General features: G+C 41.1%; 1 protein-coding gene and 1 long non-coding RNA gene across 4 annotated transcripts; one reads left to right on the forward strand and one right to left on the reverse strand.

The window, feature by feature from the left end:
• Nucleotides 1–7887: 7887 nt before the first annotated feature.
• Nucleotides 7888–58402, reverse strand: LOC134017618 (uncharacterized). 2 transcript variants are annotated; one of them, XR_009929774.1, is made up of 4 exons: nt 57857–58402; nt 57523–57695; nt 57369–57424; nt 7888–8181 (listed from the first exon to the last, which is right to left on the reverse strand). It is a non-coding gene; the product is annotated as an uncharacterized LOC134017618 (long non-coding RNA). The 2 variants fall into 2 exon arrangements; XR_009929773.1 differs by having other exon boundaries at nt 57523–58389.
• Nucleotides 56900–59093, forward strand: LOC134017612 (uncharacterized). 2 transcript variants are annotated; one of them, XM_062457448.1, is made up of 7 exons: nt 56900–57020; nt 57105–57434; nt 57904–58005; nt 58220–58395; nt 58452–58554; nt 58652–58762; nt 58888–59093. In XM_062457448.1, the coding sequence occupies exons 2-7, from the start codon at nt 57300–57302 to the stop codon at nt 59032–59034; spliced, it is 774 nt and encodes a 257-aa protein (XP_062313432.1). In that variant the 5' UTR covers nt 56900–57020; nt 57105–57299; the 3' UTR covers nt 59035–59093. The 2 variants fall into 2 exon arrangements, with proteins under 2 accessions (XP_062313432.1, XP_062313433.1); XM_062457449.1 differs by lacking the exon at nt 56900–57020 and having other exon boundaries at nt 57305–57434; nt 57531–58005.
• Nucleotides 59094–60948: the final 1855 nt, after the last annotated feature.

Raw genomic sequence — 60948 nt, forward strand, 5'->3', positions numbered from 1 at the left:
GTGGCCGCCATTTTGGATTTCATGGAAAAGTATAAAAACCTTTTGCACGCCCCAATTTTTGTCCAATGTTTACCAAATTTGGCAAAGATGATCTTTAGACCCAGTTTCACAAAAGCAATCAGAAGAATTTTCAATTTTCAAAAACGTTTGTTCGGTAGAGACGATCAAAAGCGGTGGCGAAGCCGCCAAACGATGCGCAAGAGCATATCTCAGCAACCATTTGCGCGATTGTCACCAAACTTGGGTTCCATCGTTCCCATGAGGAGCAGAGGAGGCCTGCAGTGTTATACCAGAAAAATAACTTTGAACTATCAGTACTCTTGAACGCAAACATATATTTCAACCAAACTTGGTGTGTTGCATGAGTGCAACAGGTTGTTGTGACTTAATTGTTGCACAGGTGCTATGGAGGCCATGTCCTGCTCTGGACTGCTTGGCCCCTCCATTGCTGCTTGCAGCTATATTTATTAGGGGCCAAGCAGCGAAGCTGCGAGGCACCTATTGTTATTGTTAGTATTATTATTATTATTATTATTATTATTATTATACTTCTTAAGACTGGGTGTCTATGGCAGGCCCTAGAAGCGCTTGGTCGAAAGTTGTGAAATTTGGCACACTCATTAGGGACAGTCCCCTGGTCCAATTCACAAAGTTTCATGTCCCATACTTGGGCACTCTAGCGCCACCAATGGGTCAAAGTTGGACTTGTGTTTACACACGCAACTTTTGAACCGTATGACCCATTTTCAAAAATGAGGTACCATTGGATTCCCTGGACCAAGACGAGTTCAACGAGTTCTATGGGGTCAATTTCCGGTTATATAGATTTTCCGCTATTTCCGGTTTTATCAAAAACCTTTGAAAGCCTACTCCTCCTACAATCTTTGTCAAATCTTCTTCAAAATTACCAGATATGCTCTTCAGACCAAGCCGCACAAAAGTTATGGTAGAGCATTTTGATACCCACAAACGTTTGTCCGTGACAGCCAATCAAAATCAGCAGAAAAGCCACCAAACAGGAAGTGAAGTCATATCTCAGCAGTTGTTTGAGGCAGTGAAACTAAATTTGGTACGCCGCCTCGGAACCTCATTCTGAGGATGTCCTCCAAAGATTGTGTCATGTGACTAAAAGGGGGCGTGGCCGGAAGCATAAACGTGTTTACGCTAATAACTGTTGAAGTGTTTACCTTAATAAAGTAATTTCTTTGTCTGTTGATGTCTTGTGAGATATCAAGCCTGACTATTAATAACTTTTCATAAAATTCGAACGGACGTGGCCGCCATTTTGGATTTCATGGAAAAGTGTAAAAACCTTTTGCACGCCACAATTTTTGTCCAATGTTTACCAAATTTGGCAAAGATGATCTTTAGACCCAGTTTCACAAAAGAAATCAGATGAATTTTCAATTTTCAAAAACGTTTGTTCGGTAGAGACGATCAAAAGCGGTGGCGAAGCCGCCAAACGAGGCGCAAGAGCATATCTCAGCAACCATTTGCGCGATTGTCACCAAACTTGGGTTTCATCGTTCCCATGAGGAGCAGAGGAGGCCTGCAATGTTATACCAGAAAAATAACTTTGAACTCTCAGTACTCTTGAACACAAACATATATTTCAACCAAACTTTGTGTGTTGCATGAGTGCAACAGGTTGTTGTGACTTAATTGTTGCACAAGTGCTATGGAGGCCATGTCCTGCTCTGGACTGCTTGGCCCCTCCATTGCTGCTTGCAGCTATATTTATTATTATACTTCTTAAGACTGGGTGTCTATGGCAGGCCTAGAAGCGCTTGGTCGAAAGTTGTGAAATTTGGCACACTCATTGGGGACAGTCCCCTGGTCCAATTCACAAAGTTTCATGTCCCATACTTGGGCACTCTAGCGCCACCAATGGGTCAAAGTTGGACTTGTGTTTACACACGCAACTTTTGAACCGTATGACCCAGCTATATTTGGTGGCCAAGCCGCGAAGCGGCGAAGCCACTTAAGTGTTTCTACCTTTTCTTATTGGTGGCCAAGCCGCGAAGCGGCGAAGCCACTTAAGTGTTTCTACCTTTTCTTATTATTATTACACTTCTTCTGCCATTGGAGTCTATGGCAGCCCCTAGAACCGTATGGTAAAAAGTTGTGAAATTTGGCACACTCATTAAGCACAGTCCCCTCTTTATATTCACCAAGTTTCATGTCTCCCATTGGAGCACTATAGCGCCACCAACGGGTCAAAGTTTGACTTGTGTTTACACACGTAACTTTTGAACCGTATGACCGATTTAAAAAAAATGAGGTACCATTGGATTCCCTGGGTCAAGACGAGTTCAACACACCCTATGACGTCAATTTCAGGTTATATAGATTTTCCGCCATTTCCGGTTTTATCGAAAACCTTTGAAAGCCTACTCCTCCTACAATTTTTCTTTAATCTTCCCCAGAATTGGCACACATCATCGTCAGAGCAACCCTCACAGAAGTTATCCAAAGATTTTTGATTTTCAAAACCGTTTGTCCGGTACAGCCAATCAAAATCGGCAGCAAAGACACCAAACAGGAAGTTGGGTCATATCTCAGCCAATCCTTGAGAAATCAACACCAAACTTAGTATGATGACTCGGAACCCTCATCTGAGGATGTCCAAACAATTTGGTGTCATGTGATCACTGGGCGTGGCCGCAGGATGCAAAAATGTGTTTTGGCCAATAACTGTTGATTCGTTTGCCTTTATCAAGTGATTCCTTTGTCTCATGATATCTTGGGACATCCCGTGTGTGACACATGATAACTTGTAATAACAGCCGAATTGATGCGGCCGCCATTTTGAATTACTGAAAAAACGTTTTTTCTGTACTCCTCCTACAAATGTTTTCCAATCTTCACCAAATTTGGCAGAGATCATCTTCAGACCAAGCCTCACAAAAGCCATCATATGTTTTTTGTATTTTCAAAACCGTTTGCCCGGTACGGCCAATCAAAATGTGCCGTTAAGCCAGCAAACAGGAAGTTGGGTCGTATCTCAGCAAATCTTTGATGGATTCACACCAAACTTGTTGCGTGTACTCGTAACCCTCTTCTGAGGATGTACAACATGTTTTATGGGTCATTCGACTGCTTGGCCACCTCATTGCTGCTTGCAGCTATATTTTTGTATTGCTATTCAATTAATTTCTCCAATTTAATAGGAAGCGGATGGTATGAAGGAGATGGTATGGTGGGTGTCAGACTTGTAATTATCAAGCTTTTCACGTTTTTCATGCCTTTCTGTCTTAAAGATTCTTCCTTAGTGTTGAAATACCAGTTTCTACGAGGCTAGGCAAACAGAAGAGTCGACCAAGAGTTCTCCTCTTGCTGTGTGGAGATGTAGAAAAGTTAGCCTGACGTTGTCATAGTCATAATTCTAGTCAGAATATGAGTCTGATACAGCTCCGTTGGGCTGTGAGTATGGGGCGTGTTTCAACAGAACCCGGAAAAAAATGCCTCTTCGCTCAATTGGATAGACCTACAACCAATCAGAGCAAGGTAGTATGTTGTTTGTTGAAAACGAATTCAACCCAAGCGCTCTTTGGTGATGTGGTTGATTACGTTACTGTTGATCATCTGTCCATCATTGTATGAAGCCCGCCCTGACAATTTGATTGGTCCAAACAGCTCTTGTTCGGACATAGTTTTTCCACAACCGAGCGACCCCAGACCCAACTTCCCGACCAAATATTTTTGTGGGCGGGCTAAGTTCAGCTGGCACCCAGGCTATAGAAAAGTATTACAGGTTAGTAATCTCTAACACGGAATGCAGATGGTGCCAAGTTAAGAAATTAACAAAAAAGTTAACAGGGAATGCAGATGTTGCCAAATGAGAATTTCAGCCTGTTATAGAATAAAATGATTTGAGACTGACACATAGCTACTTTTACGAAGCGTGCCACTCTCTCAGTCTTAACAGTTAATTGTATTTTTTATGGAGCTGTTGCATTAAAGGTCCCATGGCATGCTGTTTTTGGATGCTTTTATATAGGCCTTAGTGGTCCCCTAATACTGTATCTGAAGTCTCTTTCCCGAAATTCAGCCTTGGTGCAGAATTACAGCCACTACGAGCGGTCCCACAATTAGCTTTCCTTAGGACGTGCCATTTCTGTGTCTGTAGCTTTAAATGCTATGAGGAGGAGAGGGGCTAACTGCCATGCTTCAGTCGTTTGCAAGTCATGTATCGAGGAAAAAACAATATCGCGTAGCTCATTTTATCATTGGCAGGCCAAATTCTCTGGGCGGGCAAAGCAGAGAAAGGGGAGGTAACCTTTCCCCTTATCCCCTGACAGGGTCAGATGGCTGAGCGGTTAGGGAGTCAGGCTATTAATCAGAAGGTTGTTGGTTCGAATCCCGGCTGTGAAAAATGACGTTGTGTCCTTGGGTAAGGCACTTCACCCTACTTGCCTCGGGGAGAATGTCCCTGTACTTACTGTAAGTCGCTCTGGATAAGAGCGTTTGCTAAATGACTAAATGTAAATGTATTAGGGGAAAGGTTCCAGATCGGACTGTTTGAGGTTTCATTTTCTCAAAGGCGGAGAAGAATACCCAGGGCTTGGTTTATACTTATCAAAATGTCTAGCCACTGGGGGACCAAAGGCAGGCTAGGGGAACTCATATTAATGTTAAATAACCTCAAAGTGAAATGTTCATGCCATGGGACCTTTAAAAAACAATCACCATGGCAATGACTACACAAAGGAACTTGCATTTAGCTTAGCTTAGTTCTAACAATAATGGCCAATATATGGTTATGCGTTTATGGTGTTGCATGACAAGTTATTGGCTATCCAATCAGAAAATGCAAAATGTGTGTCATTAAACAGTTTGTGATGGTGCCCTTACCTGTGTTGCAGCTGGCTAGGGCACACTCTCTCACACTTGTGTCCTGTCCTATCTGAGGCAAAGGCTACTATTTGACTGTAGTTCCAAATTTGTGTCCTATTTTTCATTACTGCAGCTACATGGATGACCTCAGCGAAGCAGGACGACTGACATTATCCACCTCTGCTGCTCACCAGGCTGCTGCGCTGCTATTTGAAAATGGCGTGGGCACAGATTTGGACATAGAAAATGGGCAGTGCTCTGTGCCGTCACAGTCAACCAACACAGCGTACAAAGTAAACTTGTTACACTTCACGTGTGAATGCACCAATTTTCGGATGGGAAACATATGCAAACATCTTATCTTGGTAAAAATGGAGGTAGGCAGGAGAGGTATTGACATTGAAAAAATGCGGAATAACAAAGCACTAGAAATGATCAGCCTCCATCTCTATCAGCAAACTGAAGTTGAAATAACCATCTTTAATAGTGATGGGACTATGAGTATTGTGAATAGGAAAACTCAGACTTTGTGCACATGCATTGCTAATAGTTTTGGAGAAAGATGTATCTGCATACATGTCGCACATGTCCTCGAGCCTCAAAACATTCTCACAGACCCCAAAGAAAATGCACAAGTGTCTGAAGCCTCCCATGGGAATCCTCCCCTACAGTCCATGTTATCAGACCTACTAGAGTGGAGCAAGTCCGAAGCGTTTGAACATACCCCCGAACTGTACAATACCATCCAAAAAGCACACAAGCTGGCTTTTTGAAAATTCACGGCTGTGTCCAGAAAAAGGAAAATTACCCCTTTGCATGGGTACCGTAAAAAAAATAAAAAAGCTAGACTGCAGAAAGCAGTAGTTGAGAACTTTAACAAAAGAAGCAAAAGAAGAGCAAGAAGAACTTATTTCTGACTGTCATTCTGGAGGTGTCATTGTTTGCATGTGAAAGCGCCTGTCTTGATTGGTTGATGAATTTGCTCGGTAGTTGATAAGGTAAATGAAATATGAAAAAATGTGTATGTACTCAAAATTACAAATAAAGAAAATTCCTTTGTAATAACTTTGATACACTCACAGTCCAAAACCAAGCCTTTCCATACATTCTTTTTAAGGTTTAACTTATCAAAATCTATTTGGCAAATGAGGCTGTTTTAAATCACATCTGTATTGTGACAATTCCTTTGTCAAAGCTACCCATAAATGCTGATACCACTCTAAAATCCTGTGAAATAACACAATGCATCAGAGGTGACTTCAGGTTTATTTACATGCCAGACACTTTTACACCTGAAGGGAGTGAAGCTTCTCTGCCTCAGTCAGCACGCATGAATGATGGCAAAAGCACCCTTCAACATTTCTGTCCCAAGGCCATCATGCGTAGCAATATTATAATCTGACCAGTTGGCCTCCATCGCCATCTTGATTTTGATTAGTGTCTGCCTGCAAATGTTTTGAAAACAGATACTATTGACATATAGAAGGTATAGGGGTATTGTAATACAGTACTGCATATGTAGATCTAAGCCTTTTTAATCTTGCATACTGGCATTGGTAACAACAGATCAATGAACCTGCAGTGTTGGCCCTTGACGATGGCCTCAACGTGTGGGTCCTCCTCCATGCAAGCCTGGCCAATTGCTTTCACTGGTAGGTATTTAAAACCCATGTAGTTTACATCTTCCGCAAAGGCCAGACATTCTTCGATAAATACACAGTGCAAAAGCATACACATTTTTTTATTTTTGTCAAGTTACGAATGCAGTATGGACTGTTAAGGACAGAAGCGAGATTCAGTCATTCGAAAAAAGTTCTGATTTGCATATGAAAGTGCCTTGATGATGCCATTTGATGAGTCTGCCTAGTTGAAAATCAAAATGTCTGCCTAGCCAAACTATTTACAAAAGGTTCTTTTATCAGCTGTGTGAAGTGATGGGTGGTTCACTGCCCATTCAACTCTCGCACATCATGTTCTTGACCTCTAAACCTCACAGTTACCTTCACACAACTTGCTGACACTTGTTGACAGCCTGATTCGTGGTCCTGGCTTCACCTGTGAGTCATGCAACTTGGCCATGAGCACCTCTTTTTGGCTCTTGCCTGTCCTTAAGTAGGCCACCAGAGCATTGGGCGAATAGCCCTCTGGTGGCCCACACCTTCTAACCAGTTCCTCCCTAGTCACTTTATATCTGCAATATCAGTGTAGATTTTAAGCAGGCATATAGAGTTAAAACAATCTTCTACCTTGTAGAAATGTTGGTAGGTAACACTTTAGGTACAGGAGAACACATACATGAGACCTTAAAAGTGTTCTACATAACTCATTTCTAACAGCTTCTGAAGACGACTCAGTATTCCAGGCTTTGGCCCAGTATATCTAGGTGGAAGCTAGGGACTTATTCCAGTTTATTAAGTCGCTGCAAGTAGGAATTTTGTGCCATGTTACGAACTGCCTATATATAATAGTAGCCTAGCTAATGCCAGACCTCATCTCAATCTCAAACTCAGCCATCTGGAGTCAGGTGGCTGAGCGGTTAGGGAATCGGGCTAGTAATCTGACGTTGCCAGTTCGATTCCCGGCCGTGCCAAATTACGTTGTGTCCTTGGGCAAGGCACTTCACCCTACTTGCCTAGGGGGGAATGTCCCTGTACTTACTGTAAGTCGCTCTGGATAAGAGCGTCTGCTAAATGTAAATGGAGATTGAGGTTCAGTCTTGGGAACTGCGATTCATTTCCTCGTATTTGAGGCGGAATTAACGAATCAGAATGGGTTTTATTCGCCATAAAAGTTTGCACAGACAAGGAATTTGCTTTGGCAGGAAGGTGCAAACATTAAACATATAGGAATCTAAAATGTAAATATGAGGACTAACTATACTAAGGGTACATAACTAGCAATACTATGTGGAATTAGATAAAAATAAACTATACAATAAAATATAAAATAAAATACAAGTTGCAGTAATTTACAATATAAAAATACTAAAAATACAAATATTACTAAAAATACAAATGGTACAAGATTGTATTGTGCAGTGCAAAAAGCAGTGTGTTTTAAGGGCATTGAGTCATGAAGTCAGCGTGAACCCTTGGCCTTGTTGAAGAGGCCAACAGCGGAAGGGAAGAAACTGTTCTTGTGGCGTGTGGTATTGGTCCTGATGGACCGCAGCCTTCTGCCGGAGGGGAGTGACTGAAACAGGGAGTGACCAGGGTGGGAGGAGTCGGCCACAATCTTCCTCGCTCGCCTCAGGGTCCTCGAGGTGTGCAGGTCCTCGAGGGCAGGCAGATTGCAGCCAATCACCTTCTCAGCAGTGCGGATGATACGCTGCAGCCTGCTCTTGTCCTTGGCAGTGGCAGCAGCGTACCAGATGGTGATGGAGGAGGTGAGGATGGACCCAATGATGGCTGTGTAGATGTGCACCATCATTGTCTTTGGCAGGTTGAATTTCTTCAGCTGCTGTAGGAAGTACATCCTCTGTTGTGCTTTCTTGGTGAGGGAGCTGATGTTCAGTTCCCACTTGAGGTCCTGGGAGAGGATAGTGCCCAGGAAGCGGAAGGACTCCACAGTGTTGACTGGGGAGTCACACAGGGTGATGGGGGTGAGTGGGGCTGTATTCTTCCTGAAGTCCACAACCATCTCCACTGTCTTAAGAGCATTGAGCTCTAGGTTGTTCTGGCTGCACCAGGTCACCAGGTTGGCCGCTTCCCACCTATAATCAGACTCGTCTCCACCAGAGATGAGCCCAATGAGGGTGGTGTCGTCCGCAAACTTCAGGAGTTTGACGGACGGATGACTAGAGGTGCAGCTGTTGGTGTACAGGGAGAAGAGCAGAGGAGAAAAGACGCAGCCCTGGGGTGAACCAGTGCTGATGGACCGGGAGTCAGAGACTTGTGTTCCCGGCTTAACGCACTGCTTCCTGTCAGACAGGAAGTCTGTGATCCACCTGCAGGTGGAATCAGGCACGTTCAGCTGGGAGAGCTTGTCCTGAAGCAGGGCGGGGATGATGGTATTGATGGCAGAGCTGAAGTCCAGGTGCTGTAGGGTGAAGTGGAGGGCCATGTTAACTGCATCGTCCACAGACCTGTTGGCTCTGTAGGCAAACTGCAGAGGGTCCAGTAGAGGGTCTGTGATGGATTTAAGGTGTGCCAGCACCAGGCGCTCAAAAGACTTCATTACCACAGAGGTCAGGGCGACGGGTCTGTAGTCATTATGTCCTGTTGGCCTTGGATTTTTGGGCACAGGGATGATGGTGGAGGACTTGAGACAGGCTGGCACATGGCATGTCTCAAGGGAGGTGTTAAAGATGTAGGTAAACACCGGAGACAGCTGGTCAGCGGAGTGCTTGAGGGTGGCTGGAGAGACAGAGTCCGGCCCAACTGCTTTGCGGGGATTCTGCCTCTTGAAAAGTCTGTTAACTTCACCCTCCTGAATAGAGAGAGTCGTCATTGTAGAGGGGGGGAGGTGGGAGCCCTCCTGGGTGGGAAGGGGTAGTTCAGGACTGTCCAATTGTCTTTCAAATCTGCAGTAGAACTCATTCAGGTCGTTGGCCAGACGGGAGTCGTTAGTGGAGTGGGGGGCTCTGGGCTTGAAGTTGGTAATCTGTCTGAGCCCTCCCCAGACAGAAGCAGTCGTTTGCAGAGAATTGGTGTTTTAGTCTCTCCGAGTACAGTCGTTTAGCCTCCCTCACCGCCTTGCTAAACCTGTTCTTCGACTCCTTGAAACTGTCTCTGTCCCCACTCCTAAACGCCGCCTCTTTCGCTGACCTCAACCTTCTGAGTTTAGCTGTAAACCAGGGTTTGTCGTTGTTGTAGCTCACCCTGGTGCATGTTGGTATACAGCAGTCCTCACAGTCCTCATCCAGACTATTGGTAGCATGAACATGTCCCAGTCAGTGCAGTCCAAGCACGCCCGCAGATCCTCCATAGCTTCACTGGTCCAATGTTTCGATGTCCTCACAGCAGGCCTGCAGCGCTTTAGCTTCTGCCTGTATGCAGGAATCAGGTGGACCATGGCGTGGTCGGAGTGACCCAGGAGACAAAAAAGAGCGCACCTAACGACCGAGGCAGCCTTCATCGGCACCATCTTGGATCAATTACCGATCAACCGAAGGCCGATCAAATGCCTCTGTACGTTACTGGACAAACGTATAGCCAATCAGATCAATGCTACCCGCATCCTGTTCTGTGATTGGACCTATCTGAAGCCATTCCGGGGGGGGGGGGGGGAGGGGAATATTGATGGTAATGACATACAAAGTTACCTTTTGGCCTTGTTCCCATCAGGTATTCTGAGAACACTCTCCACTTCGAATAATACTGTAGAAGTGAAGAAATATTGTTTTTACTTTAATGTGACCTCATTTCATGCCCAAAACTATGCCGACCATAAATATAGTATCTTCCTACCTTGTTCACCCTCTGCGGACTCTCCAGATTCCTGTCCTGTCCCACTATCTACTGTGTTTAAGACCAATCAGAGATCAGCATTCAGGGAACAAACAGTTGCAAAAGAAAGATCTCTGTACCTTCCTAACAGCAAAGTGCTGTTGGTGGCAGAGGAAAGGTATGTGTGCATGTGTGTGTGCATGTGTGTGCGCATGTGTTCACATGTGTTGCGTATGTGCGTGTGTGTGTTCTCTGTATATTTTTTACCTGCACGTGCGTGCGCTCCAACAGGTTGATCTAGGCTACAGGTTGGTCAAGACATATTGCTTACTGAAAATATCCCTGTATGTGTTTTGTGAGTGACTCAAATGCTGACCATAAATACAGTATCTTCCTACCTCTGCGGACTCTCCAGATTCCTGTCCTAGCCTGGTCCTAACCAGACTCTCGTACATTTAATTTGTACAGAGAGTCTGGGCTCGCTCCATTGACAAGCGTTAACTTCCTTGAAGACGGGTACTCTGTTGAAGTTTAAAACTATTGAGCCACTCTGGATCTTCCATAACCAATCGCTAGCGTTCGCCTTAGCCAACTCCTTCACGACTAATGGAGCTAGCTGGAATATCAAATGAACCCCGTGGGGATCAAAGATTGTTCTTGCCCCTGCTTTAACTTCTGGATATTTGGCAGCGTTGCCACAACGGACCGAATGGCTTTGCTCGCATCTCTCTCTGCCGCCATTACGGAACGGAACAAAACTAGCGCGCGACATCAACGTCATCGTTCTCAGCCACTCCCTCTGTTCGCTGATTGGACAGGTAGAAAATTAACCGGAGACATCTGACTTTGTACCTCAAGCCCAGACCTAGTACAGAAGCAAATTTTGAGATTTGAAAAATTGAGAACAAACATTGGGAACAAACAGTTGCAAAAAAAAGATCTCTGTACCTTCCTAACAGCAAAGTGCTGTTGGTGGCAATTTACTTCCATTCCTCCCTCTGTATGTATGTAAACAAAAACAATTATACTAGGTTTGGTTAGCTAGCCCTACTAACCAAACAGACTTGCCTTGAATATTAATAAAGAGCACCCATACCAGACCAGGAGATTCACCTGCCCTCAGACAAAATTGTGGTAAACGATGGTCTCTGCCCTAGGACCAGATTTGACTAAACAGCTATGAAGAAAAGCCAAATATATAATTAGACTACACTGCCCTAAATAGCCATTATTTTTTTGAATACGAGTACAGTAAAGCTTAATGCAATGTACATTAACAAGCTTTCTAGCTCACCTTATTAGCTTGACTAGCTAGCTTAGCTAAGCTTTCTAGCTCACTTGATTAGCTTGACTAGCCCTCCTGTTGTGTTCATTTCTTGTTCACTACTTTTGTGTTCCCGGTCAAAAGTGACCGCCTCATTATAGCTGACTATAATTCCATAATAATACATATCACTGATTCTTGAAATAAGGGACAAAACATGTCCCCCATCAAAATGTTGCAATTTGCCTTAAAAAAACAATACATTATTTCATTTAAAAAGGCTTTATAAGTTGGATATGAAAGACTTGTGTATGTTTAGACCCTTTGTTTTGTATTTATTTATATTATTTCATAGTCATTTTATAAAATACCGGCACTGTACTATGAAAGCCCATGCAAATTAACTCGTCCTCCAAAGAGGTCACAGTATTAAACTGCAAAGAAAAAAGTGTTTTAAAATGCCCAAAAATGAATATTAGGTTAATGGATGGCTTAATAAAATATCACAAAATACTTAAAGTGAACATTGCATTATTTTATACATTAACAAAAGCCTTTCAAAATCTGTCATCAATTCATGTCAACTCCGTCAGATATTTTTCAAATTCGAAATAAATCAGGCATATTTTGGTCAGCTTTAACCCTGAGGACCCCCTTTGACTTCTTTCTGTTGATGGATGCAGCACGTGCTTAACACGTGGTCTCGTAAGTTTTACATTTTTTTTTATATTCAGCAAACAAGTTGAAATCCCTGTGGTCACAGCTTTTATGTGTCAACACTGTCTTCAAAGTAGGTATGATTTCAATCAAGAATTTTGAAATAAAAGTTGGTATTCTGGTTTAGTTTAGTGGCTGCTAGCAACTGAGGAAAATCAAAATGGCTACCATTTACTAGACATGATTAAGTTGAAAAAAAATGTTGTTTTGTCAACTCCGTCAGACGTCAACTCTGTCAGATATTTTGTCTGACGGTGTTGACATGTAAGCTGACGGTGTTGACATGTAAGCTGACGGAGTGGAAAAGTGCTCCGAAATACTTATTAAGTAATGTATAACAATTACATAACATGATAATATGATATAAGTATACAGTTAGGTCCATAAGTATTTGGACATTGACACAATTTTCATCATTTTGGCTCTGTATACCACCACAATGGATTTGAAATGAAACAATCAATATGTGCTTTAAGTACAGACTTTCAGCTTTAATTTCAGGGTATTTACATCCAAATCAAGTGAACGGTGTAGTAATTACAACACATTTTATATGTGGCCCCCCCCTTTTTAAGGGACCAAAAATAATTGGACAAACTAACATAATCATAAATCTAATTGTCACTTTTAATACTTGGTTGCAAATCCTTTGCAGTCAATGACAGCCTGAAGTCTGGAACCCATAGACATCACCAGACGCTGGGTTTCGTCCCTGGTGATGCTCTGCCAGGCCTCTACTGCAACTGTCTTCAGTTCCTGCTTGTTCTTGGGGCATTTTCCCTTCAGTTTTGTCTTTAGCAAGTGAAATGCATGCTCAATTGGATTTAGGTCAGGTGATTGACTTGGCCATTGCAGAACATTCCACTTCTTTGCCTTAAAAAACTCTTTGGTTGCTTTCGCAGTATGCTTCGGGTCATTGTCCATCTGCACTGTGAAGCGCCGTCCTATGAGTTCTGAAGCATTTGGCTGAATCTGAGCAAATAATATTGCCCGAAACACTTCAGAATTCATCCTACTGCTTTTGTCAGCAGTCACATCATTGATAAATACAAGGGAACCAGTTCCATTGGCAGCCATACATGCCCACGCCATAACACTACCTCCACCATGCTTCACTGATGAGGTGGTATGCTTTGGATCATGAGCAGTTCCTTCCCTTCTCCATACTTTTCTCTTCCCATCATTCTGGTACAAGTTGATCTTGGTCTCATCTGTCCATAGGATGTTGTTCCAGAACTGTACAGGCTCTTTTAGATGTTTTTTGGCAAACTCTAATCTGGTCTTCCTGTTTTTGAGACTCACCAATGGTTTACATCTTGTGGTGAACCCTCTGTATTTACTCTGGTGAAGTCTTCTCTTAATTGTTGACTTTGACACAGATACGCCTACCTCCTGGAGAGTGTTCTTGATCTGGCCAACTGTTGTGAAGGGGTTTTTCTTCACCAGGGAAATAATTCTTCTGTCATCCACCACAGTTGTTTTCCGTGGTCTTCCGGGTCTTTTGGTGTTGCTGAGCTCACCAGTGCGTTCTTTCTTTTTAAGAATGTACCAAACAGTTGATTTGGCCACACCTAATGTTTTTGCTATCTCTCTGATAGGTTTGTTTTGATTTTTCAGCCTAACGATGGCTTGCTTCACTGATGGTGACAGCTCTTTGGACTTCATATTGAGAGTTGACAGCAACAGATTCCAAACACAAATACCATACTTGAAATGAACTCTAGACCTTTTATCTGCTCCTTGTCAATTAAATAACGAACTCCCTTTATGAGGGAATAACATACACCTGGCCATGGAACAGCTGAGCAGCCAATTGTCGTCCCTTAAAAAAGGGGGGGCCACATATAAAATGTATTGTAATTCCTACACCGTTCACCTGATTTGGATGTAAATACCCTGAAATTAAAGCTGAAAGTCTGCACTTAAAGCATATCTTGATTGTTTCATTTCAAATCCATTGTGGTGGTATACAGAGCCAAAATGATGAAAATTGTGTCAATGTCCAAATACTTATGGACCTAACTGTACATGTTGATTGACTTAAAATATCTTAATATACCCAAATGCCAATAAATAACTTTAATAAAAAGTATTGTTTTTATCTGTAGTGTAGGCAGACATGGCTAGACAAAAACTGTCAGTGGAGGAGCGAAGAAAAAGAAACAGAGAGTACCAGAGAAAAAGGAGAGAAAGAATTAACAGTGACCCAGATAGCATTACATTTACATTTATTCATTTAGCAGACGCTTTTATCCAAAGCGACTTCCAAGAGAGAGCTTTACAAAGTGCATAAATCACTGATCATAACAACAAGATAGCCACAAAACATTGCGAGTAGCCAAAGGGAAAAGGGAAAAGGGAAGAACCATAAGAACCATAAGAGCATGTAGTTAAACAAGTTACAATTAAACAACATGAACCGCTATACATGCAAGTGTACCTGTGGAAAAAACAAGCAACAATAATAAAAACAATATATCACAGAGAGTACAACAATTTTAAATCAGTTACCACTAACCACAAGAGCAACAAGTCTCTGAGCAAGAGTCATTGTGATCCTTGAGGAAACTAACATCGGGTCAAGCGAACCATTCCTAAGTACCGTTGTACTCCCGGAACAAGTGCGTCTTGAGACTTTTCTTGAAGGTGCAGAGACAGTCAGTGTCCCTGATGGAGGTGGGGAGTTGATTCCACCACTGGGGGGCCAGTGGTGGAATCACACAAGCAGAAGAGACCAGTTTGAAAATGAGAGACAGAGATGAAGGACAGGGTCCAAAACAACAAAGAGGCACCGCAGAAAGTATTGGAGGAAAGCAAAGAAAAGGTCCAGAGCTATGCAGAATAGACAGCTAAATGAAATAGACACCCCACCAGAAAGTCCTCTGGACCAGACTGTTGAGGAGCCTACTTCAAGCAGGCGTGCCCTTGCAGCTGAGAGGGAGAGGAGAAAAACCAGGAAAAGACACGCAAGGGAGATAAAAGTATTGAAAGAAAAGGTTAAGAAATTAACAAAAGAGCAACACAAACTAAGAAAGCAGGAATGGCGGAAAAAGAAGGCTCAAATAGAAAAGTCAAATGTCAAAAAAAAAGATAAAACTATTGTAGATTCTCCACGAACAGAAACAGAGAGGATGCTAACGGGAAGCCAACTTCGGAACCCCAACATTAAGAGATCTCTTCTTTTCCACAATGTTCTCTGCCAAGAGCTGAGAAGGAAAAATACAACACCTGTGGCACAGAGACGAGCCGTTGAAAAATCAGGTCACAGACAACTGGCATTATCAGGCAAGGTTTTAAAGAAGTATCGGCTTCTTCATAGGCTTCGCCAGTTTGGTGTTAGCTACAAGTTAATGAGTGACAAAAAACAGACGACACATAAGAAGGCAACATATCTCCAACGTATAAGCCAGACTGTTAAGGAGTTCATTGTAAACTCATCTCGCATGACAACTGATAAAACAGACACCATCACCAGGAACAAGATAAAACATCAAAGGATGATTTTAACAGACTCAATGCTGAACCTCCATAGTGACTTTCTCAAGAAGAACCCGAGTATGAAGCTGAGTTACTCATCCTTCTGTACTCTCAGGCCCTTCTATGTAACACCACCTAAGGCATACGACAGAAGTACATGTCTGTGTCGTCATCATGAGAATGCAGACTTGATGCTTCAGGTTCTGAGGTCATCGGGTGCTTTAAAGTCAACCAAACTGGAGGATAGTTTTCAATTAGTTTGTTGCACTCCAGCAACTGAGGCCTGCCTTCTTCGCACCTGTTTACGGTGCAAAACCAAGCATACAGTTCTGGCTCCAGAGATAAGTGGAATCAGTGTTCAATGGAGGCAGTGGGAGCGAGTTAAAGACCAAACAGCCAGTGGGATCCACTTCAACATGAAACTCAACTTGCATAGTGGGAGTCTTTCAGAGTTGCTTCATCTGTATGAGGAGAAACTTAGAAGTGAGACAACAACACGTGTGCCTTGTTCACAATCAGGCAAAAGCACACAGAGAATTGATTAAAACATGCAGTGAGAACACAGTAATTGTTCATGTTGATTTTTCAGAATCCTGGAAGTGTAAATATGCTTCTGAAATTCAGGCTTGCCATTTTGGCCAGAACTTACCTCAGTTAACTCTTCATACTGGAATGTATTACACCAAGGGTGAAAAGGGGGCATTTTGCTCAGTGTCAGAGTCTAAGGGTGCTTTCACACCTATTAGTCCGTTCGAATCAGTGGATGAGTTGCTACTTTGTTGCATTTTTCATTAGGTCCGGTTAGTGTTCACACTGTCCTGTTTTAACCCTTGTGTTATCTTCGGGTCATTCTGACCCATCAGTCATTGTGACCCACCGTCGTATTGCGACAGATTTACTGCATACAAAGACAAAGTGAAGCATTTTCTTTTAACAGCTAGGCTGTCTCAGACCCCCCACATTGCAAAGGTTAAAAGAAAATTATTTGTATTTGTTTTTGTATTGGGTAAAATTGGGTAAACACAACGATGGTTCATTATGAACCTTTGGGTCATGTGACCCGAAGGCAGCACGAGGGTTAAGCGAACCAACGTGTGTAAAAAAACAATGACATACTGTCGTACAGGTTGTTAATATATTGGACAGAAAGCAACAGTAGCGTATTGCGATTGCAATACTATAACTAATTGTTATGATTTGGTGTTGCACTACCAAGTTTTTTGGGTTGCTCGTTGGTCTTTTACTCAGGATTATATCCAGGTTATCAAACCATGGGAATGATTTTTTCGACGAGCTGCCACTTTTCCATAGAACATGGGTGTCAAACTCTGGAGGTAATTATATTTGGCCCGCGAGACAATACCAAATTACTACTAGAGCTGGCCCGCCGGTATTATACAGCGAAACCCTTGCCATTTTCCCTGCTGCCAATCCATAAAAGCGCAGATCTCTACCGCCGTGTTCCCATGCGCACAGTTTGCTGAAAAACTCAGTGTTCTCGCCGCTGAGTTTAGCCGGCGATTTGCCGACTTCGATGCCCAGAAATGCAAGTTTGAACTGCTTAGTAATCCCTTCGCAGTTGATGTGGAAAATGCACCAACCAACATCCAAATGGAGCTGATTGAACTCCAGTGCAACGACACGCTGAAGTCAAAGTATGATGCTGTGGGCGCCGCACAGTTTCCACGGTTCATCCCTGACACAATGCCTCAGCTCCGCACCCAAGCTGCTCAGATGCTCTCCATGTTCTGCAGCACTTATCTATGCGAGCAACTTTTCTCCTCGATGAGGATGACGAAAACAACTCACAGGAGACGTCTGACTGATGAACATCTTCGCTCGATACTGAGGATTTCTTCAGCTCAGAGCTTGGGCCCAGACATTGATGAACTAGCATCCAAGAAGAGATGCCAGGTATCTGGCTTGGGCACATCAGATTAGACCAGTGTGCAATAATTAACGTTTTCTTTATGCACTTTTTCTTGCTACAAGGCATGGGCTTGAATGGTTGATTGATTTACTATCATTTTATTTGTAAAATTATTAGCCAGTGGAAAAAGTTTATTTTGGTATTTAAATCAGAAGGCTGCAAATAGAAAAGAGGCATACAATTTTCATTTAAATTTTATTTATTTAATAAATGAATGCCATTGATGTGTTTTTTCATTTGAAATTCGATTTTGCATGTCTCCACTATTAAATTATATATTGTATGGTAATAAGCAATGCTTGTTCCATATTCAATGTTAAAGCAAAACTTGTTTGGGTCCATATTAAAAGGTTAATTTGTTCAATGTTGGCCCGCGACTTTGTTCAGGTTTTACATTTTGGCCCACTGGGTATTTGAGTTTGACACCCCTGCCATAGAACATCACGCACTTTTAGCTGTCTACGTTTTTTAACTTTGAACCAACATTGGTCCACCGTGCAACAATGACCCTTTATTTCAGTATATCACTAAATAATTTTAATTCCTCACTACTCTTATGTTCTCCACAAGTATCTCTGCAATATGATCATCAGCCCATATTTGCCGAAGAGCCTTCACTTCATCATTCCTCCACGTTTTCCCTAAACTAATTTCACTGCTAATGAGTGGCACGGCTGTCTCCGCCAAGTGTAAATTCCTTTTTCAACCCACAATGCACTACATTTAGGTTTGCTTCCTGGAATAGATCAATATTAAGTCCGATTACGTTCAGACCTAAAGCGAACTGAACCATGGTTCACTTGGAACTGGACCGAGTCCCGTCTTTTTAGGGGGACCATGGTTCGGTTGTTTGGTCCGCACCAGAGTTCGAATGCGTGTTCTCACCTCTCCAAACGAACCGGACTTTCAGAGAAAACGAACCATGGTCCGATTGAAACGGACCAAACATGTCAGGTGTGAAAGCACCCTAAGAGACAAGATGCAGCAGCAATCTGGACTCACATGGATCCTGTCCTTAGAGATATACGGACTAAATATCCATCAGTTACTACTGTGCACTTCTGGTCAGATGGCCCCAGTAAGCAGTATAAGAATAAGAAGAACTTCTACCTCATGTCTGAAGTACCACCCACTCTGGGCTTCAGCAGGACCACATGGAATTATTTCCCAACATCCCACGGAAAAGGTGCCCCCGACAGCATTGGAGGAACAGTAAAGAGAACTGCAGACTCCTTGCTTCTGTGGGGGAATGATGTTGTGGATGGTAAAGATTTCTTTGAGAAGATCTCTAACAGTTTGAATGGTGTTAAACTGTATCAAATTTTGGAAGAGAACTTGGAGCTATATGACACACTTGTTTCACAACACCTCAAACAGGTTCCATCAACAAGACAAATACACCAGGTAATCCCACATCAAAATTGCTTCTGCCACAGACAGCTATCATGTTTTTGCAGTGAGCCATTGGATTGCCAATGCTTTTCCCCAGCTACTCTTTGTATAAGAGACTGCTCAGAGGAGCAGCAGACTGATGCAAGGGCCAGGAAGAGCCGTCCATTGGCCATGTTGATGGAGGAGATGGAAAACGAGTTGGGAGAAGCAGGGGATTCGGTCGATGATATGGAAGATTTGGTGGATGAAATGGAAGAGGAGCCATTGAAAGGTCCTGAGGGTGCTATTGTTGATATAAATATCAACAGCATTGAGACAGGGGATTTGCTGGCAGTGGTGTACGATGATCACTGGTGGTTACATTTACATTTAGTCATTTAGCAGACGCTCTTATCCAGAGCGACTTACAGTAAGTACAGGGACATTCCCCCGAGGCAAGTAGGGTGAAGTGCCTTGCCCAAGGACACAACGTCATTTCGCACTGCCGGTGAATCGAACCAGCAACCTTCTGATTACTAGCCCGATTCCCTAACCGCTCAGCCAGACTCCCTGTGGTTAGGAAAGTCCATTGATGTAGATATAGAAAACCAAGACGTGAAAGTTGAGTTTATGCATCCTCGTGGTCCTACTGCCCATTTTCACCCAAAACATGGGAGGAGGGATGTCTGTTTCTGTCCAGTGAAAGATGTCCTTTTGAAACTGACAGGGACAGCTTGTCCCCTCCAAGCGAGCCGGACCAGGGAGCTCTATGCCATAGCCCCTGATGTTATGGACTTCATAGAGCGTAGAAATGTTCAACAACTCTTGTCCAATGCCCAAGTCCCGCAGGTTAGACAAATGATTATATAATATGTAATGCTTTGCTCTACACTGAAGGCAGCAATGACAGATAAAACTCTATATTTACTTAAATTGAAGCACATCATAGAACTTACCTGCCTGAGGCCCTGTAGAAAAAAAGATGAATTACCTGTCTGAACCCCTGTGTTAATGTACAGCTGGAATTACAGACATTTCAACCAATTTAGATTTACAGAAACACTGACATTATGAGTCTAATTGTTCCCTTTTCATATTTTCAGTGAGCCTTTGGAAGGAGTCAGGAAATACATCGGGAGAATTCTGGATCCTGTTACACTTCAACATGTGTACACTATTAACGCTATTACATACCTTTCTTAGTTAGTTCTCAGCCTATTGTATCCTCTTGCAAATCAGTTGTTAAATTTACAGTTTAATTAAAATATAGATGACCAATAGAGGAGCTCCAGATACATTTGCTTTCTTCTTTTGATACCAGGAACATTTTGACATTTTCATGTGTGCCTTAAAGATTCTGTCATCAGGTACTCTTTGTTTTAAGTTTGATACACTTTCCCTTGATACTCTCTCCCTTTGTCATGTCAAAACTAGGTAAATGTCTTTAATCAGTTTGTTTCTTGATTAGTTTGTCAACACCGTCAATTGTGTGTCAACACCGTCAATTGTGTGTCAACACCGTCAATTGTGTGTCAACACCGTAAGATGGAGGTTTTTCATTTTTATAAAAAAATGTGTTTCTTTTGTTCAATTGAGTGTGTTCATACATTAAAACACCAACTTATCTACATGCATCAGTGTCTTGTGTGCACAAAACCACTGATTGTATATATTAAAAATGAAAAAATTAGTAAACTAAATGAAGGTAATTTAAAGTAGCTAATTCCAAAACAATGTAAAATAATATTAAAAGTGTATACAATGCAATTTATCACTTAACCTTGCTAAGGCACACCATTTCTACACACTTAAAGACTTTACAGTGTTGTTGAATTGATCAAACACAAAAAAAAACATATTTTCATGTGTCAAACGGAGTTGACAAATGTCAAGTTACTCAGTGAGTAAATGTCAATTTTTATAAAAAATGGCTAAATAAGAAACCTGTTCCTTTTCATTGTATGATAGATGAGACCCGTGTTTATGAAGATATCCAATTCAAATTAATGTAGTATTGATTTTTTGTTTGTCACTTTTCAAAAGTACTTTTGTCCCTTATCTCAAGAATCAGTGATATTTTATCAACTAATGTTGTGTTGGATCTTTTAAGCAACTTAAGTTCTTGTGAATATTACAAGTTTTAAACTTCTGTTTACCCTTTATGGCCTCGAGGCCTCATTGACATAAGCGAATGCAACTCGTTTTTGAGTGAAAGAAGCATAATATATGGATTATTTTGAATATAACAAATATCCAGATGACAAATATTGTTCTATTTATGACAGACTACTTTGTATAAAGGTTTTACAATGACATTTGTTTTGAAACATATTTTTCTTTTCACACTGTGACAAAAAATGACATCTGTTGTGTTCCCGGTCAAAACTGACCGGCATGGTTTTATTAGTCAACAAAGGATATAGGCTCAAAACTACATGAAAACGTTACCATATTACAAAATGAATGTGAACATATACAAGAAAAAAATTGATTGTTATGTTATAGATAACAACAACTTTAAAATGTTCAAAATGGGTACATTTGGTGTGTCCTCATTAACATTTTGGACAAAATGTACTGGTTTTTGCATGCGCTTTGCAAAGATGTGGCACATAATGCTTGTTTTAACATTTCTCGGTGCACACAGTTTGCATCTCTTCCTTTTGTCTTTGCTTGCTCTGGCAGATGTAAAGCTTTCTTCTTGCCCTTGTACATCTCTCACCAATCCAGCAGAGGATGGGGTTCGAGGAAGGTGTTGGCGCCGTTGAATGAGTGGTTCCACCATGGCTTTGCCCAACTCTTCAAGGAATAGTCTCCTTTTGAAGAATTTCCCCTGTTTCCAGCCTGGATTCACCGCCATCCACACCACAAAGGCATTGTATGCCGACACATCTAGGATGTTGAAGAATACCACCAAGGGCCAACGTGCCGTCATCCTCTTGCAGGAGTATGTGCCTGTAACCTGCAAAAGTGCAACAATCAGTAAATAAAATATTACAAGTTATAGTGTTCTGGTAATAGAAATCAAAGTACATGAGAGTTGAAAGATAAAAAGTAACATACCTTATCAAGGTTGTCAACTCCCCCTTTGTTCCTGTTGTAATCCAGGACAACGTTGGGCTTCTTGTCTTCCCTGGCACTCACAGCGGCATCCCTGTGCAGAGTGCTCATCAACAGCACATTTTTCTTTTTTGGGGGGCAGTAGGACACAAGAGCGTGTGTATCGGTGAAGGCAAATTTGGAGGAAAAACGATCCCTGTCCTTGGTAGTGAGTAAGGCGGGAGGCAACTCAGGCTTGTTCTTTCTGACCGTCCCCACTATGGTCAATCTTTTTTGGAGCATTTCCTGACCAAGAGCATATGAGGTGAAGAAGTTGTCACATGTTATGTTGTGCCCCCGGAGACCTGCAGTCATTTCCAGGACCACCCGTTTTCCTTGGTTTCTTTCAGGAACACCGTCAGCAGGTTTTCCGGTGTACACCTGCATGTTCCAGGCATAACTTGTTCTGGCATCACATGCTGCCCATATCTTGATTCCATATTTAGATGGTTTGTTTGGCATGTACTGTTTGAATGGGCAGCGTCCCCTAAAAGCGACCAGACGCTCATCCACTGTGATATCTGGACTTGGGTTATAGATGAGTGGCAGGAGCTCCACCCACTTGTCCCAAACCTCCCTGATAGCCGCCAGCTTTTCATGTTGACGGCGGCCTGGTTTTGTATCACGATTGTCAAAACGAATCACCCGTGACAAGACGTGGAATGTCTGGAGTGACATAGTGGCACAAGAAATTGCCCGACCAGACTTTGCATCCCATAAACTGGAGGTAGATTTGTTTCTAGATCTGTACACACCAGACTAAATCAAGAGACCCATGTATGCTTGGATGTCGGTCCGGTCTACCTCCTTCCAGTTGTCCTCCTAAACACGTCTACCCTCCAAGTTAGCCATGTTTATGATTATAGTTTCAATGGACTCTGTGAACAGTTCCAAGCAGGATTTGATGTCATCAACCTGGGAGATGGCATATCTGTTTGGCCCTGGGGACATTTTCTGTCGACAGTCGACCTCTCCTCTCAGATGGTGATGAACCCCAGGACAAACTCCCATTCTTGGACAAGAATGTTTCAACAACCTCAGCAGAGCCCTCTTCCTAATCACTAGATTCTTCGGTTGTCTCTTCATCTGGATTATTTTCTGTGTTGTCTTCATCTTCTGACACTTCCTCCTCTAAAGCATCATCAGCTTCCTGGCCTCTCTCCTCCTCACCAGTGCCAGGGTCAAAGATGTGATCAATAGCCTCATATACAGAATACCGTTTGGTCATTGTGCTGCCATAGAATGAATTATGAGCAAGGCCTCAAGAATGCTTTTTATACCAGAGCTGCAAGAAAAGTTCAAAATATGATGAAGAATGTTGGAACTGTTCGCGAGAATTCCAACAGGTTTGGTTCCCGTGGGGGAAAGATTCTATTGGGGAAAGGTTCCCGTGGGTGAAAGATTCTATTTGGGCAAGGTTCCCGTGGGTGAAAGATTCTATTTGGGCAAGGTTCCCGTGGGGGTTGCCATGGAAGCCGAGAAGGGGAGTAATGTGTGTGTATGTATGTGTGTGCATGTGTAAGTAAGTAAGTAAGTAAGACTTTATTTATATAGCACATTTCATACAAGAATTGTAGCTCAAGGTGCTTTACATAAAATCAATAAAAACGATAATACAAGTGATAAAAGTCATTTTGGTTTATGAATGGTCGTACCTTTGCTATATTCCTCAGGTGAAAGAAAGCTGTTTTGGTCACTTTATTAACCTCTTAAGCCTCCTGTTAAATGTGCCTAAAAACGCCTAAACAGCATACCCAAAGTAAATTGGAAGCTGTTCTTGAACCATTTGGAGTACATGCATGTAAATGATCTCTTTTGAAAGCTGACACTCTGAAGTTATGTCCCCTGTTGTCAGGACCCCTGTCAGTCCTACTAGTGTTGAGTAATAGAAGCTTGAACACAAGGAAAGTGAACATTTCCAAGGTCAAATACTCAGGATAAAAAGGTATTATTTTTCATAATTGTTATCTCTAATGAAAGGTGGTACTTAGAACTATCATATATAATAGCTAAATCCCTAATTAGTATTACTGAAACACAAAAACTGAAGCATCAACACATTGGAGTGCTTTATCTGATTCCAAGGATTGGCGCACAAAGAACACTGATTCTGTCAACCATATTGCGCAATCGACTGTTATTTTGAAGGCTCCACAGACGCATACAAATGAGGTATTGGCATTTTCAGCTAGCTGTCAGCTACAAGGCTAACGAGCTAATTTCAGAGCCAGTCGAAGCCAGTTCGAGAAATTTGTTTAGAACGAGTGTGGGGGGCGGGGGGGGGGGGGCAGGACGCACAGACCTAGTTGGCTTTAGAGGGCTGTCAACGGGGCATGGAAGCTCCTATTGGGTCAAACAAGGTGTCAATAAAAAGGGGAGGGTTCAACGGAAATTTTGATGCCTTCATATTGTAAATACTCTGTTACTAACCGGAGAAAAGAACACTTTTATGTGAACAAGTTGTTTCTTCCGTCGGCTAACTTGCATAATGAAACAAAGGATAATGGCTATTCATGAACGTAAAACATTGTATTTGGACAAATTACTTTACATGGTTAGATACTTTGAACCCTTGGGACTGTAAGCAGATCAAGTTTTGATGGCATGATTTGCACACCTGGACCTATTTGAATGTGAGAGTTGAAATTCAAATCTGAGTCCAGGATTACACCGAGACTCGTCACCTCTGGTTTAAGACAGGGAGTTAAGCCTCCTAGATTCTTAGTAAGCATCTCTCTTTTGGATTTGGGGCCACATAGTAGGACTTCGGTTTTGTCTTCATTTAATTTAAGAAAGTTATCATTCATCCATTTGTTTATTGCCAACAGGCAGTTGGTAATGGAATTGATGGCCGTTGCATCGTTGGGTTCAGTGGATATATATAGTTGTGTGTCATCCGCATAGCTATGGAAATCTATGTTATGTTCTCTGATTATGTCGCCGATGTGTACTCAAACACAGGTGCATGTTGGGGGCTGGGAGGGTAAGTGTTTCCATCTGTTGAATGGGTGTGTGCCTGAACAAAATGTTATACACAAATTTGAGTCTTACCTAGGGGTGGGCGATATGGCCCAAATCTTCTATCACGGTATGAGTCATTTTATATCACGGTTACGGTATATATCATGGTATAGTAATTGTTCTGTAAATTCAATTAAGAAATGGTACAAAATAACCATACCATACTTCATCATCACACTCGAGTATTTATTACAAACAAAAACAACTGCCTCACATGAGACAACACTTGAGTTAAAAACAAAAGACTCCAAAAAGTTACGAGTACAAGCGTTCCGATTGGCTGATACACAGTCATGCCATCCACGTGGTGACCTACTCACAGCTCAATACGGATCCGTAATGCCCTCCGACGAAAATTTCAAAATGAGCGAAAGCGATCAGTCTGAGTTTTACTATCCATATCTAACTTCGGTTTCGGCGTATCAACCTTGTTAAAGGTCGGTCGATATGTTAAAGCCTCCGATTGATATTTCCCGGCATGAACTCACTCTCAGTTAGTAAGTAGTTAGCCTTCACTAGTCATCCTAGATCAAGAATGCTAGCAACGCCACCAGTGTAATTTTACAACAATAATTTTACAGCACGAGACATAAAACTTGAACAACAAATCGAATTGGTTACCTGCAGAATGGGTCATCAAATATATAATTACTTAACATCGGCATGAATGTGGTCCGCTTAGACAAAATACACTCCGTTCCGTCAGACCAACGCAAATGTGCTTCAAGGTCAAACGAAAATAACAAATCAAATAAAAGTTAAACTACAATTCTAAATATCGCAATAATGCATTTTATATGATGGCTTATATACAATACAACAACCAGACATTTAATTGACATGTGTAATACAAAAATATGGTATAAAAGTATACCGTGGTTGAAACGGTATAGCCATCTCTCCCGGTAGACACATTTCTACCGTCGCACGGTATATACCGTCATACCGCCCAGCCCTAGTCTTACACATTCATTTGAATGACCGGTCATTTTTGACCGGGAACACCACAGGTGTCCAAAAGTTAAATAAAACACCCTGATTTTTATGAAATTCTGCCAAAAAAATTGGGCTATTTAGATACCCTGTGTGGACAAAGTCATGGAATCTCATGGCAATCAGAATAAATTAACTACATTTTTTGAGAGAGAAAACTTGTAAATCGGTCACTTTTGACCAGAACACAACAGGAGGGCTAGCTAGCTTAGCTTTCTAGCTCACCTGATTAGCTTGACTAGCTAGCTTAGCTAGCTACCTAGCTTAGCTAACGCTATGGTTAATGGGCACACATAATGTTGATAGCACTAGCAGGTAAACCAAATTTACAAATTTTTAAAAAATGTGTGAAAACTACATGTACATACTTACTTTGAATACTTTGAAATGATAACCAGTTCCGATCTTGGCTGCGCAACTGGCGGCACGTTGTTGAGATTGAAAATGGTGGCCCCGTCTCTGCAATTCTCTCCTCTCTTGCGATTGGTTGTCAGATTAAACCAATCACAAACGTTTCTGCCCTCAGGACAACGTTGAGTAGGGATGGGCGATACCAATCATTTTCTTTTCGATCTGATACCAAGTACTTTCAAGACCAGTATCGTCGATATCAATACCGATACCGATACTTCTATGAAATATTTTTATTTTACTAATTTTATAATGCATACTGAAAGTTATTAATATTAAATAAACCGCAATAGGCATTACGTGTCTGTGTTGCCTCCTCTGCTCGCGTCAGCTGTACTTCGTTGTGCTCTTTAGGGTGTTTAACTTTTAGATGCTTGTCATGTTTGTGGTATTGCCACAATGGCGTATTGTTGTTTGACAAATTTCACATAAAGCTTCATCGTTGTTAACTGGAGTGAAATAACTCCAGATTATGCTTCTTTTTCTTTCAGTCATGACTGCAGCAATGCACTCGAATCTGCGCTGAGTGTGCTTTCACTGAGTGAGAGTGAGAGAGCATGGCGCGCTGCCGCTGATGAACTCATGATAAGCACAGACACAGCGGAAGAAAAAATAGGTCCCATTGACTTTCTTATTTAAGTAAATTTCTATACTATACGGCCTACAACTATTATACAAATATTCTAAAATCACTTGTTTAAAAGAAATCCCAGGTAGGATCTATATTTCAAATTGAGAATCGATCCTTTTGATACAATGCCAGTATCGAAAATATCGATACTTTAGGATCGATCCGCCCATCCCTAACAATGACACGTTCTGAAAGTTAGCGGTGATTGAACAGGCTACAGTAACAACTTCAAGACAAATACTTGACCTAACTCAAACCGTTCAGCAATTGACAACAGACGTAGCTAAGCAGAAACAAGATATGAAGCGCATGGAAAAAGAGGTTCATTCACTGAAAACAGAAAACATGTCTCTTAACCCTCGTGCTGCCTTCGGGTCACATGACCCAAAGGTTCATAACGAACCATCGTTGTGTTTACCCAATTTTACCCAATACAAAAACAAATAAAAATAATTTTCTTTTAACCATCGCAATGTGGGGGGTCTGAGACAGCCCAACGGTTAAAAGAAAATGATTCACTTTGTTTTGGTATGCGGTAAAGTTGTCGCAATACGACGGTGGGTCACAATGACTGATGGGTCAGAATGACCCGAAGATAACACAAGGGTTAAACAACAAATAGAGGAGTGTCAGCGCTACAGCCAAAAATGTTACTTGAAATTACATGGAGTGAAAGAAAGAGATGGGGAGGATGTTAGGTCGCTGGTAATTGACATACTGGAAAAGATGGCTCCAATTCTATGTGATCAACTGAAAGAAGGGATAGACGTTGCTCACCGCCTTGGCCAGAGAAGGCGCGAAGGCTCCCACAGATCGATTGTCATCTTATTTGTACTACGCCCCCTACGGGATCAGGTTTGGAGAGATGCCAAAGGCTCAAGATTTTTGACAGATAACAATCTTCGTCTATCGGAAGCCTTGTCACCGGAGGACCGTGCAGCAAGAGAGAAGCTTTGGCCTATGCTAAAAAAGCAAGAGAAGATGGACAACGAGCGTCTTTCAGAGGTCCCTTTCTATTTATCAATGGAAAAAGGGTGGATTCTCCGGAGGTATCTTAAACATCTCGTCATCCTGTTTAAGACTTTTGTATATTATCTGATGGAAGGAAAAGGGAAAAATAGAAAACATTCTGTGTTCCCAAGATTGTTATATTGTTACCACTAGTTGGTAAGTTCTGTTTCTTTTTTTTCTTTTTTCTTTGTATTATGGATTTAAATTTTGGTTCCTTTAATATTTTATCACTTAATGTCAGGGGTATTCGCGATACAACAAAAAGAAAAGCGATTTTTTTACTTTGTAGAAGATATGATGCAGATTTAATTTTATTACAAGAAACTCACTCTAGTAAAGAGGATGCAACGTTTTGGAGGTAATTTAGTTTACTTTAGTGCACTAATCATTCAGCTGGTGTTTCAACTCTTTTTCATAAATTTAAAGGTATGGTATTGGAAACTGCTTCGGCAGATGGTAGGTGGATTATTCTTACACTAAAGCAAGAATGTGCTACTTTTATTGTATGTAACTTGTATGGTCATAACTCTAAATCTGCAAATAGACTCTTATCCACTCAAATAATTTCCAAATTGAAGGATCTCCAAACTAAATATTGAGATGCTTATATATTTTGTTGTGGTGACTTTAATGAATGCCCACATTTCAAGTTGCATCTCATATTTGCTGTTGTAGGATAAGAAAATAAAACAGTTGCAAGCTGGAATGAAGTGGGATTCGATCGCACTAGAGCAAAAACACATGATTGTTGGTCCGATGCTATACAATGCGAGCTATTCAGGCTCATGGATGAAAGGAGCTTTTAGTCACAAATGTATTGGCATTGAGGCAACATTTTGTATGGCCTGGGTTCATCGAAAACAACTGGTTATCGTGGGCACACCAGAAAATACCAGAATGTGTAGGCTAATCGCATTGGGGTTGTCTTGAGGCAATATCTAAATTTCCCACGATACCAAAGCCCCTTATGAAACTACATCTTATAAATTACTTAAATCGTCACTGTGAACCCAGACAATAGGTTACGATCAAAATACGCTAAACCCTAAAGGAAGATTCTTGTTGTGGCTTTCTACACTTGCCGTCTTGCACACAAACACGGTGCTCGATAAGTCTCAAACCACATAAGACTTTGTGGTCAATGTCTATGTTCTGTAGAGCACTTATCCGCCCCAACCTCTACAAAATCCACAATGTGCCAAAATAATATATCCTGACAAGCCATGCTGATCAATTTGATCTATAAGGGCCAGCATGCGATCGCTGACACGACTAATGTCTTCCATCATCTATCGAATCTAGGTGTCCCTATCTGCCTTCGATCTTGTGCAGCTGTGTTGGTCTGAAGATAATCACGCCCCTCTCGTTTGCATGTGAGACTGGAAATAAATACAGCACAGAAATAAATGTGGGGCTCGGAAATATATGTGGCGTTAGGAAATAAAAGTCTCCAAAAATAAATAAATGTGGCATTAAGAAATAAGAGTCCCATGAAATAAATAAATGTTGTTTTTTCAAAAACGTCATTTTGAAATAAATAAATGTATTTATTTATTGATGTAGGTAAATGGATTCAGCTATATAATTATATAATGCTTTATATAATTTATATTTATATAATGCTTTAAATATATAAATATAATATTTATATATTTATTGCCATCTTTTTTTATTTCAGGGTTTATTTCATAACCTTATTTATTTATGTATTTATCTTAGTGCTGTCAAACGCTTGAAATATTTAATCGCGATTAATCGCATTAATGTCATAGTTACCTCGCAATTAATCGCACATTTTTATCTATTCTAAATGTCCCTTTTTGATTTCTTTTTGTCCCAGAATTTTTTCTCATTTTAATGCTCTTATCAACATGGAAAAGTGGATCGGATTGCTTGATACAAATGTTGTTGTTTTTTTAAACAACATTGCAATCGCCTGGCTTTGACGAGGGGGTGGAGAATTCGCATCAGCTGTGCGCTTAGTATGAACCTGCAGAGCCAGAGACCCCGGAGACCCCGGAGACACAGAGAGCTGCAGTTTCAGGACCGCAGTTTCAGGACCGCAGTTTCAGGACCGCAGTTCTAGGACCCTGACAGCGCCACCTAACGATGTCACTAGATCGCAACAAGATATTTGAATGGTTTGCGAGAGGCAAGAAACAAGGAAAACTCTGGCATATGTGATGTTTGATGAGACAATTACATAGAAAGGTATAATATTTGAAAATATGTTCGAATAATATAGAAAGGTATAATATTTGAAAATATGTTCGAACAATATAGAAAGGTATAATATTTGAAAATATGTTCGAATAATAAACATAGGATAATTAAAGAAATTATAATCACATAAAATTTGAAACAAATATTCATATTCCATAGGTGTCAAGATCCAGTGTAATTTGATTAAATGAAGTAAGCAAATTAAGGAAGATAAAATAGTCTAAAGAAAAGGTGGAAAATATATCAATGTGATAAAATGAAGTAAGCAAATTAACCCTCGTGCTGCCTTCGGGTCACATGACCCAAAGGTTCATAACGAACCATCGTTGTGTTTACCCAATTTTACCCAATACAAAAACAAATAAAAATAATTTTCTTTTAACCTTCGCAATGTGGGGGGTCTGAGACAGCCCAACGGTTAAAAGAAAATGCTTCACTTTGTTTTTGTATGCGGTAAAGTTGTCGCTATACGACGGTGGGTCACAATGACTGATGGGTCAGAACGACCCGAAGATAACACAAGGGTTAAGGAAGAAAAAGTGGAAAATATATTCATGTGGACAGGTGTGATGCCTGGAGTGACTTTAAAACGTTTTCTGGGACTACAGAGAACCAATGTACACCCTGCAACATGGGCCTTAAGGATTGGGGCACATTTGCAGATACTCTGAACTCGTTCTAGAGTTGCTTTGATGGGATTAACTTCACCAAAGTTCCAAAGTCAACAAGGCATTATGTCCTGAGAATGTAACCACATCTGTTGGGAATACAACTACTAAACATGAGTAAATCCTTGATTCATACTGCAGATAATTAAATTCCACACACACAGGGTCCTGTCTTCTCCCCGGTCAAAATACTTATGCAATGTACGTATTCTGTGATTCATTTCATTATTTTATTCTATGCTCTATTATACATAAATATCAAAGTTATCTGAGGAAATTTAAGTTCAACTCTAATCAGCTATACTTTATTTTATTACATGTCATCAAAAAAAAAAGTTTTCTCGTGGGATGGATGGGGCTGCGGAGGATCCACCGCTTCCTTCTCTTCTGCTGCTGGTGGTGAACCTCTATGGTGGATGGATGGGCTGCATGAGGATGCTTCCTTTGGTGTGGATGGGCATGCTAGGATGAACTGTTTTGTATTGGACATGACTCAAAACATTGACCACGTCAGTGGATCAGATCATCTTTCATATACCTGTAAATACTGCACATGCCTGTGTGCATGCTACATTTTGTATGTGTCTGACACCACAAAGTTCTGGAAAAGTTAAGTTATATTCTATTCTGTTTGCTATGGCTTTTGCAGTCACTCAATTTCAACCACAAATGTGTAATGTTAGAGAGGCAAGACACAAGGTTGACTCTCAGGGCAGATTCAAGATATACATAGTTTATTTTGAACAATTGTCAAACAATGACAATCACCCCTCCATATCACTCCATCCCCCCTCCATGAGAGACAGGCGCTGTCAGATAAAACGAGGGTCCGAGAACTGCGGTCCTGAAACGGCGGTCCTGAAACTGCAGCTCTCCGGGCTCTCCGGGGGTCTATGGGGGTCTACGGGTACATGCTACTCGTGTGCTTGGCCATGAAGTGGTAATTCAGACTGGACATTGTTATGGCAGTTTTTGACATAGTTACAATATCTATGTTTCTTTAACCCTTGTGTTATCTTCGGGTCATTCTGATCCATCAGTCATTGTGACCCACCGTCGTATTGCGACAAATTTACCTCCTACAAAAACAAAGTGAAGCATTTTCTTTTAACTGTTGGGCTGTCTCAGACCCCCCACATTGCAATGGTTAAAAGAAAATTATTTTTATTTGTTTTTGTATTGGGTAAAATTGGGTAAACACAACGGTGGTTTGTTATAAACCTTTGGGTCATGTGACCCGAAGGCAGCACAAGGGTTAAGCGGTAAAAAGTAAGTTCCTTTGTTATAGACAGACAAATGTAAGAAACTGAGGCTCTGTGGTGTGGTTTACTCTGTAGAATGGACACTCAGATTGTCTTAAGGTATTTATGGTGTTGTTTTATGATACCTAACTAAGAGCCAGAGGGTCTTAGTTGGGTCTGGAGGTTGGGGGGATTCTTGAGTTCCCGTGGCCTAAAGGGAGAAGTGTAGATGGATCAGTTGATCTAGCAGATCTGACCTTTTGGCCAAGGAGATTGTGTCCTGTGTCCTGTTTGTGTATTATTAACCATCTCCTCATTTAGAGAGGGAGCTGGGACATCAAAGAACTGTGGGACACTTGGTATGGAGTCAAACTGTCACTGAGTAGTGCTGGCCAATCACAGAGACCGCTATATTGATGGATTGACCATCAGACCATACATCTGCATGTCTTTCGCTACGACCGGTCCAGAGTACTCTGTTAATTCTTAATTTGTACAAACTAAATCAATTGTATTGAAACCGCCATCTTGACTATTCAGATCTACACAGTGCCACTTGAATTTTTCCATGTCAACGTGCTGCGATAATAGCTCAGTTCACAACGACAAAACACACAGATCTCTTTGGTCTTGTCAATGGAACCATTTGGTAACTTTTTAAAAGTAAACTTTCCATTCAGAATCTTATTGGCATAACCATTTTGGCGTCTCGCACTCGCCATCTACTCAAAACGTAAGTTAGCCTACTACTCTTTAGCCGGCTCGCATGGTGGCACAGAGAGGGACAAGCTTTCGTGACGCTTTGACAAATCCATGTGTGTTTTCCCATAGGCCTAGGGGAGTGTGTGTGTGTAATCCACACTACCTGCCCCTCCACAGGGATGCTAACTAGTGCTGTCAGTTTAACGCGTTATTAACGGCGTTAACGCAAACCCATTTTAACGGCGTCAATTTTTTTATCGCACGATTAACGTTCTTTTTGGCCAAGCAAACTTTGTAGTTTTTTTCACATGCTGTTGCAGCAACTACTGATGTTAGAAAAACTACAACACCACACCGGATCTAGCTAGACCAGAAACAAAACAACAGGCACGCCGCACACACTTGTTTGGGCTTGCGTGCTGGCTAAAGAGTAGTAGGCTAACGTTACTGTTGTAATGGTTCTTTTGTTATACCACCAGGGGGGAGCTCTAGTATAAATTAACACCAGTTTAGCACTTCCGGGAATTCTTGTATGCATGAGGAAAGTACCTGAGTTTACCCTGTATGGCAACCTCGGCTCTTTCATATAAAGCTACCGCTTGATATATCCTTCTTCGTGGTCCGTGTCTTTGGCTAGGTTACCACAGTTACGTTTTGAGTGAATGGCGAGCGCGAGACGCCGAAATGGATGCCAATAAGATTATTAATAGAACATTTACTTTTAAAAAGTTGCCAAATGGTTCCATTGACAAGACCAAAGTGATCTGTGTGTTTTGTCGTTGTGAACTGAGCTATCATCGCAGCACGTCCAGTCTGAAATACCACTTGATCGCCAAGCACACAGCTGATGCGAATTCTCCGCCCCCTCGTCAAAGCCAGGCGATTGCAATGTTGTTTTCAATTTAAAAAAAAACATTTGCACTAAGCAATACGATCCACTTTTCCATGTTGATAAGAGCATTAAAATGAGAAAAAATAATGGGACAAAAATAAATCAATGGACATTTAGAATAGATAAAAATGTGCAATTAATTGAGATTAATCGCGAGTTAACTATGACATTAATGCGATTAAATATTTTAATCGTTTGACAGCACTAATGCTAACACAATAGCAGTGTGGACTTGATAAAGTCCACTACTGCACCTGGAGAGAGGACCCTCCACCTGACTATTCACACAGACTCTCACACACACACACCCACACTGAGGCATCAGAGGATGAGTAGGCACACACACACGCTGAGGCATCAGAGGATGAGTAGGCACACACACACGCTGAGGCATCAGAGGATGAGTAGGCACACACACACACACTGAGGCATCAGAGGATGAGTAGGCACTCACCCACTCACTCTCAAACACTCACTCACACACCTAAATCAATATAAGCTGAGCAGGGGAAACTGAAGCATCAGATCGTTCAACTTTCTGTACAAAAAATAAACTTACAAACTTCAATACAAAAGTGAACAGATAACTTAACAAGTGAGTTGAGACCCAACCACTGAGTAGCCAGTTTAGTTGCCTTTAAGAACAACTAACTTTTCAAATATTTCTAGGGTTAACCGCCTCCTGTGCGGATGGAACATTATTCCTGCAAACGAGAACAGTCTCTCAACCGGAGCTGAAAAGGGGAGGGTTGTGTTAAATCGAACAAAAAGGAGCTTGATAAGTGGGTACTGCTGAAGAGAAAGCAGGTCTTTTCTGGTGTCCTCCAGAAAACTAAGGGTCTCTAACTCAGCTTTGATCTGAAGACTGAACTCGTGAACTGTTTTTTGATTTGTCAAGAAAGTATTTCGAGTATTTTAAATACAAAATTAATGTATTTTGTTACAAATTACATTAGATTTTTTTATCGGCCCTATCAAATACAAATTACAAAATACTCAAAAGTATTGAAATATGTATTTCAAATACAAGTAATTGAAATACTGCCCATCTCCGATAGGTACCTAGCGAAAAGTAACCAACTTTCCTAGACTTTTAGCTATGGTACTAATGCTGAGGGCTCGCTGATATCGCTGTCTGTCTAGAACGGCGTATCTATGCGTCGTTGCTAACGTGAGCTGACGTTGTGACTAGGCATGGGGATCGTTAATTTTTATCGATATCGATACCATTTTCGAGATTGCTTAATGATCCGAGTCTTTATCGATACCACTATCGATACTTTTCTGGGGTGAGTTTGAGCTAACCACCATCTAAATGAATGAATTTGGCAAATGTTAAACATATAGCAGCACCCACACAACCCACACCACACTTCATGTAAACAATATTACTGAACAACATTTATAACAATAACTTAAGTAAAACAGATGTCAAATAGAACAAGGGGAACGTGTTGCTCTCAGGAGGAGGCTGGATAAAAGGCGCACATATTGGGACAATGGATCCTGGATCTGGCTAAATCTACAATTGTCCACTACAGATGTACTATCCACAACCTGGATGAGTAATGACTGTGATTGGTTGGTTGACAAAAAGTGACATTGACAAGCCGTCATTGTTCAAGACGTTATGAAAAGTTTAACAAGTTTCAACAAAAGGCACTTGATATAGCTAAATGACCAGCTAACCAAACCCAACCCTTCCTTATCTCATCCCTGTTATTGTTTAACAAGAGCCATGCTCCCGGTGACTATGTTTTGAATGATCAGCAGCGGGGCAGGGGAGGCTAGTCTTTACTCACACACTGCCTGTGCTCGTAAAAAAAAAAAAATCTGGTTCGCGCACTCATCAAATTTTAGGGGCATATGCGAGTGAAATAGTTGCACTGTAGAGCCCTGGCTCTTATTTTTTAGGCTTATTATTGTCAACGATGGATACTTGCTACGAAGTTGGGGTGCACTGACTGCGCTCACCATGCATACCTTGGGTGGAGGAGGAGGGTTGTCCTGCAACGGCAGCTGGAGTTGGCACCGTTGCTTCCGAAGACAGTCGAATGTACTGCATTTTACCTTTAGCCGATGCACAACATTGGTGCTTATTCATTGCAACAGTGTTCCTTACAAGAAATTATCCTCGAACATATATTACACGTCGCTTCGTCCTTATCTTTGGCTTTATTAAAATGTAGCCAAGCCTTTGACCGCTTAGTACGTTCAGCCATCGTAGCTAGCAACAAAATGAGAAATGTAGCGAAGTAGGGCGTGAGCCAATTAAATTCTTCTTCTTTTAGTTTAAAGGCACCAGGGAGGCAGGTGGCTGAGCGGTGAGGGAATCGGGCTAGTAATCCGAAGGTTGCCAGCTCGATTCCCGGTCATGCCAACTGATGTTGTGTCCTTGGGCAAGGCACTTCACCCTACTTGCCTCGGGGGAATGTCCCTGTACTTACTGAAAGTCGCTCTGGATAAGAGCGTCTGTTAAATGACTAAATGTAAATGTAAAGGCGGTTGGCAGGCCATTCAATTGAATTTAGTAATTTAATTAGACAATCGATGTATGTTTGTGCACCAGTGATTTGATTTAAATGACCTGACTTATCTCTCGAGACATAAGTTACATTATATTACCTAGTCTCGATAGCGGTATCGATAAGCTCAGACCTTATTGATCTTCGGGTTTTGAGAAATTTGGAACCGGGTCCTTACAGAACCGGGTATCGATCCCCATCCCTAGTTGTGACTGTGTGTCTGTATGTGAGAGAGACGCGTGAGTGACTGAGAGAAAGGAAATGCAGCTGAACGAATATGTGTATGTATGTTTTAAATAGCGTTAACAAAATTTTAAAAAGAATAACGAAACGCAATATGTGGCGGCCGGTGTTGATTCTGTGGCGCACCGCCACAAATTAGTCTGTGTGGTAAACACTGCAGCCTACTTTTAGTTGTCTTTACCAGTCACCAAAATGTTTCTAGGTGACACTATCATCATGGAGCTATCATTCGGTAAAATACATAACTCCACCAGAGCCTGTTTAAGGAGAGCCTTGCCACTCCCTATTAAGCCCCATTGTACCGAATTTGGCTGCAGTTCCACCAGAGTTCCACTGGGGGTGATCGCGAGCGAGTGCATGTTGAATGAGAGTCTATGGAGCTAAACGGCTAAATGTGTCTCATTTACATTTAGCAGACGCTCTTATCCAGAGCGACTTACAGTAAGTACAGGGACATTCCCCCGAGGCAAGTAGGGTGAAGTGCCTTGCCCAAGGACACGACGTCAGTTGGCATGACCTGGGAATCGAACTGGCAACCTTCGGATTACTAGCCCGACTCCCTCACCGCTCAGCCAACTGACTCAACTGTCTCTTTCGCCTGATTGTCGTTGAGAAATCTCAGATTTGATTGTAGTTTTTGCATGTTCAACATGGATTATAGGTCGAAAGTTGAATGAATGAGTACTTATGTCCTTTTGATTTCTTACAGAGTGAGTCGTTGTTGCCCATAACACGCTAGCATTCTGCTAATGAATTCTGATTGGTTAGTGAAGGACTGACACGACCAGAGCTCCTGCTTGATGGTATCCGAAGCGGAATCAGAATGTCAGAGCATTAGCAACATTAGCAACAACATTAGCAAGCCAAAACTCTTTCTAGCATGTGTATTGACAGGGAGAGCCTAACCTGTCAGCTGTGTTGTCGATGCCTTGAGAGAAAAAAGGAAGTGACCAGAGCTTGCCGTAAAGCAGTAGCTCTGGTCGTACGAGGTGTATGACGCCAATGACATTTTCAAAGGCTTTTTAGAACAGAAAGGCGACTTTAAAAAAATCTAACAGCCAGCAGTGTGTATTTTTTTTGCCTCCCCTTTCGAAGCCAGAATTCAAATTACTAGACAAAAAATTATATCTTGAGAAAAGTGGATTTTGAGGGGTATAGCTCCATAGACCTCCATTCATTCTGCACTCGCTCGTTAGCGCCCTCACATGGAACTGCAACCAGTTCAGAACCCGGAAGTTTCCCGAGAGTGGCAGTTATCCCCATAGATATATATAAACACTAGATGTCTTACGGCGGAGTCTAGAACGTCAGCACATGGTGGCCATCTTGCTACAGTCAACTCGCTCACCCATAACATTGTGTTGAATCTGTACTTTTTAAATGTCCATAACTTGCTCAATTTTCAACCGAATTTGAAACGGTTTGGTTTGTTATCAACGTCAGAGATGTCGTTATGCCACTGCATACTTCTATTCTTAAAAAAAAAAAAAAAAACATAATTATTCATAAGTATGCAGTGGCTGGTGAGTGTGTGGCCCCAGGAGAGTGTGTGGCTGGTCATGTTATGATGGCGATGTGTTACAAGATCGAGAGGTGAATGCAAGCCGCCACAAACTCTCCTGGGGCCCATTATCAGCATCGCTGATGCAGGAAATTGATTGAATGTAAGAAATAATACCCTTGAATAATTAATTAGATGGATTTTAAATGAACAATGAGGACACTGACTGCATTAAAAGGAGAAAGAGAGTAGGTAGGTAGTTTGGTGGATAGGTGGAAAGGGTGGGTAAGATAGATAGGATGCCTAGGATGGGTGGCTAGGATGGGTAGGGTGGGTGGGTTTACAAAATGCTGTTTATAAATTAAAAATATAATACTTGTGAAACTTGGTGATGACCAATAACCAGAATAGCCCAGTAAAGTTAATGGTGATATTTAGCATGGAGAGCCTCCATAGGTTTGTTAAAAGAAACGACAGGGGTTTATACACTTGTGTCTGGGGTGGATTAGACCCTACTACTATAGAGAGGAATGGGGGAGACCTTTACACAAATGAGTAGGTTGACTACATCTGTGAACAACATTATGCTTCCAAAGCAGGTTTGTGTAGGAATAACTGTACAATAGGGCTAAAATGTCGACTTTAAATAGAATTCTTGTCTCATGTTCATCCCATTTAAAGTAGTTTCCCCAAATGGATAGTTCCAGCAAGTGAACCATGATCATGGACAAATGTCACACAATGACCTTTAGATTGCCATTGTTGTTTTGAACTAAAGGAGTCTGCAATAGGCAACATAGGAGTGTGTTCTCTGCTGATTTAAGTGTGTGGAAGAATCTTGGTGCAGGACTTTAAGGGGACCTGAAGCTAACTTTCTGCTGTATTGTAATTTCTTTACACAACCAGAAGCCAGAAGTCACAAATGACAATCTCAAGCCCCCTCTGAAATAATCAGTGTTTTAAGATGCAATGTGATGTTAAAAACAAACTGACAAATGCCAATGCAGAGCTCTGCAAATGTTCTGCTGTTTCTGAACTCTGCATCTCCGATTCACTCTCCTTTCACACATTTAGATTTTATTCACACTTACATAATAATTGTATTCAGCTTATGGTGGGAACCTGTGTCACCAACTGTCTCTGCAGGAGGGGATCCCTCACTCAGGGTTTCTTCCATTTTTCTCTCTGAATTTTCCATGGAGATTTTCCTTTTAGGGTTTCAGGTTGGTTTAGGTGCAGTTCTATGGGCATATGTGAAGCCCTCTGTGACATTGCTTGTCTACAAGACTATAAAAATTGAATTTGATTTGATTTAAAAACATCACCGTTTGCAGCACTTCTCAAGTCAAACATCTTCTAACATGAAGACTTCTAACACAACTCGGCAAAGCATTTTATTATTTTCTGAAATGTCACTCTCCAGCTTTGCCATGCTAACTTCCTATCCCATAGCCACTGCTCACTTAGCAAGGCTGTCAAACGATTTCCAAGGTTGAGCAGCAACCATCAGTCCCCATAGGAGATGTTAGTCTTATTTATCAATTTTGCTCCTGTTCGTCTAAGATGTTTCTCTCGAGAGCAGACATCTTCCTCTCTTAAAAAAATAAAAATAGAATTCATGATTGTGAATACATGTCCCAAATGGATTCAGGGTGAATAGACAGAATGGGGAAATGTTTGAATTTAGAGTTGGACTGTTTTAGAGTTTTCCTTTTCCAAATGTACATGGATGGGAGTCTGTTTGATATTAATTGTCATTGTAGTCCTTTTATTGGGCTCTTTGTTGTATACTAAATGAAGATTAAGTGTGAATTTGTATATTAATAACACGAGAGAGTTGTCTCCATGCATGGCAATCTCTTCAAAGGCCCTGAAGTCATTTGTTGGTTCATGTACTGTTGTACATGTTTGTGCTTTTTACTGCCTAATGACAGAATATCAAAAGGAGCAAGACAAACTTATGTATTTGTAAACAGTGTCTCCCAAGGCATGGTGGGTACATTTCCAACATAAAACATGTTGACACTGCTAATACAGTAGTTTACGCTTTCTGTATTACTGTGTATTTTGTCTCATATTTTGTATGCTTGTTATAAGACACATTTTTATGTTTATAGGAGCATGGGCTAAACAAAGCACAACATTAAAGTTTAGATAGGTGGCTGGACGCCAAATACAAAGAACTAGTAAGAGCTCTCAGGGCCACTAGCGTTGGCTGCATGACTTACTGTCCTGCCAGCTTGAGGTTGGGGATTTCACCCCTCATATAATTCACATATAATGGCAGATTTCCAAGTGGCTGAATGCCCTAAAGTAATTTCGTTCAGAGTTGTTATTCAGAGGGCTGTGTTTATTGTTACCTTGGCTGAGAAGGTAAAAACTGTAAAGCCTCAAGTTATTACATAGTCCTCTAAACAACAAAAAAAGCTTTTCAAATGAAGAGAGAATACTAAATATTTACTCCACATGGATATACTTCAGTCTCCCAGTCTACTCAGTTTTTTCAGATGCTGATGTTGACATTAAGTCCAAGGTTATCTCCCCTGTTTGGCATTGTGTAGGCTACTGTCCACAGACCTTAGCACTGCCATTTGTCTAAGTTGTATCTGGTCATCGCAGAGCTTGTTGAGCAGAAAATGTGCGTAACTGCATGTCTTGTTATTGTTTTAATGGTGCATTATAGTCTTTATATAAAGTATTTTGGAATCATTAACCTAAATAAACGTAATTTCTAAAAACGTGTATTTTTCCTCGTGCAGACATAGGCTACTGCAATCAGTTTAACTCTGGTGGGAATATTTTTGCGGGAGAGAAATAACTCATAATTCATTACCCTCGACACACATGGAAATATTAATTAGCCGGGTCTCATAATTTAGGGAAGTTAATTACACAAAGAGTTTTTAGTCTTATCTCTGATGATAACGAGTCAAAAGAAAAGCCTGATGTTTCTGCTCAGCGAGCATTGGGTAATTTCTGACTACGACGAGGAAACTCAAATTGACTCCAATTAAGAAATCATTATCGTTTTTAAATGAACATACAACGAAGTCTGTGATTTTAGTGTCAGCGGGAATGTAGCAATTTTAAACAAACAGGCGAAGATTACCTAACAACAACAACAATATTTTATATATTTAATGTATTCCAATATAGTAGACCAAGTTTGTACTCTTCATTAGTTTTCACAGGAGCTATCGAAGCGCTGCCCCATGTATCACCCTAACACCATGTAGACCAGTCAAACCCTCCAGCTTTGACTGATGCGTTTCTAGATAAAATACCTTATGTTGACCAAGTTAGACAGTGTAGGCCTACATACTATAAGTTATTTCCAGCAGTGCCCTGTTTTTCATGGTCGGCCTGTTCTGAAGTGAGTTTATGTCTGGCAGTCTTCAGCCTCCTCACCATCTCTCCTTCTACCACCGAGTCTGCATTTCTTTCCAGGGCTTTTCTTTTTAATTTAATTAAAACATATAACCAAATATAGTATATCCTGGTTCATTACACAAACAGCGCCACCCTTCTACGAATCTAGGGTTGTCTACCCAGCACAAAATATCAAACAGAGCATCACTCTCTATAAATATATACTAGATATCAATTATTTTCCGTTAGGATACCATGAGGATAGCCGTTTCCTATCTTTCATGACAGCTATTTTATACTGAAACACTTGGACTTGTGTAAATATTTTTGTATAATCGACAAATGTACTTTGTCTTGATGAAGAGGTTCAGGCACCACTAAGGTTGTCCCTGCCCCTCAGTGTCTAGTATTTATTAACACTGCTAAATCCACAGACTTGAATCTACAGCAACAGAGACTAAGAACTTCCTAGAAAATAAAATAAAAGCATAATTTATTCAGGACCCTGAGCTGACCAGAACAATGACCAGGGTCCAACAGAGTAAATTTTTGTTGGCGTTTCCAAGTTCCCGACTCCTTGTATTATAAAGATGGACTATGCTGTCTGCTACACATACTCAAACATCAATCTTCCTCCCGCAGATATTATGATGTCGCTGTATATAGGCTATCCAGGCTTGAGCACGGTTTCCATTAAAGTGTTGCTTCTGTTCGACATTTCCTGGCCACTGTACCCATGGCAGTTGTAGACTTACTTGGCGCGAGGCAGAGAGCTTGGTTACCTGTATACACACAGGAGAAAAATGAAAGGTTGTGAAGTTAAATTGAAGCAAACAACGCCAACATTGGATCAATTCTGTTTTCATTTTCTTTTTTAGGAAGAGAGGGTGTTGTGAACAGTTTTGTTGTTTTTGTTTGGATTACAAAAGTAAATGACATTTTTGCTTTGATACATTGGGTGGTTTATGATCGGAAAATACATTTATACTTATATAATATTTTGGTTACTCATAATATATATTATTTCTTTTTGTACATTAAACATTAGATGTACTTGCAAACCTGGCTGTTAAGGTACAATCTTTTTTGACATGACAGGAATGACACAAGCTTTAGAGCCAAGGACACCTTCATCATCTTTGCAGAATGCAAGTGGCACTGAATGTGTACTTCCTGAGTGTGTGATGGCTACCAGATCTGGGAGGAGAAAAAGTAGACAGGACCCACTGAGCTTTGGCTCTCCTCACATCAGATGGAGACTGGTTAGAAGAGTGTTGGTGCTGGATGACTTAGAAGACATGCAGGGTTTTGGCTCGTCTTAGCCCAAAACCAGCAGTGTATCTCACTCCCTCCAGTGAGATACACTCATAGTGTTAGAGGAGAGCTTGGTTGGGTGCGAGCCCAATGGTTTGTGCATTACTGACCTCCTGGGGCCCGTTCTCCGTACGTCGCTTATTACATCCGAGATCAAATGACACATCCAAGATGACATCATCTTGCTTATCATGATCTGGCTAATTCGGTTCTTCGAACACACTTGTTGTTTATGATTAGTATAGCTGGATTGAGTTATACGTTGGTCTAAAAGGGGGTATGTATCGATAGTAGAAACCTTGATCAGCAACGCTGCTATTGGCTGCTCACATAAGTCTATGGCTGCTCACCGTGGCCAAAATGAGCGCCCTGTTTTTTTCCGCAACAGAGCCAACAGAGCAACAGCTTGCTCGAAGGTTACTCCGAATTTGAAGATTTTATCAGAACGCCAAGGAACACCTCAAAGTCTGCAAAATCCAAGAAAGAGGGCTGGCAAAAAGTAGCAGACCAAATTAAATGTAGAGGAGTGACGCGTTTTATCGCTTATTACAGTAAGCTATGTTTTTTTTGTTTTCATACTTTCATATTTTCATTTATCATCTTTAATGTCATATGATGTGGTTTCAACAAATGTATTATGTAAATGACACCCTCACAAAAAAACGATAGGCTATCCTCTCAAAAAGTATAGGCTAGCATATCGCGCTGTGCTTAAGGAGCCTATCTATCACGCAATGAGCAATTAATTCGGTTTCATGTTAAATTCTGCTAATTATTCTTGCACCTTCTGCAACAGGTTCCTGTAGTAAAAACGGACAAGACATGTCTGTGACAGACTTCCTGTATCACCTCTGCTTGTAAAGCCTCAATCTATTCGTGTTTACATAAAATAAACCTGCTCCCGAGCAGGTTTAAGTTTACGGACCTGTTGCTATGACAGCAAGTCCAGGATGAGCTTCGAAGAACCGAACAATCCAAGATAATGACAAATCGTCAACAATCAAATCCAGCTAACTGAGTTAGCGACATACGGAGAACGGGCCCCTGGTGCACTGAAGATAAAAACATTGAGATATCTGTTCATAATCCATCAACAATGGCCATCTTGTGATTCATATGCTCATTCGTTTCCAGTTTGTCATTGAATTTCTTTAAAGTGGTAGTTAGCATAATTGGAAAGCAACAAACTATAAGATTGTATTTTCTCAAGGATGGCTATGATTTGTTCAAAGACACAAAGTTTAGTTTTGAAGAGGTTTTTACAGAAATTCACACCTAATATTAACCATGAATGCTCTTCTTATCTTGTTAATCGAGCTCTGAGTCTTCTTCATAACTCTTGTGCAACAAAAAAAAATGTCACCGTAAGAACAGCTCTCAGCACAAAACAAGAACATCTTTACTTTTGATCTGCATTTGCTCGTTAATAATCTGTGGAGATTTCGAACTCCTTTTCCTGTTATGATACAATTGATCATGGGACAGTAAATGTGTGTGTTAGTTGGAAGGCTAATGGATTTCACTCAAATATGTCCCATTTGTAGTTTTCTTATATTCAGTTGTTGGTTGGAACATTGTTATCCAGCCTCTTCAATGCCTAAAATATACAGTACAAAACCCAGTTCAATCACAGCAATTTTTATGGTTGATGAGCAGTGAAATGACAAGTTCACCAATTAAACCATTATTGCATTGAAAATCTAGAAGAGCCAAATGTGTAATTATCTGCAGGGGCTTGCTGACAAGACCTCCCTTCATGGTCTGGTACACATGGTCAAGTGCAGTTCTTCTGTTTTCAGATGTTGCTTGTGCACCATGGCCTTCTGTAGCTCTTTCTGCTTCTTCCTCTATTATTGCATCAACATGACAACCAGTTCCACCACGATAACAGACTTAAGGAGAGGTCATCAAAGGTGAGACCCTTACCTGCAGTAACCTTCTGCAACAACAATCCGGTTCAAGCATCGGAGCAGACTGCATGCAATCTAGAAAATAAGCGGAGAATCTGGACCTTGTCTGATCCTGAATATAGAGTATATGAACTGACAGTCTGTGTGTATAACCCCACAGACAAGGTGTATAACCCCCAAGAACTGGTCAACACAACCCTTGAAGGAGGCAGGCAATGCAAACCACGTGACCTGAAGAATCTGTACGGCTGCTCCTCTCCCTGCCTGTTGGACATGGTGATGGCTTGCCGCTTTCAGAATACCCCCTGCCCAGCCCAAGACTTTGAGTCTGTGAGTAATTGTCCCGCCTGACTTTGAACTTAATCCCTTCAGCAGAGTCTCCTAAGGCCTTCTAGAGCTATATGTCAGACCCTGGCAATCCAAGAAATATGCAGACAAGAGTCTCTCAGTCGATGTGCCCTAAAATGTTCCCATGACCAATTCTCTGTTTTCAGAAAGTTGTGGTTGAACTATAGTAACTTACATTGTTCTTTTCTGAGAGCAGGATAACAAGCATAGGACTAGATAGCTACCTTTTTGAATAAACTCAGTGTATGTTTTTACCTTTTTTCCCGATAAAGTCTTTAACTAGAAATCAAAGCTTGAAATATATTCTCTTTGAAGTCCATTTCTTACTGGTATTTCTAAAGCAGTTCACATCACTTTGAGACCACCTGTCCAACTGGAGATCATACGTATTGTCAAGGATGAAGTATGCTTTGGATGGAAGTTGCAGAAATAATAGTGTCATGTGCTCGGTTCTATAGATACATCAGTCAATGGTTAAGATGTCTCTGGTGAATCCACAGTCATATTGTTATTAATAAGGTGCCTACAGTCAGAAATAGATATATAGATCCCAGTTCCCAGAGGAGAAATTGCACTGTCACAGCACCATTGAACAGGAATAACAGTGAACATATCTCCAACCACAATAAAAGACTAATGACATAACAACATGATGTAGATGTTGTGGATGTTCTTATCATGGTTTCTGTTAAGATGGACAGGTGTTGGTCTGCACCTTCACCCTCACCTGACTCTTCAGTGCACAAGAAAAGGTAGATTACTCTGGAGTGATATTTACAATCTCTCTCTATTTGATTAGAGATCTAAGAGTATTACCGCAGATTAACTTCCATCTCGGTGTAAATAACCTCACATATCTCTCTCTGCCTCCTAAGAGGCTTCTGACAAGGCAATGCATTGTGAAGACTTCATCCTTAGCTCGTGTCTAGGCTTTAATTAAAACTCAGTTCACTCAGGAGGTGTTGTCACTGTGTCGAGAAATCTTTAGAAAGATGAGGTTTTATATCATATCAATCTGATTGTCATATTGAGGTAGTAAAATCTGTTTAATTGCAGCACTGGTGAATCATGTTAATGAAAACGGGGTCTTGGATGATGAAAAATGTGTTAACTGTCACCACCAATAATTCTCCTAAGAGGGTAACGGTTGCAGATGTGACTAAACGCTTGATTCAGTTTAATTAGTCACAAACATCATGAAGAGCTTTTGAAGATCTAATTAAAAAGAAACATAGTTTAAAATATAGCTGCAAGCAGCAATGAGGTGAAGCCGGTAAAGCAGGTAAAATGAACAAAAAACATTTTAGACATCCTCAGAACAGGGTTCTGAGTAAATGGAGCTTTGAATCCATCAAAGATTTGCTGAGATACGACCCAACTTCCTGTTTGCCGGCTTTGCCGCAGATTTTGATTGGCTGTACCGATCAAACCGTTTCGAAAATCTAAATAATTTTGATAGTTTGTGTGAGGATTAGGGATGAGTATTGATAAGATTTTAACAATTCTGATTCCTTATCAATTCCTGCTTATCAATTTGATTCCTTATCGATTCTCTTATCGATTCTTATTGGGCACTATTGTTATTCTGCATACTTATTATTGGGTGTGCTTTGCCTTCGGCAAGGGCACAACCTTTTTTCTCTCACATATATATTATTATTATTATTATTGGGTGTGCTTTGCCTTCGGCAAGGGCACAACCTTTGTTCTCTCACATATATATTATTATTGGGTGTGCTTTGCCTTCGGCAAGGGCACAACCTTTGTTCTCTCACATATATATTATTATTGGGTGTGCTTTGCCTTCGGCAAGGGCACAACCTTTGTTCTCTCACATATATATTATTATTGGGTGTGCTTTGCCTTCGGCAAGGGCACAACCTTTGTTCTCTCACATATATATTATTATTATTATTTTTATTTTTTACTTTTGCCCCCCTAAAACTCAATTGACAGACAATTGTGATGTGTAATGTACAGTATAAGCTGATATTATTAAGGAAGTACATCTACTTTCGGAAACAGTAGTCTACTATTTCACTGAAGTATTAGCATCATGACATTAGCCTGTGTTGCCCGGCCAACACATACTACAGTGGTCTATGATGTAGCGTTATCTGTTTTCAATCGTTAAAATAAACATTTGATCGCTACCAGTGAGCTTTTTATGAATGAGCGATTATCCACTAAATAAATGTCAAGCTTATTTACGTTTTGGGGGGCATATTTTCAGTTAGCAGATGGTACTGTTTGAATCGCGATTCCATCTTCTACTGCCGGGTAACGTCGTAGAATAATCTTCAAAGGGGGTTCTTTATTAATGAATGAATGCAATGAGTAGGCTAAATGCCTGAAAATATCATGAGAAGGGAAAAACTTAAAATGACGTTTAAGTCATAGAGATTAGGTCAATTTTTACACCGGTCTGCCAAATTTATTCGTTTTGATTCAACGATGAGGCTGCCTCTTGCAGGGGAAATGAGAAGACATCTATGTCATTCTACACTTCACTCGTATTTTCAGTTGTAAATGAGCAGCAAAAAAAAAATGTCATTAAAAAACGGACCCCTGTGCAACCGACGCAAGCAAGCACACCCTACAATTTCCCCAGAAATTGTACCCTCTCTAGTTATTATTATTTTTCTTCTTTTTTCCCCCCTAAAACTCAGTCAATATTTGGCCTACATAGACAACCTAGGTGTCAAAAGTTTTGTCTTGGTAGCGATTGAGTTGCTTGTATTTTTATTTACACTCCGTTGCACAGTTTAGGAGGTTACAACGTTTTTGTGGGAAAAAGTGTCTTCTGTCAACGAAGGGTACTGTCAGGCCAAATAGTGTCCTAGGGCCAAATAGTGTCATACCTGACGTCACAATGCCGTTCCGATGCAAGGACGCGTCCGTCGCTATGCCGACCTTAAATTCCTGAGATATCTACGCGTGCCAGCAGCGGGAAATGTCCTGGTTGCTATTCTGGTTGCTAGGTAGGCGCTTCAAAATTACAATTTACCTCAGGCTCGCTCTCACAGTTTTGGACCGTCATCGGCTCGAGCTGTCATTTATCTGCTGACGCATCAAGGCCAGATCAAGACATCTACCCAGAGACAATCTACACCAGATAACCCTAAAATCATTCCTTTACATTTAGTTCTTAGTCATAGTTATACAGTATATTGTTTTTATTAAGTAATTAGTTGATTTATTTTGAAGTAGTAACTTAGACTTTTGAAACTAGCAAGTTAGCTAGCTTTACACTAGTTTACAGAATAACATATTGTCATATCAGTATAACATTTTGTAATTCCGATTGTTTATATTGTAATATTGGCTGTTTAATTGATTGATTTAGAAGTTTAAGATTTAGTTGAAACTTTCTAGCTAGTCAGTTAGCTTGAGATAGTCTTACAGAATAATAGAGAAATACAGATAGAACCTATAGTTACAAAACAAATAGACAGACATTTATACTTTGGCTATATTAAATAATACTTAGACATTTTGTAATTGAAGTACTTAAATATGTCATCCTTCAGTGACATTTTTTATTATCTCTCAGCAGGGAAGTACAAGGAGGATGTCTCTCCTGGGCACAAGCGCTCCCTCCGGAGATCATCTGATAAATTCATGCTCTAGGGTAAGATTTGTTAACCATACGATATAAATAATCTTAACTACTACTAAATTGTTTTCCTTTATTTTACCTTAAATATTTTAAGACTTGTTTAAGACAATTGTCTTTAACCGTTTTTATATTCTAAATGGTTGCATGTATTTGAGGGCCAAGGATGGTCAGCCATGATGAAGAAAGTGTTTTGTCCGTCTCTTCATAAACGGAGTGACTAAGTTCAGTTGAGTTCTGGATTTTAATAAGTATTATAAATCTGCAGATTGGGAGAGAAAACCAGACCTCTGACAATAAATGACAACACAACACCAGGCTTAGGTCTCAATCATGTCTCTCTCAGCTCTGAAAGCCGGAGGACCATCTTTTATAGGGCACAGGAATGTAAACATAGTGACAGTCAGGCAGTAATGACGTTACAACAGTCTCAGAGGAAGAGATTCACAGCTCCCAACACATGACCACTCAGACTAGAGAGATCATAGTTGGCGCTCTCCTTGTAGTCATGACAAAGGACTTTTACCCAGTACTTTCTCCTGATCACGAACATCTATTAACCCTGACACATAGACACAATCTACTCTTATTAATAGCAAGCGTACATGAGAACATACTAACTAGTATCCAATGACTAGTTATATTGATTAGTGAATAATGTAAGCACACCGGAAATCGCAATTTCTTCCACAGTCCCCCCCTTTTGACGTTTAACGTCAACACAACAACCATTCATCAACTGTTTATCTGGGGCCTGCTGTAGTGCCTTACATTTCACAAGTTTCATACCATTTAAAAACCTTAACAATCAAACAATACAGTATCTGTAACTACTCAGCACAGCATACATGATTATAGGATTTGAAGAAATATTAGGTAGTACCCAATCACAGGTGAAAAGGTACAAAGTCAATGAAGGGAATAGCTTTTTGCTTAGTTCTCAAGATAGGGCTCCCAGAAATGACCTTAACGCTCCTTCTATTTTCCTTGTTCAAAGTTGCATGGCATTATACACTTTGGCGATATTGTGACCTCTGATTCATCCTAGTAACACAGGCATTTCCTAAGACCCCACAAAAGAACCAGCTTCTAGATATTCACTTCTTAAGCAAACAGCATAATGACAGTTTATCAATAGTTCTAGAAACATAGGCATATTTCTCTGCTGGACATACCCACTGGTCATGCTCTCGTGAGCTCAACACATCAGGGTATAGGTCAAACACTGTTCATTAAATTCAGAGTATTTCAAACAGTATAAAAAGTAATAAAGTAACCATCTTTAATTATTGTTAACTGATCTGTGGTCAAGGACAGATCTATTCACATTGCATACAGCATTGTATATCAGTTGGAAAATAGAAGGAGGCAAATGGCCATCTTTATTACATTGGCAAAATAGTCACTTGGTACTTGAGATTACATATCAGACATTTCAATCATTCCTAGGGCAATAAAGTTATCATCAGTCTTGCTTGCTTTTGTCTGTGGCTTGATTTGGGCTACTGGCAGCATTACGAGAGCCTACTGTACACAGCAGGCAGTACACATCTTCCAAGCGCAAAACACAATCAGCACAACAACGATTAACATGCCCAATCCAGTGATTCCTATTTGAATTATAGTCGAAAAAGAAACCCCGAACAGAGGAGGTCAGTCAGCAAAATTCCTAGCTTCAGGTTCCCCCAAAGCTGACATTATGTTTTAATGTGAGCAGCCATACTTGTGATATTAGCAGAGTCCGTGCAGACCGCATATCCGGAGTTTAGAGAGCCATCCCATGCTCGGGATAAAGATCCATCTACGTACAACACAAGTTCAGCATTATCCATAGGTTTGTCAAACATATCAGGTCTGGGTGTTAGCACTTTATCGACAACCATCTCACAGTCATGTGGTTCACCATCATCAGGGGTGGGCAACAATTACAGTTCATACTTTGTAGCTCTAGTGGCTGACAGGTGTTGAGTTTTGGTGCGTAACAGAAAAGCACTTACTGCATGAGGAACCATCACTGCCAATGGCGACCCCAGCACTATATCTGAAGTTGCTTCCACACATGTTGCCGCAGCACAGACTGCTCGTAAGCACGGGGGGAAACCTGCTGCCACAGTATCTAAAGAAGAACTCACATAGGCAATAGGCCTCTTAAGATTACCATACTGCTGGGTCAGTACACCCTGGTGTAGTCTGGCAGACCGAGAGCTGGCGCCTGGGCCCAGGCCTGCTTGAGAGATACAAATGATTTATCAGCTTCAGTTTTCCACAACAAATGAGTATCAGTCTCCTTCCTTAAATCAAGGAGAGGTCTAGCCAACACAGCATAATCAAGGATCTACTAACGACAATACCCGGCTGAACCTAGAAAAAGACTTGAGTTGTTTTGGTGTTCTAGGCTTCGGTATCCATCGGATGGCCTCCACTCTATCAGGCGTCAATAGATGCTCTGTACCTTTGAGTGTATGGCCCAGATACTTGACCTCCTAAGACCATAACTGCAGTTTTGCCTTTGAGGCCTTGTGGCCCTTCTCAGCCAGTGCCTGTAGCACAGCAATAGTGTCCTGTTGGCAGGAGGCAAGATTCTTAGAACATATAAAAAAAGGTCATTAATATACTGCACCAGAGTAGAGCCGGCTGCTAAGGTGACATCCTGGAAGTCCTCTCGTAATGCTTGACTAAACAACGTAGGTGATTCGGTGTACCCCTGTGGTAGAACTGAAATGTATAGTGGACCTGGCAAAACGTGAATGCAAACAGATACTGGCTCTCTTCTGCAATGGGAACAGAAAAGAAAGCAAACAATAGTCATTCACAGAGCTAGAAAGTAACAGGGTTACTTGCTAAGTATCGTAACAGGGTTCGGCACAACAGGATTTATAACACAGGCATTACCTGCTTATAAACCCATAATAAACTTCCAAGTATTTTATTAGCCTTAAAGGATCAAATTGACCTTAAGTCTACCTATGACTCCTTGTTTCAACAAAGCATCAATAACTGGGACAATACCTTTCCCTACTTCTCTATTACTAGCATACTGAGGTACGGTTCTCAAGAGTCGTACTACAAACAATGATAACAACTGGGGTAGCATTCTTAATGCACCCAATATGATAAGCGTGTGTGGACCACAGTAGCTCAGGCCCAGCTTCTAGCAAGGCCACATCTGCGGTCGCTAAAATCTCTGCATTCCACTGCTGGGGGATGTGTATGGGATTGCTAGATCAAGTGTTCTTTATCCTAAGGAATAGATAAGAAAAGGTCAGTAGTGCATTTCATTTCGGTTCAGTTTGTACAACAAATTCCTTTCCAACAGATTTACTTGTTACTTACTTAATGAAATACATGTTCATCTTTCAAAGATCCATCTATCCACCCATAAGAGCTAACTGACAGTTGTGTCCACAGGAACCCCAGAAACTACCACTATCATCTCATTGATTTGGGTACTGTATACTGTTGAACTGGCTAACCTAGTAGCTCTGGGTCTTACTTGAAAAAGAGAAGCTCTCTGCCTCCCGTATTCTTGATTATTATTATTTTTAGAGGACTCTAACCTCAAGGATTTGAACCTATTTCTTTCTTTACTTTAGAGGACTCTAACCTCAGGGACTCTAACCCTATTTTTTAGAGGAGCCTAACCTCAATGATTTGAACCTATTTTTTTTTTTTTTAAATGTACATATTATTATTCTCCGTAAGACATTCATTTGCAATGTCATTAATTTCTCAACTTTCTTTCCTGCATTCTCCTGCATCAATGTACAATTATGTTTGACATAATCCATAATCATATCAACAGTTTTTGTTCTCCCAATTTAGAACCTGTTTCTTAACTTCTACCTGGAGTTCAGGAAGCAATCAACATATGAACACATGATAAAGTGGCATGGGGATGCAGCTGCTGTAAAACCAGAATGTTTTTTTTTCAACAAAAAAAATCCTAGTAAGTCTTTCCAGATCATCTGTAGGATCCTCATCTTTTCTGTTTCCGATCATACACTTTGCTCCAGTCAAGCAACACCCCTCCAGTATTACTGCCATTAAACACCATCAGAAATCTATGCTTTAAGTTTTCTCAACATACCGGTCTGGAGTTCACCCTCTAAGCCTTGATTCAAATCAATAAAGGTAGGTATGTTGGCATTGATAACTATTTGAAAATCTCTTAGAAATGTTGCTGAGTCCTCTCATGTCAGGAAATCCTTTTCCTAGCTCCCTCAGCTCAGTCACTGACCATGGGCGATAAAGGTACATAGGCTGTCATACATCATGACCTGGATATGCACACATAGGGTTCATTGATACCTGGGGGTTCAACTGACAGGCCTTCCTGATTAACCTCACCCATCATGTTTTGCTGTGATATAAACCTTCTCTTGTACATTTACATTTAGTCATTTAGCAGACGCTCTTATCCAGAGCGACTTACAGTAAGTACAGGGACATTCCCCCGAGAAATGTCTTGAGTTCCCTCACTTTATGACTTTGTTCAGTCTGATCATCTTTTCTCTGTCTCAAGACGCTCTGGGTCATTTCTTGCTTCTCTATCAGAATCTGTTTTAGCTTGATCTGATTGTATTTTCTCAAGATAGACAATGCCACGTCGTCTCTTAGCTTCAGTTAACCATATCATAAACATTGGCCAGCTGACAAATTGTTTACACGTCCGACTTGTTTCCTTGTCTTTCAAAACCGCTTTTAAATTCTCCTATATATATTTTTTTTTTTACATCAAACGTTCACTCCAGCGGAAAACAATGTCTCGGGTCATGATTAATCTCTCAATGCTTGACACTGCTTGAATTCCATGTAAATCAAATCATATATCGGGCTGGACTAACAACGTCTCTATCGCTCCTGTACTGGAAGCTAGATTACCCATACTGAATTACAATGTATCTGAATACAAAGTATCTGTAACAAATCTCATAACGGTAGGCTATGTAGCCAACTCTTATGATTTACTGCAGCAAGAATCACACAACACTTTAGAATATAGTCACAAAATCACATGGCACTATAAAACAGTCGCACAATCTCATAGCACTGTAAAACGGTCACAATATTGAAGAATAAAAGAACTACAATATCATGTGGTAGTGAACTACAAATATGGCCTTTTTCAAGCCAAACTATCCTCGCCCTCCGGCGCTTGATCATGGGACGCGCCTACAAAGACCCAACTCTATGGGAACGCGCATACAATAATTTCCTCAACTCCGTTACCTCATAAGTAACAAAATAACCACAATTCGTGCTTAAAAGGGACGAGTTAATTCATAAACTGCCAGTCTATATCTTTCCCTTAGTATTTGATTGTGTCCGTCGCTGATCATTAAATGCCAAGCTTGTCAGTTAAAAGCCTAACTGCCCCTTTACATTGTCAAAGTATCCCTAACTTGTTTAAAACCACTTTACCCTTAAAAGTTGGTCTCTCGCATAAAGCCTGTGACCCTGATACATTATGACCGCCCACCTACTGTGCTTGGTCTTAAGAAAAGCCCAAAACTTAATACAGTTACAATTCAAACCAAAATAAAAGTCCCAATAAGATCTCTGTTCAAAAGAGAAAAGCCCAACACAAAACTTAATACAGTTACAATTCAAACCAAAATTAAAGTCCCACTAAGATCTCTGTTCAAAAGAGAAAAGCCCAACACAAAACTTAATACAGTTACAATTCAACTTAATACAATTCAAACCAACATAAGATCTCTGTTCAACTAAAGTTTTCAGCTGTAAACGTGCATTTTAAAAGAAACACATATCTTTCCTTGTTTGGTTCACCCCTGGTCTGCATCTGTAAAACCATACGCTCTGTTATCAGATCCTTTCCCCCAGATCAAGAGTATGGGACGTATTCTCTTAACAGATCCTTTGCCTCAGATCAAGAACACAGATTGTTTTACATACTTTTTCAATACTTCACACGACCAGAGTTCTTGTACGCTATCAGAGTTTGCCAACTCTGACCAAGACAAAGTAAAAATAGCAAGTCAATTAATGACCCAAATTTACTAAACCAAAACTCTAATATTATCTTCCTCCTGTTGAGGCCTAGCAGACTCTGGTCTGCTAAGACCAGGCTCCCAACTGAACGTCACAATAAAAGGTTCTTAAATTGTTTACGTTACCAGCATCGCAGAGGGACAGCAGGCGCACCAAGCATAAAGCAGTCCGTGAATGGGGTTTTGGAAAAGGATCCCCTTACCATTTAGTTTTGTGCACCACAGGTTCTGCTTTATACTGGTGCTGCCGTGGGTCTCTCCTGGATCTGGTTCTGCAATCCTGCTGCTCGACAACGCCAATTGATGAAGAAAGTGTTTTGTCCGTCTCTTCATAAACGGAGTGACTAAGTTCAGTTGAGTATTATCAGTTGAGCTAAGTATTATCAATCTGCAGATTGGGAGAGAAAACCAGACCTCTGACAATAAATGACAACACAACACCAGGCTTAGGTCTCAATCATGTTTCTCTCAGCTCTGAAAGCCGGAGGACCATCTTTTATAGGGCACAGGAATGTAAACATAGATAGTGACAGTCAGGCAGTAATGACGTTACAACAGTCTCAGAGGAAGAGATTCACAGCTCCCAACACATGACCACTCAGACTAGAGAGATCATAGTTGGCGCTCTCCTTGTAGTCATGACAAAGGACGTTTACCCAGTACTTTTTCCTGATCACAAACATCTATTAACCCTGACACACTGTCATTTATCTGCTGACGCATCAAGGCCAGATCAAGACATCTACCCAGAGACAATCTACACCAGATAACCCTAAAATCATTCCTTTACATTTAGTTCTTAGTCATAGTTATACAGTATATTGTTTTTATTAAGTAATTAGTTGATTTATTTTGAAGTAGTAACTTAGACTTTTGAAACTAGCAAGTTAGCTAGCTTTACACTAGTTTACAGAATAACATATTGTCATATCAGTATAACATTTTGTAATTCCGATTGTTTATATTGTAATATTGGCTGTTTAATTGATTGATTTAGAAGTTTAAGATTTAGTTGAAACTTTCTAGCTAGTCAGTTAGCTTTAGATAGTCTTACAGAATAATAGAGAAATACATATAGAACCTATAGTTACAAAACAAATAGACAGACATTTATACTTTGGCTATATTAATTAATACTTAGACATTTTGTAATTGAAGTACTTAAATATGTCATCCTTCAGTGACATTTTTAATTATCTCTCAGCAGGGAAGTACAAGGAGGATGCCTCTCCTGGGCACAAGCGCTCCCTCCGGAGATCATCTGATAAATTCATGCTCCAGGGTAAGATTTGTTAACCATACGATATAAATAATCTTAACTACTACTAAATTGTTTTCCTTTATTTTACCTTAAATATTTTAAGACTTGTTTAAGACAATTGTCTTTAACCGTTTTTATATTCTAAATGGTTGCATGTATTTGAGGGCCAAGGATGGTCAGCTATGATGAAGAAAGTGTTTTGTCCGTCTCTTCATAAACGGAGTGACTAAGTTCAGTTGAGTTCTGGATTTTAATAAGTATTATAAATCTGCAGATTAGGAGAGAAAACCAGACCTCTGACAATAAATGACAACACAACACCAGGCTTAGGTCTCAATCATGTCTCTCAGCTCTGAAAGCCGGAGGACCATCTTTTATAGGGCACAGGAATGTAAACATAGATAGTGACAGTCAGGCAGTAATGACGTTACAACAGTCTCAGAGGAAGAGATTCACAGCTCCCAACACATGACCACTCAGACTAGAGATCATAGTTGGCGCTCTCCTTGTAGTCATGACAAAGGACGTTTACCCAGTACTTTCTCCTGATCACAAACATCTATTAACCCTGACACATAGACACAATCTACTCTTATTAATAGCAAGCTTACATGAGAACATACTAACTAGTATCCAATGACTAGTTATATTGATTAGTGAATAATGTAAGCACACCGGAAATCGCAATTTCTTCCACAGCCACCAAGGAGGGTCATCATGTCTGACAAGGAAAGTGAGGCAGTTCTGACCGAGGTCCACGCCGGCCTCTTCGGAGTGAAGCGCATGTTGGGTAAAATCAACCAGCGCTTCTACTGGCTTGGCATTGTCAAGGATGTGGAAGACTGGGTAGGAAAAAAACCTATATCAATTACAAACTGTAGCAATATTGTTATTGACACACTGCTAAGGAGCAAACATTATCTCAACTTGCTCTTGATCGTTTGTTTCAAGGTCCACACCTGTGTGCCTTGCCAGAAGTTCGAGAAGGTGAAGACAGAGGCATCTGAGTTGAAGAGCATCAAGCCTGTTTCACCTTGGTACATGATTGGTGAGTTCTACTCATTCCACATTTAAATGAAACAGTTTCCCACCATTACTTAACGCCATAAACATGTATTTGACTGTATGCCAGGTGTGGACCTCATCGGACCGTTCAAGTCATCCAGGAATGGGAATCTCTACTGCCTCACAGTGACTGATTTCTTCACCAAGTGGGTGGAGGCCATTCCCATCCAGGTGAGTTACATCTGTGCATTTAGTAGACACTTGTATCTCAATTTTCTCCTTGAAAATTAATGTTTTAATATAACAGCTATATTATAGCTCCATGTATTTTCTTGTGTTCTATGTACTGCTGAGCAAGACTGCCGTGGCAACATCCCAGGCCCTGATGGACATATTCCACACCCATGGCGCACCAGAGGTCATTCTGACGGACCAGGGCAGAGAGTTCTGGAACAAGGTCAAGTTGATGATAAATAAAACATGGGATTTCTTAAGTGTTGAGGATATACTACACACATAAACCAAACTAATGATTACATTTGTACTTATTTAGGTTGACCAGATCTTGTTCGAGAACTGGGGGGCAAAGCATCGGATCACGTCTGCCTACCATCCCCAGACTAACGGACTGGATGAGAGGACCAACCAGACGCTGAAGAGGGCCATCGGGAAGACTGGATGGGCATCAAGAACGGTGGGAGGATAACCTGAAGGTAATCTTGTTTGCACATAACACCAGTGTTCAGGCTTCCACCAGGTATTCACCCTACCGACTGATGTATGGTCGGGAGCCACGGCTGTCAACCGAGGTATGTCAACTTTTGATATTTTATTCTCAAATATTGCTATATTTGCAATAGAATAAAAAAAAACACTAACTTCACGCAACTATCTGCTGCATGTTCTGTATTATCATGTCATTTCAGATCATAGGTGACCTTCCTCATGAGGTTGACGGGCCTGGTGACGGCGCCTTCGAAGACTACCTCCAGACCAGGGCCAACAATGATGAGGAGGTTTTCGACAAGGTGCGAGAAATGACCTAACGTTACATCACATATTACACAACTGTGCACTGTACCTTTCACCACACGGTGCACTCAGTTTCTGTAACACCAATGTGTATCACCCATCTGAGTGATGCTAAGTAATTGTTAACGTAATAACAATGCATCACAGACACAAAGTTATAAAACAGACAATATAAAGTTTAGCTGCTTTCCTTTCTCTTGAACGGTCAAGGTGCGACTCAACGTAGAGAAAGCCCAGGAGAAACAGCAGGAGGCCTACCGGAGGAGGACCAAGAAGGGGACCAAGCGCTTCAAAGTCCTCCCAGGCATGGAGGTGTTAAAGAAGGACGAGAGGAAGCGTGGGAGACCTGGACGCACAATGGATCCAGACTGGCCAACGAAGTACCCGTAAATAGACTTAGGTAGTGATGTCCAGTTTTGCCATTATAGCATGTCTTCTTTAGGGTGACTGAGGTTGGAGACAACAACTTGGTGCAGTTGGAGACCTTGGACGGCCAACAACTGAAGACCAGGACACCCTATGCCTCAGTGAAGCCTCTGCGGAAGAGTGAGTGTAACTTATAGCACAGTTCTCAATACAAAAAATCATTATGACACCACATCTGATAGATAACATTTCTTTGTTACTCTGTGATTGACACAAAGATTCCGAGCTAGCCCCCCCAAAGAGGAAGCTGTGTCCCATCCACCCGAGCCAGTGGGTTCTGATGACCCTGAACTGCTGAGCTCTGAGCCGGAGGGGGACTCACTTCAGGTACATAAAAAAAGCATTCTGCACTCATTTAAAAAATGCTATATTATAGTGGCTGAATACTGTCACAAGACAGCATCTACTCCTTTTGGCCAGTCCCTATAATCTAACATTATTGTGTTTTTTAGGCTACATGCATTGGACTCCAGGAGCCTGTGTCCCATCCATCTGAGACAGCGTGTTTGTATGGGCCTGAACCTCTGTGCTCAGAGTTGGAGGAGGACTGTCTTCAGGTAAACTTCATGTTGCTTTATATCACTATTCATTTTTTTTAATCAAACATGAGGTTGTTGATGCCTATCATGTTATTAATCAATTTGTCTTATCTCAGGATGTCCAGGACTGTGATGATGTCATCATGTTAAGCGGGGCTTGGCCTGTCCAGCTTCATTGAGCAGGGTGGAGGTACTAAGGGCCACAGTTCTCTCCCCATGTTGTTGGCTGGATGATGTTTCCATTGACCACTCTCAGGCTCTCTTACAGGCACAACATCCCCATGTAGGAGGCCTCTACGCCACAGCATCCCTCGCCTTCCTCTCCTCTGTGCCTGCATCAACCCAGGGGTTTGTTCAGATTTTAAATGTTTGTGCGAACCACTGGGTAACGGTAAGTAACATCAACTGCAAGGTAGGTACAGTTAATGTTTATGACTCCTCTGGTCACAGCAAAACCGAGGAGTTCATTTCTCTAATAACTGGTCTTCTGTCTTTCCCAGGTCCCCAGGTCCGCCTGCAGTGGCCTGATGTCCAGCAGCAGAGAGGCAGCTCAGATTGTGGGCTGTTTGCAATCGCAAACAGTCTCGCTCTCTGCAGAGGTGAGGACCCAGCATGCGTGGAGTATGAACAGTCAGCTATGCGTCACCACCTCTTTTCCTGCTTTCAGGCTGGGCACCTGACACCATTCTCCAGCTCCACACGGTGTCCCACGGCCAAGCCAGTGTACGCTATGGAGGTTAGCGTGCACTGCATCTGCAGGAGGACCATCCGGAAGGGAGTCGAGCCCCTGGTTTCTTGCAGGAGGTGTGGTAAGTGTTTTCATTCATCATGCCTGCCTGTTGTAAATAATGTAAAAGAGTTTCTTATATACTAGTGTAATAATTGGACCAATACGCTGTTCCTATTGGTCCAGAAGACGTTCTCAAAAGTTTATAAATCTGTTTATATACCTCCTGAAAGTTCGCAGAGATAAATAAACGTTTTTACGGACCTAGCAACAAGCGGTTGCCTTGGAGATGTAGCCATTGACCTTAACAACGTGGCATCTGCTCGGCAACAAAGTAGCCTAAATTGCCCCCCCAAAAACTAAAACAACCAAATATGGTTTTTGCACAGGTCCGCAAACGCCACGCAATCGCTTCCCGTTTTAAAGAAGTATCTGAAGCAGACAGAAGACGAATTGATGTCGTTGATATGTTGCCTTGGAGATGTAGTGACGTCACCAGTGCAAGTGCAGCTGATTGTTCTGACAACATGGCGTCTGCTCCAGATTCGACGTGTTTGATTTGGGATCTTCCCACGTATTGTTGTAGTATATAAGAAACCAAGGCTGTGTCTACTACCCTGCACTTGTGCACTTCGAGCACTGACTTTCAGTGCTTAGGGCACTTACACTGACAGAACCAGCAGAATTCAGTGCACTGAAAGTACCCGGATGACGCACTGCAAACGGTCATAAAATGCAGTGTACAACGATGGACACTACTCGCCCTAAACGGGCGCCATATTGGCTACGTAGCGGAAGAGGAGGAGCCCTTTCGGCAGCTTTTCCAGAGCCTGTTCTCTGGCATTTCATTTCATTTAAAAAATAATGGCTGACGAAATGACTCGCGAGCTTTTCTTGCTGTAAAGTTGTTTTTTAAGTATTTTACAGATTTTCGAGGACACAGAGTAGGTTTGTATGTTGTGGAGTTGTTTTGTATAAAGTTGTTTTGTATATAGCTGTGTATATCATATGTTATATAATTTGTCAAATCAGTTCTGAAATCGTTTCATAAAATCAGTTCTGTTGTTGTACAAATATAACTAATTGGTTACACTGTCATACATTTTCCCTACTCTTTTACAGGTGTAGCAAACGTGTTTAGGACCATTCAGGAGTTGTCAAGATGCAGCAATTATGTCAACCTCTGTTACATTGTTCAGCCACTGCCAATTTATTTTATAAAATGTAACACTTTTTATGAAACCCAT

The sequence above is a fragment of the Osmerus eperlanus genome, chromosome 3, assembly GCF_963692335.1.
Source record: "Osmerus eperlanus chromosome 3, fOsmEpe2.1, whole genome shotgun sequence".
Taxonomy (NCBI): domain Eukaryota; kingdom Metazoa; phylum Chordata; class Actinopteri; order Osmeriformes; family Osmeridae; genus Osmerus; species Osmerus eperlanus.

Excerpts from the sequence above, each read along its gene's own strand:
- LOC134017612 (XM_062457448.1), top strand. The coding sequence starts at position 57,300 with ATGTATTTTCTTGTGTTCTATGTACTGCTGAGCAAGACTGCCGTGGCA. Across the intron at positions 58,555-58,651 it reads CAGTGAAGCCTCTGCGGAAG|AGATTCCGAGCTAGCCCCCC; the intron begins AGTGAGTGTAAC and ends TGATTGACACAA. Across the intron at positions 58,763-58,887 it reads CGGAGGGGGACTCACTTCAG|GCTACATGCATTGGACTCCA; the intron begins GTACATAAAAAA and ends TGTGTTTTTTAG.